We start from the raw sequence: 72089 nt of genomic DNA on the forward strand, positions 1-72089 counted from the left end.
ATGTTCTTCTGAGCATTGATCCCGATTTCATTGATTTGCCCAGTGGCCACACTTTTAAAATATTCGGTTAGAAACTGCCTGCTGAGGGAGTTCATGCTGTGTGACGTCGAGAGTGGCACGTAAGAAACCATGAAGGATTCCTGCTCACTCTGATTCGACGAAGTCGCCTCAGTCGACATACGGCGCATCTTCTGCATACAGTGGCCCATGTTGAGCTCTCCCAGGAATCGAGCTGGTCCGAGCTTTCAAACGCACGTCGTCCAAAAATAAGCGATGAAGTAGACGACTGTCCTTGTTCAGGTGGTCGTGGGAACATCTTCTTGCTCATCCTTGATAAAATAACTCTCACGAAAATGGCAAGAACATAAAAAAATGCGTAGCAGTAAGAGGCCCAGAGCACCAGTGAGCTCTGGGCACTTTCTCTTCCTCCCCCCAACAAGGTATATATTGGAACAGGCATGAAATGTCATGACATCAATGACATATCTGTCATTGCATGTATGTCAGGACAAATGTATGAATGACACGATGCTATTGTGGTCATTTCTTTAACTCTATATATGTTGGGATCTAAATGACATACATGCATGACCTGACACGCATGTCGTGCGTCATGGCATGAATGACCAGGCATACACGTCATCACATCACATTCTCGTCATGGAGCATATGTTGTGACAAACAGTATGAATGGCATGATGCTATCGTGTTCATGTTTTTAACTCTATATACATCTGGGTGTGGATGGCATGACCTAAATGGCATCACATTAATTGCAGACATGTCATGCATGTGATGACAAGATTAATGACGAGGCATGCATGCCAAGTCATGCCCACCTGTCTCGCCACTTATCCTGGTACATACCCAGTTAAAGAAATGACCATGATGCCATATCATTCATGACATACATGTCATGTCACTTGATGTCATGGATATCCTGATACATGATTTGTTAGAAAATTACCCTGCATGAATGGACCTATTGTCTCATAAATGAGGCGACATTAATGGACTGTATGACATGACGTGCATTTCTTTAACTGGATACATTCTGGATATGCGTGTCATGCATGTGTGACATTAATGACATGGAATATCTGTATGTCAGCAAGGCACGATTCCCATGAATGCAGAACATGCATGCAAGGTATGACATTATTACCATGACAACTAGTGCCGACCCAGTGGACCAAGTTCTCTACTAACTTTTGCCGATGGCCATATGTTCGCACTCATGAGGCCGTGATGACCATCGCATCATCATTTCAGCTTCGTAATCCGACTCGCCCGATTATTGCGTGCCATCTGCGCTCAAGCCAGGTGGCACAGGTAAGAAGATACCGGCACCTCGGCAGCAGAACACTGGGTAGAGCTGCATCCCTTCAAACAGTGATTGAAAAGCAAGTTCCCTATGAGTGTTGATTTCAGAGTGCTGTACAGCAACATGCTACCTCCTCGTTCCTCCCAAAGCTTGTACTGCAATTTCACAGCCCCGCTCGTTACCAGGCTGCTTAAACACTGAGGCCCGCTCTTTCCTGGTGTACATAGTGTCGTGTGTATTACAAGGCTAGGCTGTGTCGAATTCCACTGTGGCAGTGTTATCATGGCTTACCCAAGGCGAGCAGCTGCACCACGCCACTCGTCCAAATGGCTATTAAAGGACTCAAGCTTCAGGTTGTGCTACACCATTGCTGTCAAGTCACCTTTTTGTGCCCTCCTAGTGGTACCACGTACTGTCGTCGGTGAGCAGTTAGTTTCTGAATTTCTTACCGATCTTGCACCACCACGCTGTTCCATGCCTATCATTCGTAGAAATAATGTGATCGTCGTTACAGTCATCATCTTGCTGCTGTCGTCATGCACTCTCGCTTCTACTATATTCTAGACAAAGTGCGTCAAGGGGCTAGTTGCGTGGCAATTATGTGTGCGTTTATGAGCTCCTTTCACGCTCGGAAAAATCTAGCATGCATCTTTATCTAGCATGTATTCAGCAACAGAAAGCTGTAGTGGGAGTTTTTCATGTCGCTCTACAATTTTCTTATTGACACTGTTCATCTAATAATAATATTTTAAAAGCTGATTAATTATTGTAGACTAATTATGTAATTAGGCAGAATGGAGGAGGAGGAGGAATAAACGTCTATTTTCAAAACAGTATCCTGGGGTAATCCCCAGTTCTACTCTAGGTGGCAGGCCTCCTCACTCCAGGAACCCTCTGACGTTCACTGCCTCGGCCCTGGCGACAAGGCGTTGTTGTCCCAGGTCATCGGAGATGAGCTTGGCATCCCACATTTCAACGAGGTCTTTGCTTTCTTGTCTGGCGTTACAGTCTATCGGTGAAGGCGATGCATCTGTGTCTAGATGCCATGGACATTTGAGGATCGGGTGCGCCAAGGTGTCAGCAAAAAAAAAAAAAAAAAATAATAATAATCCAAGTATCTTCAAGTGAGAGCAAACATTACCATGGTTCTGTCCAGCTATGTGGCATTCGCATATTTTTAATGTTTGGTGCACGATAGTTGGGACACCCTCTATAATGTTGTCAAAACGTTTACAACTTTATGCTCAACTCACAAAATGAGTACTCGCTACGTTTGTGGGGTAGTTCATGGCCCCCTCAAAATATTCAGGAGATATGTGCGACAGTTATAGCTTTAATTCCCTGCATTTTTTTTTTTTTTACAAGTAAGTGAAATCCACTCCAGATTCTAATCAGAACTTTCACTTTCGAGTATTTCACTCAACTTTGATGATGAATCAGTGAAAATATGGTGACAGGGGTGATGTGGCAACTTCTGCAACATCTGTCTTCAGAAAAACCAGGGATGATACATGAAAAGACATTTTGTTTCGTAGCAGTTAAACCTCTATATAGCAAAGCAATAAAATTAACAATCTGCTTCGTTACGTCGAAATTTCGTTATATTGAAATTCAGCCTTTCATGCAAATAAGTGCAGCCACCAATAGATCTTTTTTTTTTTTTGCATGGAAGGGGCTGCAACATTTTTAAAATTATCATACAAAAGAAAAAAGTAAATTTGAATAAGAAAACAAATTTAATTAGTTGAACTTAGTATGTGGCCCTGTGGCTGACCGGCAGCAAGGAGCGAATGCTTCGTCTGCCTCGCATCGAGTCTCTCTCGAGATTACACAATGTATAGGACTAAACGTGGGAAGACAATGCACATGATGCCACGCCATCTGCCACACACAGCAGGTAACCTTGCGTGGCATTGAGAGCCATGCACAGCCACGGCTTCTCTAGAATAGGAGATGCATGCAGGTTGCATGCGTCTCCTATTCGAAGTCAGATGGCGCTCGTCAAGGCACCAACTATCTCGGCTCATCCTTGCACGCTTTTACTCGAACCCAAAGCATACAGCACACAGGGCTGTATTTGTTGCGCAGTGTGTGATTTGAGAGGTGCACTTGCAAGCAGCCGCTTGTAGTTCAGCCACTTGGCCATCTGCGCCCGTGGAAGCTTCCATTTGTTGTCTCGGCCAGTGGAGGCACTATCTCGGCATTCCCTCGCAGTGGCAGTGAAATTGTGTTGTACAGTGAACAACCGACTTTTCAGACATGCCCAATAATTTGGACGTCTTCGCGGCACCCCCGTGTGCCCCATAGAGCTAGGGTATAAGAATGTCAGAAATTTCGAACGTTAAAACCCTTCGTCTGATTTTCCGGACTTTTTGTTATGAATGCAGGTCCGAAATGGCATTATTCAAAGCCACTACTGCGGCCATTTTAATTAACTAACAGTCGATCCGATGGCGGACATGGCCCTCGCACAAAATGCTTAGCCTAGCTGCTTTGACGTTCACTGCCACATTTTTCATAAGACAGTTTTAGTTGGGCATCCGCAACAGCTCTGTGTACGCAGGAAACCCGCGGAGGCGACAGTACGCTTGCACATTACACAGGAGCAAGCACGGTCTCTTGCGTGCGCCCGCAGCTTTCCAAACGCTGCGTAGTGTCCACTGCAGACTTTGCTGGACGTTCTCGTGTGTCCATGACAGCGAATTTTTTGGTATGGCTCCGGCGAAAGATATGGCCCCGGCTTCTGGTTTGACCTCGTGGTGGCCGATATTGGCTACATAGTCTCAAATTGAAAAGCTGGCATATGGTGGAGGCGAGTAGCACACACTATCAGCTCCTGCGCATGCAAATCGGCAATCCCCTTCTCAACTTTTGCGTCCGGCCACTATGACCTCGCATGCAGCGTACGTGGGTGGTTGCGGATGCCAAACTAAAAATTTGGAGGCTTCTTGCGCTTCCCGGCAACTGCAGCATATGTAACCGTAGCGTTTACCAGGAAACGCTGGCAGGAAACGCTATGCACAAAGGTGGGCTTTCGGGTAGAAATGCGGCCTCTTGCATGGGCCGCGATGCAGCAGAGGCGAGCACCACCTGGAAGTGCTGCAAGGAACCGGGCATGTCTCTCCATGGCCTCCAAGATATTCGTGCGGGGTGGAAATGGCAGACGCCATGACTGGTCTATGAATGACAGAAACCATGGAGGGAGAAAAAAACTGAGGAGCTGCCCTGACGTCACTCTTTCTGAAGCTAGGCTAAGCCGGAAGTTGGTGTTGCTCCCCCCACCCGCCATCATGTCGGGCTAGTTCTCGTTTACATTTCTCGTGAAACTAAGCCGCGCTGCACGCAATTGGGCTATTCGGACGCGCGCTCTTCGCAGCAATCTTAAACCGAAGGATGTACTCGCGACATCTCATCGTATTACCGTTGCCGAAGTCATGTTGAAAGTTCATAAGGAAATTGGCAAATTGGGCCATGAGGCCGAATCTGCTGTTTTTACTGGCTTTTATGAAAAACATGCTTTATCAGCCCCACCAACCGAACTGTTCTCATCAATCGTAAGTACAAGCCACTGCCCAGTTCTCGAGTGTTTTTAAAGAGATTACCTTTACCACTCCCTTTTACTTGCTTTTTTCTGCTTGGACTTCCGGGGCTCTCACTTGGACTTGCGAGCTAGACATATAGTGATACGAAAAAAAAAAAGCAAAGAAATGTATGCATTCTCACTGCACTACAAGAATGCACTGGAGACGCGTACAACACACCGACCCATTTGCGAGCACAAACACGTATTGTAGCTGTGGTTTGAAAAATCGTCGCGCTTTAATGAACAAATTTCAGGTGGCCATGCATCACTACCACAGTGCACATGCGAGGAGACAGAAGATCATTTCTGACTCCACATTTAGATACATTGACTGCGGCCTTCTTACGGTAAGTGAAGCTTCACAGAACCAAAGTTTTGTGGTAGCCGGCGCATGGTGCAAAGCAGTAGACTCGGCCTACGTGCGACCATGGAACAGCCCTTTGTTGCGTTCGCAGGCGTACATACTATGGAGCCTTGCTCACTCTTGCAATACATCCGCTAACCTTCACTTCCCTACACTTCTCACGCGCATGGATAAGATACAACTGCAGTAGGGAGGATTCGTTCCTTAATAAGTCAAAGCAGCCGCTTCTTTACCGTCTTGCCGGATGAAGCATCGACTGGCCAGCGCACGTTGCAGAGGGTAGCAAAATGCACATATTCTGCATAAAGCTCTATAAGCATGTGTATTGTGGTACACTTGTGCAGGTGTGCATGATCCTCGAACGCACTCTGCTTAAAAGAGTTCGTGCTGTCACGAGTACTGCGAGAAACAAGCATCAATTGAGTAACATTTGTTTTAATATGCACAAAAGCAAGTTGTTACTGAGCATGAAGTTCCAGAACCAGGATTATACATTCTTGAATAACATACGTTCTACGTGCCACAAATGCACCATGCGCTGTCAAATGCCGGATTCACTGACCTGCAAGGCGTTTATTGTAGATTCTGACATGCATCGATTGCAGTCTGTGATGGCATGTAGCATGATTCCGCCAAGAGGGTAACATTTCCTGCGGATATTCCTTCGTCTGTTGCCATTGCTATGGCGCGGTACATTGCGTACAGCATTGCATGTGCGTTCATTTCACGAGTTCTAGTTCCTCCTGTCCCACCTGGCCACAGCAACATCCAGGAGAGCACGTTCCAGATAACACAGTGCAACAAAATATGGAGACTAACTCTAGAATAACCTTTGCCGTGGTACGAAACCTACGAAGCAACAAGTCTGAGCACACATAACCCTAACAAAGCTGCCATTGTGGCCCGAGAACATGGCCACTACAGTGAGAGAGAGAGAGAGAAAAAAAAAGAAACTACCATGCCATTTCCTCCACACCTTTTTCCTAGCACGCGAAGGGGGTAGGGCCTCCCCTTTTTACTTCCTCCATCTTTATGGTAGAAACGATGGACAAGGGATTTGTTTGAGCTTTTGTGTAACATAATTATGTTTTCTTGTATATTCAAATTACAATATGACACTATCCTGTGTATAGGTTGTTTGTTAACTTAATGATTTTTCTGCGTATTTTGGCTTGAGAAATTCAATTAGTTCAGTAACTTCCTTGTACCACATGGAGGGCTTGGGTATGGTTCGAAATTCTTTTTGCTAAAACGACCTCCGACACCTCATTTTCTGCAGCACAGGGCGCTTAATGCTTTCACGTTAGAACTGTCTAGTTTTAACGCGTGCAGGAAGCATGGCGAGTTGCAGATGCTGGTTCTCAAAAGTCACCTTCGCCACAATATAGTCGTGGTACATGGTGAAGCATACCAAGGGTAACTGTCATGGCACACAATGTATTAAGCCTGTATCGCAGAAAATCCGGCGTCAGCCGAGTTGTCCGTGAGCAAAAATTGCCGTATATATTTAGGTATACCATATTTACTCACATGATCACACTCGCGTAATGATCGCACCCCTGAATTTTGTCGTCAAAATTCGATTTTTTTTCTTTCCCGTGTAATGATCGCACCCCAAACTTGCTGCAGCGATATGTCGTGTGCCAAGCCTAGCTAATGCTACACGGATGACTCTTCAAGACAAACCAAGCAGTCTGCACGCACCAAACATTCTTAAGCAGATGCAGATTTCATTCCCTTCACCACTTTCCACACGTCAGGGAAAAAAGAAAAGCTACAACCAACTTACCTTCATTATCTGCAGGCTTTATAATGGTTGTGTTCACCACCTATACAACAACAAAAAAGGCGCCTTTCCATTCTTCTCGTCTGCACTCGTGGGCACGCAACAAATCGCGAGCGGCCGTTAACACTGATATGTTAGAAGCGTACCCTATTCATACGCCGACATTTAACACAGCTAAGATATTTGCCCACCCTTCGCGGAAACGTGCCGTATTAGGGTAGTAGCGAAAACAAATGCCGCAGTTTCCGCAGCATGGCCGCCATGTGTTTCTATGTCACTGGCAGCTAAGCGCGCCCACCTGTTTCTGTCCCCTCAAAGTGTACAGCCTCCCTGATTTTTAATAATATAGCGCGAGCGTCGACTGAACTGCTGGTGAGCGCTTTAAAACGGCGATAAGCGTGCAAAAAGAGCGTGCAACAAGGCGAGTGCAACAAGGCAACAAGGCTCGTGCGCGAACTCTCGCCTTGTTGCACGCTTATCGCCGTTATAAGCAGTTATAAGCAGTTCAGTCGACGCTCGCGCTATATTATTAAAAATCAGGGAGGCTGTACATGGCTACGTTATTGCCGCAAACTTGTCTATATTAACAATATTATTCATTACTGATACGGAAAAAACTGTTTCAATGCATGTAATGTACTCACGAGAAAAAAAAAAAAAAAAGAAACTCGCGTTCGGCTTGCTCCGCCGGCTGCCATTTTGGTTTTGGTGTCCCGCACTGTTACAGCGGCAGCCACCTGTTTGTTGCCCTGTTGTCATCCCACAGCAAACACGGGATGAAAAAAAAAAATTTTCTTTTCACGGGGAATTTAACCCGCGTAATGATTGCACCCCTGAATTTGTGTCAATTTTTTTTACAAGGAAGTGCGATCACTATGCGAGTATATACGGTATGTATATGCCATGCCTTGCTTTATGACAAGTGGTATGTGCGGGTAAGATTGCCACACCATTCTATCACTAAAGTTGCTCATACCTTACATTTTTGACAGTTCTTCCTCGGAATTTTGAGGACGACAGCTCACAAACAAATGTCATGAAAACAAAACACTGACAGCGCATGCCTTTTATGCTACATCTTCTCAGACTTAAATATTAATAGTGCGAAACAATAACAGAAACCTGAAAATGATGTAATTTTTCGGCGCAGCTATGCACTACCTCTGGGATCGGCCCACGCACGAGGCCGCGTTTCTTCCAGTAGGCTTGTCATTGTGCATAGCGTTCGCCGCTATGCACAACATTATGGTCACATAAGCTGCAGTTGCCAGGAAGCGCGACAACCAGTTGGGGACCTTTAAATGCCAGTGTGTTTAACTCTGAAAGGCAAAGCTTAAGCGTTCTCCAAGTATCTTCCTGAATTATATATGCGTGCACCCACCATCTCCTTTCACAGTGTGAGCACTGATACGCATAAGTATACCGGCATTTCAGAGCTATTTCGGACATGCCCATGGCGATTTGAGCACTTGGGGTTTGTAAAAGGCATGCATTCATTTTTTCGGATGTCACGGCCATTAGGGAATCCAAAAAATCGGACATTGACTGTATTAAAATTGCGTATACGCACACTTCGTTATATAGAGGTTTGAATATCGAATACATGGTGTTCTAAGGACAAGTTATAAAAAAGTGAAATATTTAGTTCGTTATATCAAGTTTCACTATATTTGTATAATAGTGGAGTTTTGCCAGCAGTACACACTTGTTATTCTATTGAGTGGGCGGCAAACAAAGGGACAGTTGTAATGTGGCAAGAACCACCTTCGGAAGCATGAAACTACATGAACCTTGGAAAAATGCATAATCCTAATGTTTAACAGGGTCAGCAGTACCGCTTAAGAAGCAATGTGAAAAACAACCTTTGAAATACTTTCTTTTATTGTTCATTTATGTACAAGGCACTCAAATATAGGTCTGTGCTGGTATCACTACGATGCCTGGTTTGCTGTAATCTTAAAAGATCCACGTATTGATGGATACTGCAACCAAACCCCACACCAAAACTGCTGGATGCCCACAATTTTTCCAGGAATCCCGCAGGTGGCGCCGGTTGCTATGCTTCGACCAGGCTTTGTAGAGCTATTGCACAAGAGAGTCAAATATGAGATTCTTGATGGAGGAGGGAGGAGGTGCAATTTGGTGACAAATTTTCAATTCAGCAAAAACATGGCAGGACTACTGTGACACTTTACCATGTGCAAGTGCACATGCAGGCCCAGGTTGCGACTAGCATACAGGTGTGATGACAAAAATAAAATCATGACAGTGCAGGTTTGTGGTTGGTAAAAACTCATCACAACAAGTGTGTAAAAGTACAACCACAAACGGAGGTAACAAAGAGCAATCACTTGCACATTCATACTTAGACAAAGTGCAACATGTTTATGTGCAAGTTGTCGTTGGTAGTCGAAATGCAGAAAAAAAAAAGGGAGAGCAAATGTATAGGAAAAAAAAAATAGTATCAAGGCAACTCACAATCTGTTCTTTGGGTTATTGAAGGTCCCGCACATCGCCAGTTCTCGTGCATGACGGAACGTTTTCACTTTGTGACACTTTGAAAAAGACAGCAGAATACAAATGCCACATTACAGCTATACACCAAACGACCAACAGCAACACCACAGCACTCACACAAAATGCATCACAAACCTTTTCGACTGAACATTCATGTGACCTTTACTTGACCTACACATGTAAAAAGTAACTGCAGAAATGGAGTCGGATTGTTCGTGTCTCCTTCCTTTTTTTTTTTGCAAAACAAGGATTGGTTTGTCACACTACATTGGCAATTACGAAACTATTGATTCTTAGACAGAGACCGAGCTTTTTGGTTGCTTAAAACACTACTTTTACCTGGAACTGAAACATAAAAACGGAATGTGACTGCAACTGAATTCAGCTTTCACCATAATTAGGTCGCTGAAATATAGTACATTTTGCATGCCATCGTTTTTTTAATTCGCAGGGGATAAAAAAAAATGCAGCTACTGCTCAAACTTGCAGGCACCTGTTGTCAATACCACCTGCTCCAAGCCATGGATGATGAGGCTTTTTAAGGTCTCTGCCTTGCACTCTACAAAGTCTACCTACATTGTGATGAGCAGCACACATTTCGCTTTGAATCTTGTAATGCAATGTTGTACAGTACCATTATCTTTACATTACTCTTACTTGTCAGTTGTAGATTACCAACTGTGTGTTTACCTGCTACAATCCCTTTGGGATTGTCAGTATATTCAAATAGATAAAGTAAAGCTTGCACCGCCTGCGAGGCCATGTACACAAGGCATTTTGGGGTCCCAAACATTTGGGGCCCCTAGGCAAATACTCTTCTAATCTCCAAAAGGCCACTTGACCAAATCGTACTGTTGTAGAATATGAAAATTATGAACAATTTAGATCACAATGAACTTAGAGTTCATTGTCATCATGGCATAATGTGCTAGAATGTGGATACAGATCTCCTCACTTCTTCCTACAGCAATCCAGTAGCACATCAAGAGAGGATACTTGGGCAGAATAGCACTCAATTTATATACAGGCAAACTATGGTCTTATACTTCCTTCTTTGAATCCAGTAGCTGCCCTGTTATTTCGAGCTGTCTTCACTCTCTAGCCACTTGAGCACTCTAGACACAAACATGGATGTCTGTAGTACATCACTCTGCTTAGTGATCAAGGTATTTGCTCACAACACTGTGACACTTCTCACAAAGTTGAAGTGTCACTTAAGGGCTGGAATTCAGACACCTGTCAAATGCTTAGTATATTTAAAGCTAGATTCACAACATGTCTCGGCACTTTAGGCCAGGTTAACCATTGTATGCTTTGAATGCAAGGCAGGCAAACCTTGGCAAGATGTTGCAAGTCAACGTTTTGGCTTAGTGAAAGTGTATTACCATCATGGCACCTAGAATAAATTGGTTGCAGTGCGAGCAGTAATGAAATGCCTACGGATTGCTCACACATCGACTGCATAATGCCATAACGGAGCAAAGGTGTGATGAAATGCTCACCATAAGCATGACAACTTAGATCTACAATTGGCCATAACCTGCAAGTCCTGGAAGTATACAATTTTCAAGCAAAACCAAACTAGTAACGATACCGCAAGCATTCATAAAACAAATCGTTGCAAACTATATATTGTAACATGTTGCCGCCTGCTTAACCTTCAGCAAAAGGTTCGAGTGATGGCTAGCAGGAGTTGCACGTATAAAACATTGTGAAATCACAGCTCAATGCTAAAAACTCAAAGTAAATAACAATAACAAAACATAGCAGCACTAACTTGTAGAAAGTTACCCTGGGCTGTGAGTACTGCGATTCCTTTAGACTCTGTTCTCACATACATGGCAACATGGCATCACTGCCAATGAATGCACAGTAGTAAAATTTTCCATAGGGACAGCCACGGAGAACAGAGCGTGAGGAAGCACAATCTTACTCTGGTAAAGAAGCTAACACAGATTCAAGATACCTTACGGTCATGCACAAGTCAAGTCTCTCTCTTACTGCTCAGTAATGTTTAAAAGTAGCAAAAGTAAAAAGTAACAAATTTAGCTATGCAGGGAGCAAACTTGGGTGACTCGAGATGCTCATCAGAGGTCAACTAAATGTAAGCTAAGTTGAGGTGGTTACGGCAAGGCTTTGCATCTTCAGATTTCTAAGCCTTAAATTATGACCTAACCATACCCTAACCATACAGGTTTTTAAGCTGCCTTGCAATGGATGATACTAAAATAGTGAGTCCTACTATACTACAATGCTGGCTAGATACGTGCTAGATCATGAGTGATCCCCTTTTTCTCTCTTAAAGGTTAAGCTACTGAACCTGCTGCTGACTATGCTTTTTGTAAAAGCCGCGTTCTGCGAGTGGTGCTTACGATAGTGATAAAATTGTTCTCTTGTGAATACTGATGTAAAAAATGTGGGAAACCTTCCACACATTTATGGGAGTCCCACTTTCTGGTATAAAATCTGCATATGTGGCCTCAAGAGAACACAGGAACATATGGCCTTAGTCTTAACCTCAATATGGACATACAAACAAGCATAAAAGGGCACAGTGCCCAATAATGCCTACAAGTGCCATTGATAAACTGCTTGTAGTAGTACTAACTCAGAAATACCAAAACAAACCACAAAGGTACTGATGACATGCAATTGGTGATCCATGCCCAAACCAGCTTTTAAGAAAGTAACAAACACAAAAAAAGGGGGCTTCAGGCCATTGTTAGTGCAATTTCCGTGCACGGAAAAACCACCAATACATAAATGTGTTGCATATATACAGCAAACAGTGTCATACAGTGCATGCAGTGTCAGTTTGCTGCAATTTTCTGCTGAACATCTTATTCCAAAGAATAAGCATTATAGAAATTTTTTCACCTAGTTACTTTTTGCGTGTGGCGTATTGACAGAAACAATCAGCGACACTGGACTACCACTGAAAATAATGTGACATACACAGAATTTCCTCGCAACACACCAGCCTGCCAACTTGTGCTTGACATGGAGTGTTTCAAAGTACTAATATTCAGATCATCCCTAGGGCTTCTGGGTCACTAACTTCCACAGCGTCATTAAGATTGCCACACTCTAGATTGATGCGTCCCCAAGTGACTGAAATCACGGAATCATTATTCACAAGGGACCACAGGGCCTTCATGATACGTTCAAGCAGTTATACTGCATCATTTCAGTCTGTTCAGTAATGATAAATGAGAATATGGTGGCTACCAAAAAGTGTGCATGTAGTAACTTAATGAAACCACATGGTGATACTTGGTTACATGTACAGGTACTGTTAAATGACTGATGAGGTGTTACCTCAAAAGCGCCTCAGGGCTCTTCAGTCAGTCACAATTATGCCAATCAATAGAAAGCGCAATGAATGTACAGTGGTTCTCAGGTTGATGTTTCGAGAACTAAAATCTCAAAGAAAACTACAACCTCAAAGCTACTTGGAGCCAACAGTGTGCAAAGACATAACCATATCTGACAATTTAAAAAAAAGGAAGAAAAAGAAAAGACCTTTCTCCTTACCTTAAACTTGAATCCTAGAATCAGACTGCTAGCTTCACCCAGAGCATTTTGTACAGATGTTCAGAAGATACTGTCAAGGAAAGCTTTAGTGACACATTCACTGACTGCCGGTAGACAGCTGTCTCCAAGTATATACTTGGTTATCAGAAGGTTGCAGATACCAAGGCTGATGTTGCCAACAGTCAATGGTAACTCATGCTTGCTGCAGCTGCTCCAACATGCAATTAGACTGGGATGCTAATTACACAGTCTGGCTGCCATGCACTTGCTCACAAGCATAACAGAGGGCCCGCACTGAAGACTATGAGCTAAGAATACAAAGTGTTGAGAAATAAAACAAAAAGGAAGAAAGGTAGGAAAATAATGTACAAAGGAATAAGGTGAACAGTGGTGAAAAGAACAGAAAGAAACCACTCCTGCACGGCGTGCACAGAGCATCACAGAGGTGCACACATATACACGCAGTAAGTGTGGGTTTGTTATCACAAGTGTGGAAGCTCCCGCTTATCCACCACCTCATATTCGTCAATGTCAATGTCACTACCTTGGGAGCTGTGTCGGGAGGTGCGAGGACCCACGGCAAGTGGGCGCGACTTTGATGCCTCAGGCTGTCGGGCAGGCCGACGTGTTGAGGTCAGGCCTCTGATGAGTGTGTCGTCACCTTCCGAGTCGGAACTGTCCATTTTGAAGTGTGAGGTTGAAAAATGCATGGATGCTGATGATGCAGTGGCAGCAGAGGGAAGGAACTGCTCTTCAGAGTCACAAACTTCGCTCAGAGAGGGCATGGTTGTCATGTCAGGTAGGAAGCTGTCCAGGTCTGTGTCTTCATCATAGTCTGGAAGGCTCCCCATCCCTTCATAGAACTGAATCTCTTCATCTGCAAAGACAAGTAAAAACTTCAATTATTGCTTGCAATGAACTTGTTGCTGGCCTAATTGGTGCATGACAGTAAATAACAAAATTATGGCAAAGCAGACAACTGCAAAAAGAATACACAAATAAACAAGACAGTGCCCGTCCTGTCCTTGCTTGTGTTATTTTGAAGTGATCCGGTTCACAAAATAATCTTATGTTGGAGGCAAATCAGTTTACTGTCCAAGTCCCAACCACGAGAATAATTTGTATGCAGTGCACAAAGGTGCCTGCAAAAATGAAGGCATTGGAAATTATAGAGAAGAACTACAAGGAGAAGCACAAAAATAATTTGGTTAAGTCTCACAAGCTTGCTGGAGGATGTGTGAAAATGTGCTTAGAAAAGCTTGCGAAAGGGTACGAATCAACACTCGCAAACCGTAGGACTTTTTATATATTAATGAGGTAAACCACAAAAATTAATTGCAGTCATAAAGCTTTTATGAACAAAACTAAACCTGACTAATGTGCATCAATACTCTTTAAAGCCCTCTAGATTTGCTGATGATGATTTGCTGATGATGTCCTGTCAGAAAAGCCTATTTTTGGCCTGCCCTACGAAGATCTTCAAGCAATAATTGTAGCTCCCAATGTCTGATTACTATATTTCCCGATTCCAAGGTGTACTTATTTTGCAAGAAAACTGGCCGAAAATCTGATACAAAACCAAAACCGCCTTTGCGACGATTGTATGCTTTACTGCATAACACATTTGTATTGCGGCAAAGCTGACTTTTACTAGCCATGCAGTGAAACTGACTTTAGGAAACTGGCCACCATTGTGTCAGTAGCCCATATGACCCTTACTCGTTTTTCTTGCCAAAAGATTGCCCACCCATTCAATTTATGCTTTGCTTAGGAGCTTTAATGCCATTTCTACATTAGTTTTCTACTTTGGCAACACAGAAGTGGGCGTCCGTTTGAGTTGGTGGTGTGTCTGAATCTGGCAAATTAATCAGTTGTGTTACTTTTAAATAATCAGCTAAAAGAAAATTTTCAAGCCTATTTGCATTTTTTTATTTATAAGGAGCAATGTAAGTTATCTTATCACACATTTCTAGGCCTTGTATGAAGTACAAACCTCACGCAAGGGGCCCCACTTTTCCCATTTACAGGGGGCACAAAAAGACGCCTGGACAAAATAATGAGAAACTGAAATCATGTTCGAAAATAGATGAATGAACTAAATTTTGCACAATTACAGCCGGTTAACTTTATTCCTAATGAAAATGTATCTTTGAGGTATAACTTGCCGCTCCTAAAAAGTTATGCACTTGTGTTGAAAAATAATACTGTTATACACGTATATTGGGCAAATTGGTGGCAATTCATATTTTTGGAAATTAACAGCGCAAAACAGAAAAAGATGAAGGAAAAGAACAACACGACACTGGCGCTGTGCCGTGTTCTTTTTTTCCTTCGTTCTTGTCTGTCTTGTGCTGTTATTTCCAAAAACATGGATACATTATATATATATATATATATATATATATATATAAAACTTGCAGCCTAAATGTACTCATTACATTTTGTTGGTCAGTACTAATCACCATATGAAATGTCACAGAAAGGCAATTCGGCAAGGGCAACCCCCTAGTGGTGGATTATTTACCCATGAAGCTACCGAAAGTTTCATGGCCACTGACACATTCAAGGACTGGTTGAAGTGCCAAATTTGTGCTTATAAAACGCTACTATAGGCCAGCAAAGCAGAAGCGGTACGTATACGGCAAAGTGCATTGCATGAATTGTCCAAACAGGTGGCACACAAACCTGGGACAGTGAAGTAGCACTGTTGCACGCACTCCAAAAAGAGATGATGATGATATATGGGTTTTTGGCAGCAGAGTGAGGCCTCATTACCCACCGAGTTAACCATTTTGGTTTTTCCTGCCTCAAAATACAGTAGAACCTCACTGATACTATCCCGTTTTGTACGATTTCTCAGTGCCAGTGTTCGCGATCAAGAACACAAAAAATGACCCAACACAGTTAAGCTTCTTTTTCACTAATTAATACATTCCTAGAACACACAATCTTTTGGCACTAACATTCACTAAACCGCCAAACTGCAATCGTGGCATACACTTTTCTGGCTGCTAGATCCCACGCGAACAATAGCATTAAGCACTTGCCACGGCAGGTTTTCTGCAGTACTCGCCCACCTGTGTCACATGAAAATTTATTTCGGCACAAATTCAGTTTTTTCTTCTGGTACCAGCAAATCTGGGGCGTGGTTGCAGATTGCATTAACAGCTATCATTATCAAGCCTATCGCAATAAGAATCTTCACTAATCGGTTTTACAGCACGCGTTCGCATAGTATTGTTGGGAGCGTATTCAGGGTGTCTACCAAGTTGACATTTCCAAATTCCCTGAGTTTTCCAGGTTTTCCCTGAGCACCTGTGCGAAATTCCCTGAATGACCCAGAACTTTGTTTTATGTCAAGACAGGCCGACACCACGTTGCCCGATGCTGTCACTCTCTAGTAAGCATACTGAAACAAAAAAAAGACAATCCAGTTTGAATAGTAAGGAGTAATATCTATTTTATTTAAAAAGAAAACAGAAGGAAGGTGTAAAATGCACAGAGAAAGAAATGGTAAAGCCCATTCCAAATTGAGTCGAACATTTTCAAATACGAATGAAAAGGAGATGCATACATAAGTAAATATTTTTTTAATATCAGCTATTTCCATCAACTGATAGCAAGCTCATCTGTATGAGGTCCTGAACTTTGTCACAACTAATTATTAAGGTTCTCTCTCAGCAGCTGGAAAGTCAACCTCAACTGTCCTGACATACTCTCAGCCCGTACACAACATCTCAGTGTTGGGTTTCATTGCTTAAACAATTTATTTTGGTTTGGATGAGGGTCACCTGTGTCTCAGCGTCAGCCAACACTTAGTTTTTTTAGCTCAAGCTCCTTCAAAAAGGCGCCGGCAATTCCTTTCCCGTTAATGCCTCAGTGCGTCGGTCCTTTCTGTTCTAATCCTCCTTCTGCCACGCTTTCACCACATGGATCATCTGAAGCATCCTCTTGGTCAGTTGTACAGTCAACATTTGATTTTTCGAATTTCCGAGGGGCCACAAAAAAAAACGAAAAAGAAACGGGCAGTCTGAAAAAAATTAGTGCATGTCTTTAACTGCCTTTAAGGGCTAAAATTACCACAGGCAAGTCTGAAAAAGCTCTAAAGGCCTGCCAGTACGCTTATTAGGCATATCAGGGCTTGTACTGTGACAGGAGACGGGGTGCACGCATGTGTAATTAAGGAATACATACTATGTCCCGTGACAATTGCCCCCTTCCCACGCTTGTTATGCTTCGCCGCCTAACACTAGCGTACTGAGGCGAAGCTAACTTTCGGAGACTGGCATTACGCAACGCGCTGTGCTCTGCGAGTTTCAAAGCCAATCGCGAGGATTACAAAGGCGGAGTCGGTGCCATTGGTGATAGCGGCGAATTCTTTCAATGAAAAACACGGCACCGCACGGCAAGAAGCTTAATAGCGAACATAGAAGCAGCTAGGCCTAACGTTGCCGTGGTGGTGGTTACGGCTGCCAGCGGATCTGTCTGCGAGAGTGCCGGTTCGAGGCGGCGAAATAATCAAAATAGCGGCGGTGGCGGCTTTGATTAATGCCATTTCAGACCTGCAGTCAGGGCAATATACATTGACTATATGGAGTACGTGGTGGTGCCGGAAAACCGTGCAAATTATCGGGCATGTCCGAAAAATCGGGCGTCTAGAAAATCGGTCGTTAACTACTCTGGCAATACATCGTGCCGATGACACGGCGTCAATGACGATTCGTTGCGATTCCTCTGTTACTGGAGCCAGCATTAACACGACCTTCGTTCCCTTTCAATAAAGTTACAGCTAATTTTCCCTGATGGAAGCACAAATTCCCTGAGTTTTCCCTGAGTTTTTCCAGACTGTTCAAATTCCCTGAGAATTCCCGGTTTTCCCGGTTTTCCAGGTTGGTAGACACCCTGGTATTGCGTATTGCAGTGCAAAGTGACCATCATATTTCACTCTGGTGGCATCGTATTACAGCGTGGCCCACCAGCTCGATTTTGTTTCAGTTTTCAGTCGCCATCTTGAAACATTATGTAATAGGAAAACGACCATGTCTACCTCAGGATGCACGGGCCTCACGAGCCTCAATGAGTGTTGGCGTGTTGTGTTGCAACACTTCACGTTACGTAGATGTCAACTGCAGTTGACTGCCAAATTTTTTAGTCGCTTCAGGTCATATGTGTTTCAAGTTAGTAAGTTTTGTTTGTGCATGTTTTTTTATGTAACGTATGATCTTCTGGGCACCTCTGCATTTTACCTTTCATTAGGGCAGCCAATGTGGCCAAATATCGAACATGAAATGGTGAACTTATTCGCAGACTGCTGCCATGGAGTGGACCATAGTACGTCACTTATAGAATCATCAAAATGAAGCAAATGCCAGAATAAAAATGCATACAAACTTTTCTACACTAATGCATTAATGAACTTCAAGGCAACCAAAATAAAGTGTAACTGAAACTTCACCTAACCAAAGCATGTGCACAACAGTCTTTCATCACGAACGGGAGCCGACTGTTTTCATGCAATATAAGGGAATTCCAAGCAGATTTCAATGGCCAACATGACCATGAAAAAAGTTGGGGGAGAGAGGGGGCTCATCTTTATGTACTTATACTCTTTAACAAGACATTCTGAATTGCACCTTGGTGTTACGAGGTCAAAAACCACAGAACCGCTCTGCATTGCTTAAACCTAAATCAACTTCAAAAATTGGTCTGTATGACCCTTATACAGCTTCTGCCATGTCACAAGAGAATTTCTAGACCTGATAGTTGCATCATACTAAGATCACTGAACCAATTTTTGAATGCAAATCCCTGAAAAGAAAGAAAGAAAGAAAGAAAGAAAGGAAGAAAGAAAGGAAGAACTGGCAGATACCACGCCCTGTGAGAATCAATATTATGCGAAGCGGTGTGCAGGGAAGCCGTGTGCGGGAAGCCTGACAAGTTAGCAAAACGACCATCAAAGCACCAAGATGTAGGCGGCCGTTTCATGACCTTTATGACAAGCATGTCATGACTTATGATTTATGTGCGTCATATACTCTTGTCATACTTTGCCAAATGCGGTACATACCAAGTTAACGAAATAACCACGAGAGCACCAAGACCTAGGTGGCTGTTTCATGACCTACACGACACACATTATGATATTCATGTCATCACCAATCATTCATGTTTGTCATACATTTTTGTCGCACTATGCCAATTTTGGTACATAGTAAGTTAATGAAGCGACCATGAGAGCACCAAGACCTAGGCAGCTAGATAGATAAATAGATACCGTCAAAGTGGCAAATGTTCGCCAGGAAATGCTTAGAAAAAAAAAAAAGAGAGAAAAGAACTGCCGCACCTGCCTACATGCCGCAGATGCAGGATGGCATGCCTTCACCATACAGTGAAACCTCGTTAGGCTGTAGTGTGCCAAAGCTTGGAAAAAGTATGCACTAAACGGTAGTACATACTGCTTAACCGAGATAGCATAAGATTGCCCGCTTATATTTATTCACTTTGTGCGACAAAATTGTTATATCCCTGTCAAGCGGGCAAGTTAAGTGCCCTTTCCTGAATCACGTCGCAAGCGGAGTGTACTCGCAGAAGAGTGCACTCCGATCGGAGTGCGTTCACGGAACTCATTTTTGCTGGTCAAGTGTGTAGCCTCGCCGCCAGCAATTTGAACGATACAAAATGTAATGCACAGAAAAAGGACACAAAAGTTCATTCTAGCTGTTGAACAGCTTTTAACAAAATAATCAGAACAGAACTCGCTGGTATTCTGTTCTAGCAGGATCAAATGCCCTCTCGTCGCATGCCACCATCGTGTTCTGTATTGGCTAGGCATTCATCATGGCCAGCCTTGACCTGTAAACTCTTTTGATAAAAATATTCTTATTTTTGGTTGAGTAAATATAGACTAAAATTGTTTTTTTATTTATGATACAACTAAGGCAATCGCTTTTTAGACGTTTTTTTATTTTACTTTACATCTTCCAAAAGCATTATTTTAGTCTGTCGCCATTTTTTTTAGTGTGAGTGCGCTCTGTTTTTTCGTTTAGCACCACGTAGCCTGAAGTGTCACTCAAGGTTCTGGAGTGCACTCCCCGTAAGTGCACTTAACTTGCCCACTAGACAAAGTGTTATTTTCGTTTGATGCTGCCGCGGCTTAGCAGCAATGACAGCAGCCTCTTAATTACTGAAGCAGCAAGCCAGCTTTTCAGCCAGCTCCCTCTTGTCAGCAAACACTCGCATGGCAGCTTGCTCGTTAGCGTTGCATATTCTCTGTGCACATGCGTAGTAGGGCTGCAGTAGTTGCAGGGTGCCTTTTCCATTGTGGGGTGCTGTTCTCGTTGCGACGGTTGCATTCATGAGGCTGACGTAACGCGCAGCTTCTGGCACTCTCGGGCCTGAATCGTCCGTGCTATTGCTTTCTCTGTCATCCTCATCACTGTCGTTAGGCGACACATCGGCAACAGAGGCAACGATGGTGGAAAGTCGAACCTCGCAGCCGACATCTCTTTGCGGTCGCAGCAGTGCTACCAAGCAACTTCTTCGCATTCAATATGCCACACATGGCCAAGGGTGGATCCCTGTCGCGCACCAGCAGACTTCTTCGTGTCACGTTCAATAGCACAAACAATGTCCAACTTTTCTTCTATGCTAAGCACACAGAGTTTTTTTAACCGAGCTTCGGCATGACGTGAGTCTTAGCTTGCACGACGCCACAACGCTCTCTGGCACGGCCCCAAAATGATGTTGACGTCAACGTGGCTTGACGCACGAACACACAGGGCACTTGGAGGCCGTTGTTCTGATCTCTGAGGCTTGTTCTGCCGAGCTACCTGTTGTAACGACGCACCACTGTGATTGCGTGATGAAGAGTGGAAACACTACGTGTTGATCGATACGTGCACAATAAGCTTGTACGGCTTATGCGGATACAAAACGCATTATGTTCCAATGGCTGCCGAGTCGAGAATTTGATTTTACTACTTTTAGAACGAAACTAATGTTTAAGCGGGTACGGTTAAACGAGGTTTTACTGTATTCTTGGACAATAACTTTCGAAGACATACTTCCGACTTTTGTGACATTTTGTGTGACTAGCACTGAACGTGTCGACCAACAACAAAGGTGTTCTCGTTACTATAAGATGGCATGCCTCTTAGCATTGTGCCACGAATGCTGTCACTCATAGGTGCAAATGCTTCTGAAGCTAGTCACATGCGACCCCGCAAACGTGAAAGGAACCCCAAAAGTGGTAAACCAAGAAACACGGCACACCTTTTCTGGCCACTTGTAGAATAAAGTCACTCATTTCCAGTCTTGTTTATTCGGGCTTAGAGGCAGTCCTTGTCGAACCTGAATTATTGTTCAATGAATCGAACCTTTATAAAGGTTAAATGCTGTGTTTGCTGCTCGTTCTACGCGAAAGCCACGAGGAAAGCAAGCGGTGGGTTCACATTTATCTGAAGGGGCCTGGCCACTTTTAGGCATGCCACATCATCTACAGTTCATCTAAATCTTGCCATAAAATTTATTGCAATATTTTTTTTTATAAGGTGCTGCTGTGCTTGTGACAGAGATAAGAGGGGAATTTGGAGATCGCCGGGAGAGACCTTCTTCCTACAGTGGACATAAATAGGCTGGTGGTGATGATGGTGCTGTTTGCAAACCACCAGTTAAACCTTGATATAACGAACTTCAGTACAATGAAATTCTCAACATAATGAAGCACTCAACCTTCTTTAACTTCATGTCCATAGAACACCATGTATTTAGGACCTCAATTGAATGAAGTGCATTAATACACAATTTCAATACAATAAAATTTCAGTGTTGCTGCAAAGGGATATCGAGGCAATACATGGAAACTTCCATGGACACGGATGACCAAATGGATGAATTACGAGTGGCTGTCAAATCCTCTCGCACCTCTCGAATCGCGCGCCTGCGACCAAGAGCGACTGACCGTTGAAGCAGAGCAGCGTTAAAGTCCACGAGGGTTGCAATGTGGGCTTGTTGGTAATGCATCTTCAAGGGGAGTATGGTAGCGCGATTCAAAGACGGGACAAGAGAAGACACAAAGATTAGTGTGTGCTGTGTGCGCTGTGCACACAGCGCTGTGTGTGTCCCTTTGTGTCTTCTCTTGTCCCGTCTTTGAATCGCGCTACCATACTCCCGTTAAAGTCCAATTGCGATAAGATACTATTGAGCACCGTGCGCTGTATGCTTTGGGTGCGAGTGAAAGCTTGCGAGGGTGAGCCAAGAATGATAGTGGCTTGATGAGGTCTGGCTTTGAGTCTTCCTGAGCAAGTAAGGAGAAAGGGAGAGAAGGTGGCGCAGGTTGGCACGCGTCTCCCATTCTAGAGCAGCTGTGACTGGGCATGGCTGTTAGCGAGGCTGATTGCATAGTCAGCCCCCACGCACCCTCGGTAATCTGCAGCGTTTGCAAAAATGCAAAGAGAGGGGGTGCCGACATGGCATGGCATATCATTAAAACTGTCTTCCCACATGTTTAGTACTAGAGATAGTGTAATCTCAAGTTTCGGAGATGCATTGAAGAAAAAGGTAGAGGAAGCTTTCGCCCTCCACTACTGGCGCTTTTCATGATAGTTATCATCCCACTGTAGGCAACACTATCAGCCGCAAGGGCAAACTGAATGCAGAAGCGTGGCTGGCCTTGCCTCGCACCATTCACGTGAAGGTATTGTCGACAAGGCACGAAACCGTATCTTTCATCACATACTCTTAAATTCAACAAAATAAAGTTTTTATCATTCAAATTTGCCTTTTCCAACTGCCCGATAATTAAGAAAATTTTGTGGCCCCTTCCATGCAAGAAAAATCCAGTGGCAACTGTACCTATCTGCATGAAAGCAAATTTGTGATCTTCAGAAAGCCAATAGTGCGTTGTTTCCACTTGTTTTACCGCACTGCTAAGAAAGCTGCCAGTCGATAAACAGAAAAGTGTAACACTAAACAGCCAAAGAAGTTGATAAGTTCAGGTACAATAATGCTAAAATGGCAATAGTGCCTGGTGTTTAGCAGATATGATGCAAATCACAAACCATGACCTTCGAAATTTTTAGCCCACTGCTAGTGCCGCCTAATCCCAGAAGTAATGCTGAAGATCGACGCAAGTTCTCATGTTCTGGGTTCTGTCTCACTGTCAGTGAGTGGTGATGGTAGCGTTTTCCCCTGTTTCGGCATCAAAATCACTCACTGTTGCAAGCTTTCCACAATACAGGCACTCGAATTTCAAACGCAAAATTTAGCATAAGAGGTTGCTTTATGCCTTAGCACTACCTGCAGCAAGTTGCTTTTTCATCCACTTTCATTTCCCTTATTGCTACATCTCTCTCTCTCTCTCTCTCTCTCTCTATATATATATATATATATATATATATATATATATACATATTTTTTTAAAGTTATTTTTCCAGAGACCTCTCTGGCTTCATAAGGTTATAAAGAACAAAAATTGAGCTTACATGTTTCCCTTTTCACTCCGTCTGAAACTGGGCTATGATGTCGGCTGTCACATGCACTCGCATTCACCAACAATAACTTTTCATAGACAAAGAGGAGGACAGGACACCAACCCAGGGAATCTAGAGGTGGTGCAGTGGCAAGCCCTTGAGGCAGAAGTGATGTGTCACTATGCGTGCTCGACCTCGTGTCAGACTCCAGAGACAGGCTGAGCTGCTTTGCCAAAAGCCTTTCGTCCATCTTGGGCAGAAACTCCTCCAGCTCATCTCGCTCTTCTTCAGTGTTAGTGGGACCAGAACCCTCCCCAACACCACCACCATCATCATCATCTGAAGAGCACAGAAAGGATGCAGGAGGTTAGAAGATTGAGGAAGGTGAGCTTTTGGGAAACAAGGTGAAAGGCTAAAACTATTACAGGAAATCAAGTATAGATGGTGCAACAGCACAATAAGAAAGACAGCCATGCCTGAACTTTTTAGAGAGCACACTGTCCCGCACTTTCCTTTGTGTTCAATCTCAGCTACACGTTTTACCAATGCAGTCAAACTTCGGCATAATGAACCTCAACCTAACAAAAGTAAGATGTACTATATTTTCTGCGCGTATTACCCCCACCAGATATATAAAAAATTTAACATTAAAGTCAGCGTGCAGATTATATCCAAATTTCACCAACAAAACTTGAATGGCGGAAAACGTTGTCTTGAGGTCGGCCTTCATGGCATCACGGTGCATGCTGCCATGAAGCCACCCCTCAAAATATTTTATGCAACAACACTCTCCATCCTAACAACTGACTTTTGTGATGAAATAACAATAATTGACATAGCAATAATTCTACATGCTACATTGCCCCCATTTTTATTGTATTGTTAACTGACATTGCTTGTTTATTACAGAAGTTTTCTTTGCCCTTGTTGATCTAATGAGCTTTATATTTTCTTATTTTTTGCACTGTTCTTTACTTTTTCATATTGTCTTTAAAGTTATCGCAACCACTACTTGATGGATACCTTGTTTTTTTCTATTTTGTTGATGTGTGGGAGTCACAATTTCTAACTTTGGCGCTTCCTGTGTAGTGTACTAATTTTGTATACACTTCTATGCAAAACCGACACCGTAGATGAGTGAACTTAAGCCTCAAGGCATCCGTGCGTGTTGAAGCTTCTTTCTCCTCCTCTTCACGGGTTGCCATTTTGCACTTAGTAGTTAGTTTATAATGCATGTGGCGGCGGCAAACTCATGTGTGACCCCTTCTCGCGGCGCCTCCTGGGTTCACGCAAAGCGCTTTGCGATACGAGGGAGAGCAATTTTATTGTTGGAATTTTTGGCTCGGTCACATTTGCTTCACCACCGTTGACCATGCGAAGGCTGCTCCGTCCATGCTATCATCTTCAATCATGTGAATGCTAGATGATAAGTGATCCTATTCACGTCACATGTCACGTGACGGATTGGTCAGTGATCATGTACGTCATGCAAATCTAGCTTAATCAACATCACCAAAAAAATGGGGAGGGGGGTGAACGAGCAGCTGGCTGAACATACAACGTGGACAAGTTGTACGTCCACAAATGGAGACTGTTCTTGCAAAAAATTGAGCGTTGTATGCAGTTATTTCCGGGGGTTATATGCGTGGATTGTTTTTTCCCCCTTTCTGGGTTGTAGTTGGGTGTGGCTTATATGCAGTGGCGGATTATCCACAAAAAATACAGTAACAACACCTTTCTTTCCACTTTATTTTTTGTAATAGCTATACAATGTATAACTCTTTATATATAAACTAATAACTAAATATCTTTTTGTTACAACAAGCTGGCCATCGTGGCTCACCAAGATTTTCCTCTTGACTGGTGGGAAGCTAGATTGCTGACGCTATAAGAGTTAGTTAAGGTTAAGAAGGATGTCAGGGTTGTGTTAAAAAGCATGTGCACACAATAGACTTCTATGACACCACAGAAAATGCTACACATGCCAACAGAAAGCAGCTGCGCAAAGACAGCTCCACACCTTCTGGCTGCATGCTGGAGCATGCTGGGGCTTGACCTGATGATAGCTCTAACATGAAACTTAAATTTAATTGAAGCAGAGCAGATACATTTGGTCAAAAGAACAAAGTCTGCAGTCTCTTATGAACATTACATAATATGGTAAGCCTTTGCCTCTGCAATCAAACAGACAAAAAGATAATGGACACAAAACAGACTTGCACAATGATGAAACTACAGAGAAACATACAATGGTCTGAACTTGACATAGGCAACCAAAAGTGAAATTTTCAGTGTATACTAATAGCTAGGTATATATGCATGCTGCACTGAAGCTTGGGCGAACACAAGTCCTGCCTGCCAGAATGCAGAAGGCTTAACTTGTGCCCACTGGCTTGCAGTTCAGGTGCTAAACTAAGGAACAAGCATATGGCAAAGGTTATTTGTGATGTTTGGACACTATACTGCACATCAAAGTGCACAGCCTGCGGACACATTTACCTTTAAACTTGACCTCTCTGACAGTCTCTGTTGACTCCGTACAGTTGTAACAAAAGAATGAAGCTCATTTGTTCCCCTTATTCTCATCAGCACTTCGGGCAAACGAATATATATTCCTCGTATATGCACTGTGTCAAAAATACTGTTCATTTGCAAGATAACTAGGGGTGCGAAAATTCTGTTTTGTATACAAATCAGAATAGTCTTGGCCATTTGATTTGATTCGAGAATACACTATTCAAAATCGTTCAATAATGGTTTCTTTTGAATGTGTATTTGAGGAACAACACTTTTTGGAGTCTCAGTGAAGAAAGGACGATGAAAGTAAGGAACATTCCGAATGATTCTGCTGCAGGAGAGCTGCAGTTACTGCGTAGGGGCGCCAGTTCCTAAGGAAATGCATGGGGTAGACGGAGTAGATAAACTATGGCCAATAATTTCCAGCAATTCATTATGAATGCCTCCCTTTCTTAGACAAAGCAATTTATTATTGGGCTATTCCCACCATGCTTCAGTCCCTTCAAAACAATGTATAATGCTGTAGTTTGACACTTCTTGTTTAGAAGAAACTCAACACCCTGTGCACCTGTTGATGTGCTGTTTACATTTTTTTATTACTCATTGTAATGGTGCACCAGATATAATTGAAAGCAGTTTATCATTTGTAAGCTCGTCAGATGTCTGAACGTCCATTTGCAAACAGCATTGCATGTATTTAACTAAGCCACGTAAATATGTCTATAAGCCTTTCTTTACCAAATGGACCCCACATAAAATTTATATTTCAGTGAGTTTAGAAATAGGATATTTGATTTGATAATTGGAGGCTGTTCTCAAATAGTATATTCATATTCAATTAAAAATGCCACTCTTCAAGAACCCCTAAAAACAAGCAAATAAGAGTAAATCATGCCAAGTGGAGCCAGGAATTGAAGACAAGGATGTTCACTTACTACGCTGCTTCCTCCTAGGTGGCTTCCCGGATGCAATTCTCATAAGTGCGTCTGCCTGTTCATACCATGTGGCTGGTATAACATACAGTGCAATTCCAGGACCAAGGGTAACAGCCATCACTGAAAAAAAAAAAAAAAAATTCTATATTACGTGAACGGAGGGTGGCTTTCGGTGTTGGTAAACTGAGAAGAGCTTCTTGTGAACTTACACAGACTGTAAAGTATGAGGACGCCAGACACCATTCTTCCCAACACAGCCGTCATAGCAAATGTTGACGACGCCAGAATGCAGAACTGCAGAAGATAAAGCAATGGCAGTCATAAACAAATTTGCACAAAGAAGTGCTTCCAGGCACAGTGCACTAACATGTGAATGACACAACCAACCTTACTGCTATTCTGCTCCCATGAAAACATTACAGAGGCAACGAAACACTTTTCGAATAGGTGTAAGAAAATGTTCCCAAGTTGTAGACAATCCTACTGTGACAATGCAAGTCAAATATCCCCTTACACCCAGCAGGGAACCTGAAATCTAGCATAATAAATTGCTAGCCTTTAAACACCCCCCCCCCCCCTACTCAATAGGCAATGTCAACAATGCTCATAGGCACTAATTATCGGTCATACACCTGCACGCTGCGCGTCCTTCCACATTTGCCCAGAAACTTGGGAGTGCCAGTTGTTAAATAATTCTGCGTGTCCTATCACCAATCCTTTCTCATCCTCATGCATGATTGATAGACCTCAACCTGTAAAGGTTGCCATAAGCAGTCCGCGGAAAGAAAAAGCAAGGAGCAATAGGCACGCCATTTCTACCAGCACTGCTCCCACAAGGTGCCTCCCAAGGTCTGGCCATTTGAACCGACAAGTGCAGTGCATACAATGCGCACATATAATTATGCCTGTAATGTATTACACCACTAAGCACCACGAAAAGAGCTGAGATTTCAAACCAAACACCCTGCGCCCTTCTCCTCATGGGTACCGCGCTCCCAGCTGGAGAGTCGACGTCAATCAAGCAAGTGCACCTGCGTAGTTTGTCGTGCTGTGGCAGTGGCACGTGACTTTGAAAGTTATTCAAGGCAACAGCAGTTATTTCTTTGAGCTGTAGCTTCAATAGATGAATTAAAGTTTAGAGAAATAATAAAATCTACAAACTGGACGTCTGCATGTTTTTGTTTTACTTTATACCATAGCAAGAGAGATGTACTTCCATTCTGTCTGCTTGTTCCAATGTTGTGCAGTTTCCTCAAGCATAGAGTGAAACTATGCCATTTTGTACCATGTACCAGTGTATGCTCATGCTCTGTGATTCACTTGCATCTGCCTCAGTGTTTGTGTAGCTCTGACTTATAAAGCTTGTCAGGTGTTCTCGTGCACAGCGCGCAAAACTGCACTGTGAGAAATGAGACAAACGCAACAGCTCGCACGCAAGACTGTCAGCAAAAGTGCATCATGCAGCAAAAAACAAGCAAACAGAGAGAGAGAGAGAGGTGGGGCCTGTGACGTACACATCACGCAATCCTCCAGTTCCAGTATGAGAGAACGCAGAGAAGGAATTTCGCTTGTGGAGGCTAGACGAGGGAAAGTGGAGAGAGTGTCTGTGTTGACGGTGATGCTTGCCTACTCATCATGGGTTTGTGGCACTACAGTATGTCTATATCAGCTATTGAAGAACCAACTTGAAACATTCTTGTAGTAAAACACTCCCTAGAGGGCACATAACAATTTCCGGCATATAACCAAAATTTGCTATGTGGCCTGGTGAGGGGCCCTGAACCACCCCTTGGGCTTGGTGAAATAACATAGTCTGCAGGTAACATACGCTGCTGTGAACATCTCAGCCAAGTTCTGCTGTCGTATGCAGTACATGAAGCTTGCAAGTGGATTGCGAAGTAACCTTTCAAATGCTCTCTTCTTAACGAAAGGCCCTATCCTCACTCTTTTCTAGACACACTATTTCGTCATCGGATGCATTATTTGGTCATTCCCTTAGATGGCTGCTATTGGCCGATAGCTGACATCAAGCTGTGGTCGGCTACATGGCGTAGATACCACGGCCACCGCGGGGTGATGCCATGAGTCCAATGGCTAAGTGTGCTGCAGCTCGCTGAGGACAATTGCGTTTGGATTAAGTTTAGCATGTCATAGGAACCAAAGGCCGAAGCCGTGGCGTCTACATTAACCCCTTTCAGTGTCAATGACGTAAATACATGGCACCACGAACAAGCCCAAAATGGCCGATGCCGTATATTTACGGCGCCGTCTGTACGTTTAAAAAGCGTGCCTATTTCCTAACCTTTTCCAGATTTCTTATAACCATCAGGAGTTTTTTTAATGTGCGACTGTGTAAAATGAACGTTTTTGAATTCTGCTCCCGTCAATGTGTGACGGCAGCAGCTGGGAACCAAACCCACAAACCCTTCGCAGTGTAATGCTGTAGCTGCTCAGCCACCACCACCAACTGTTTCTGCTGTGAAACATGAAAAGGAAAATGGGGGTGTTCCTGCATAAGTAGGCGAGCCAGTTTGTAGAACATCTAAAGCACAGGAAGCATCTGCTTTTTCGAGTATGGTAGCTTTGAGCACTGGCTTCCCTATAACTTTCTATGCCAATGAAAGAAATGCTACAGGGGCAGAGCTTTTTCCCATGTGTTACTGCGTTAAGTAGTCTGGCAGAGTGGCAGGGCTTTTAGTTTCTTGGGACAGATACTGGAATCAGTGTAGCTTCCATGTACAACAGTTTTGCATTTTACCAAAACGCAAAAGAGAAAAGCAGAGGGATAAGTCAATGCTCAAGTATTGTCTTAGTATTTTGCTGTTATAAGTAAGATGTTTTTCTTTTCTCTTCCACAATTTAAGCTCAAGTGAGTGCAAGACATTTTCAGGAGTGCTGTTTGGCTCTGTAGGTTTTTTAAAGTTGCCTGAAAATATCCCTTTGAGACGCTGTCTACACAATTGGGCACAGCAGGAGCGTGCATCAATAGCAAAAGCACTGATGAAAGTAATGGTAATTAAAATGTGTTTCATACATCTTGAAACACTTATTATTGGAACTGTGCTGCAATTTTGAATAACGTGCAGAATGTTTTAACAAAATGAGTGGGAAGGTAGACGGCTGGGTGTTGTTACTCTGTGTCAGTATGTTGTATGTAGCGGGTTCGCTTCTTTCATTGTTTTTTACAATGTCGTGCACTAGGCATAATTGTCAAGTGGCTGGATAAGCGCTTTTCAAGCTTTTCAAAACACGAAATAGTACATGTTCTCGTATTTTGTGTTCCTGTAGTGAGTTTTCGCTTGGAGTCGAAATTTTGTAAACTTGACAAAACTCACTAAACAATTGAAAATTCTTAATATTTGCTGCAGCTGTACACTTTCTACGATTTTGAGGATGCAAGAGATGTGGTGAAAGCAACTTTTCAATCAACGGGATAAAGTGGTGTCTGAAAGGGATATACACGCTCCAGGTGCCTGCCACAGACCAGTTAGTATCAAATATGGTGATGCCCATAGCGGTCTTTATGAAGCAGCATAAAGAAAGAAAAAAAAAAGAGAAAGAGAGAGAAACAAAGAGAGGAAAGCTATTCTACCTTGTGTACTCTCATATGACCTTCACAATGGACACTTTTCCCATGTAGTGTGCATGTTGAATCGCTGCATTGTTACTGAAATATGCCCTGTACCTTGGACCAAATTAAAGAAGAAGAAAAAAAAAAAAAAGACGAAGCAGTGATAGCAACAGCAATGTTTAGCGGTGCGCATGGCTTGTTCGTCGCTGCTCTAACAATTTGTGGGGCAACATGTTCGCACAATGCACCACATGAGGCAACTGCTGCTATGCAGCAGTAACAGCACCCTGGCAGCCACCAGGAGTGCTGGAGGTGAGCTGTCCAGCTGGATTACTGTATGCACAAAGCTGCAAAGCAGGAGCGCTGCCCTCATTTCTACAGCGAAACACACTGCAAACTTCTTGAATTTCTGGGGACCTAACCCTCAACACACAGGCCCGGCCCACATGCACCATCAACCATGACACCATGTAGTGCCGGTGGCAGTGCCAACAGTATAGTAGACTGCATGTGAACATGCCTGGCAATGAAGTGATACATGGGAGTTGTGCTTTCTACTCGCTATACAGATGCTAAGCAGGTGGCCCTGGAACCACTATTCAGATAATGCTGGTCATATACGTTTGCACGCTACATTGCAAACAATCACCATGTCTAAGAAAGCACCAGGCTTATCAGCCTAGGTGTGTCCCTGATGGAAACAGGCAACACAGAATATGACTAAACTACCACAGTAAGGCAACAAGGGAAGGTAGCACACCTGCAAAGGCTGTGTTCTGCCTATGTGTTTTCATTCATGCTTTATCAAGTACTACCCAAAATGAACACATTACATTTCTTTTACAACACAAAGTGAATGTAATGTTGTTGTAATGTTGAAATTTAATGTTGTTCCCCGTCACTACAATCACATTGTAGTCACTGCGAACAACCACAGTGGCACACTGTGCAACACTAACTGTTTAGTGGGCGAACCTGTTCCCAGCAAAACAAGTGACACTCAGCACCATGGCACCAGCAAGCACACTTATCTACAATGACAAGAATAGCATCGGCTATTTATACATGGCTCACTGAGCCTTCCAATGTTATCACTGGTGCTCGCGTAAGTTCTAGAATGTACAGCACTATTATTGTAGTGCACATAATCTTGCTAATTACACAAGGCTCAGCGAGAGCATAAACAACAGATAGAACCAGCAATAATATTTAAGAAATTTTCAATACAGAAAGGTGCGTCTTATTCTGGGCGACAACTCCGAGCATTTGTTAGCCAATGAAATATGGTCATCGGGAAAGAACAAGTACACATGGCAATTGATAAAATTTTTCTCACCATGCACTTGACATTTGAATAATAAATTTAACTAAGCAATGTCACATACAGAGTGGCAGTAAATACTGCATTTGCTTGCATAATGGTCACACTCACGTAATGATCGCATCCCTCACTTTTGTGGTCAAAATTCTATTTTTTTTTCTTTCCCATGTAATGATCGCACCCCGAACTTGCCGCAGCGATATGTCGTGTGCCAAGTCTAGCTAATGGTGATTGTGCTTACCATTTGTTGAATGCTGTCGAATGCTACGCAAATGACTCTTCAAGACATACCAAGCGGTCTGCACGCACCAAACATTCTTAAGTAGATGCCCCATTTTATTCCTTTCATCACTCTCCACAGTTCCATGAAAAATAAATGGTACAACCAAACTTGCCTTGGCTTTATTATTTGTAGGCTGTATAATGGCTGTGGTCAACAACAACAAAAAAAGGTGCCTTTCGATTCTTCTCGTCTGCATTTGTGGGCATGCAACAAAATGCAAGCGGCACCTATAGTAGCCACGTTCACACTGATACGTTACAAGGGTACCGTGTTCATATGCCAACACTTGTAACACAGCTAAGATATTCACCCACCCTTAGCGGAAATGTGCCGTATTAGGATAGTAGTGAAGAAAAATGCCACAGTTCCAGCAGCACACCCGCCATGTGTTTCTATGTCACTGGCAGCTAAGCACGCCCATCTCTGTTTATCACTTCAAAGTGGACATGGCTACGTTATTGCCACAGCTTTGCAGATATTAACAATATTATTCATAAGTGATACGGAAGAAACTGTATCAATGCGCGTAATGTACACAAGAAAAGAAAAAAAAAAATTCGCATTCTGCCTTCAGCTTGCTCCGCCGACCACCATTTTTGCTTTGGTGTCCCTCACTGTTACAGCAGCAGCTGCCTGTTTGTTGACCTGTTGTCATTCCGCAGCAAATGCAGGATGAAAAATTTTTTTTTCTTGTCGTGGAAAATTTAATCAGCTTAATGATCACACCACTGAATTTGCGGCAATTCTTTTGACAAAAAAAGTGCGATCATTATGCAAGTCGATACGGTATACTTCCTACCTAAATGTACTACACATAGCACTAATTACATACTTTGCAAATCATGGAACGGACCTTTTGAAAGCATTTTGTTTTTAAATACAGTACAGGAACGTCTCTATAGCTTCTACAAAATACTATTCCATTGAACAGTTAAGTTCAATAGAGATCTAAAGTGTTCAAGAGTGTTACAACTTTTAAATGGAACAGGTCCACAAAACCACAATTAGCAACCCTTCAGGACCTCACCTCCAACACCATTTATAATTGTAAAGATAAAGAGAATAGAACGCACCAATCCCGGGTTGGTCTTTCGGAGAAGAATCACATTTGCAACCCACTTTCTGACGCTCTCTGACCAGTCAGTGATGTATCGGCTCAGTTCAGGCACACTGAAGACTTGTGGATGTACAGGGGTCCACCTGAAAAGTATTGCTAGTATGTAGATAAATTGTGCATATAGAAATTGGCTATCAAACAACAACCAAAGTTCCAGACAGTAGGAAATTTAATCACGATATGCTACCAGATGCATATTTTGTATGAAACACAACAGCAGAAGCAAGGTCAGTTTACAGATATCTTCCCTATTGACCCTATATCTGGGCACTCAAAAACCAAAAACAAGAAACAGCACAGTGTGTAGATCACATGTGGTGATAATCCTGCCTGCAAAGTATCACACCGATGTGTGCCACGAAAACAGCTGAAAATTCAAATGAAAGCCTGAGATTCCAGACGAACCAATGAAAGGGTCTCAGGCGTTGCTGGGGGGTAGTAGACCACCTTCTTGCACCATTTCTCACACCATTTCAAATGGTGTTGTTTACCAAACATATTTCGAAATTTGTGCAAGAGAACACTCCTTGGGCAGTCCTTTACAGCTTCCAATGTAAAACAGAATTTTTGAAGGGGCCTTTTAACAGCCTAAGCAGTTGGCACACTTAAGACTGATGCGAAGCAGCAAAATATGGCCAACTGGTTATAACTTTCTCTTTTTCAGCACTCAGAAAGAATAAACATCAATGAGAAGCAAATTTATCAAAAGAGAAGTTACTGCAACAGCAGTAATTGCCAGTTCTAAACGTGGTGTGAGCTTTCTATAGCAAGATGAATTCAATGCAAGCTAAACAGCTCTCATTGCACAGAAGCACTGCAGCTGGACCACTTGCACTTCTGCTTGTCACAGTGCTTGGTCTGTAGACAAAATAAAAAAACTCGTACACCTTGCGGCTTATTTCAACCGGAAAATTGGCATAACAGGTACAATTTTCAAAGGAGACTGTGCAAACGTCCTGACATGCCAGCAAGACTGTAAACTTGAAGCAACCCTTTATCTAGCATCGTGTGACGCTTTTGCCATTTGCATGCACACATCCAATTTTGTATCCACTATGACTGACCTTCACTGCCACCCTGTTCTTAGAGTAAGAATAAAACAAGACCCGTGGCCAGCTTTCAAGAGGGAACAAGTGAAGCAATTACTCACAGCTCACTTGGGCAGTGAAACACAGCTCAAACGAAAAACATAAAAAGGACAGGCCATTTCTCTTGTCAGGACATGTCATGCATCTCTGTCCCAGCTCCTGTTGCGCTGCCCAAGCAATCTACAAATCTGCACTTACTTTCGTGCCTTTCAGTCATTGTGTGATGCAATGACTGTTTTACCTGTTTGCCAAAACCCCCCAGAAATAAGTGAGAACAGCCTGGGAATTTTCTTATGGGCATGTTCGCAAGTAGCAGAGCCACATAACACCATGGGATTCACCCATCATTAGTGCTTTTCTTTCTTTTTTCGTATGACAATTGTATGGGTATTGTGCATTATTTTGAGACAATGGCTTTAAGACAAGTTTTAGTCATGGAATACGAGGCAATGTGTCCAGGGAGCGGCAATCCTCCCTTTGTGATCTGCTGGTGTGTAGGAGCACACCCAAGTAAAGCACGCCAGCACAGTGACAGTACATGTCACTAGGAGGTATATCTTAGTCTTATGCCACAAATGTGACAAAAGACTATTGTTACATATACAAGATTACTGCAATTGCATTTGACATATGGGCAAATTGGATAAGTATATTGCACTTAAATGATATGAACAAGAAAGAATGTTCAAATCCCCAGAAAAACCATATCATGGAGGGCACAGAAAACAAATGCCCAGGAATATGCATGCAATGTGGTCCACGAGTTTCATTATGCCACTGCTAGACTGAATGGCAACTAAAAGTGAAATGAGCGAAAAGAATAAGGAGATATATGGGGCTCGTTTTTTTTTTGTTAATCACAGCCACACACAGAAACAGACAATGAAGACAGAGCAAGTGTAGGAGAAATTATTGCTCAAATAAATTTAATAAAGAACATAGTAAAGGGAAATGAAAGTGGATGAAAGGAAACTTGCCACAGGTTGCAGTTCAACCAACCTCCTCCGCTTTACATGTGGGATGCTTTTACCAATTAAGCTACAGCAGTAGCCATCCCCTCATCCATTTTCTTGGATGAGCCATGTGTACAAAAAATAGATGAATTCGGCAAGTGGTTATGATAACACCGCATTTGTCCACTCTCTTTGTCTTCTTTTCTTGTGTTGTCCTCAACCATTGTGTGTGCAAGATTAGCCCTAGGAGTACTAGCCAGTACTACTCATGTACAAGAACACAGATGATCCTTTTAACCGCAGGCACCCACATAGTATGTGAGCTCAGGAGCAGGCAACTGGCCAATAAACCCTTGTACACAACCTCATGACATCAAAAGTGCTAAATTCAAGGCCCTCATTATACAATGAACGAGCTGAATGAGGTGATCCAAGTGGCTTGATTCTTTTGTTAGTCACAGCCGTACAATGAAACTGCCAACAAAGCCACAGAAAATAGTGAAAATTTTTAATTGAAATTTAGAAATAATTACCTATATAGAGGGAAATGAAAGTGGATGAAAAGATTATTTGTCAAAAGTGGGAGCAGAACCCGCATATATACTCCCAGCATAAAATTGGAGCGTGGTTTGAGGAATAACAGATTCTAGGGTCTTATTTGGGGGGGGACAAGAAAACAAAAAAGAAAAAGGAAAAAAAGGGGGAGGAGGACCTACTAGCCACATAGGCCATTGGTCCAAATATTTTTGTACGCATTCCTTGAATTGTTTAAAGGGACACTAGAGGTTACCAGAAAGTCAAGTTAAAGTGGTAGAGCAACGTTCTAGAACGTCTAAGGCGTCAATATAATCGCGAACAGAGCTTTAGTAACCGAGAAATTGAGGTAAATGCATGACACGATTTGAGACCCCCCAGCGACATTCCGGTACTAGCCCGATGACGAAAGCACTCCTCATAATTTGTGTTACTAATACTCAACTACTCGTATTAAAAAATATTTCATTCGATTATAAGACGGAAGAAAATGCTACTTATCTACGTCTATTCGATTCTAAGAAAAAATAACATTTTGACGTTACCCTTGAATAGTATGGGTGGTCGAAAGGTTTCATTTTCGCTCGACTCTGCACCGCACACGCTTTGGAGTTTCAGTAGTTTTGTTATCACGTAGTGCTGTGCGGATTCTGCTGGCTCGCGAAACTTTCATTTGGAACAAGCAGCGAGAATGCCACGTTCATGTGATGTCGTGGGAAGCCCTCGTTGCTTTCCCGCTCCGGAGAGCCGGTGTCGAGGCCGCCGTTGTAGTACGCAACGATATCGGCAGCGCGAGCCCTCAGCAGCAGGTCGCGCTCGTCAGTGCTCAAATCGCTGAAGTTGATCCCAGCATCGCGAGCCAATCTGTCGTTGTCAGGGTCCATTGCGACAAGCGTCGAAGTTTGCGTCATAGAATGAAGTACCAGCTTATGGTCGCGCGTTTCTCCTTCCCCTAGTCACCATACTCCCGCTTTCGCTCTACTGTCGGCTCTGTCTTGGCTGTTTCTGGCCGCGCGTTTGCGTTTTGCGCAGAAAAGCCGTAGCGCCGTCTGTGGACGCCGTTCTACTCACCGATGGTGCAACGTCACTATGAGACCATGATGTCAGTACTCCTCGATCGGAGGGCGGGCGATTTGAACGGCGCTAGAGGTACGCGGACGCTTCAGAACGTGTTTTCTCTTAAAATAAGTCTTTCCTTGGCACGAAACAAGTGTTTCGAGGTTTCTGGGATGGTATTTCAACAGTCCACGTTGACTTAATAGTAACCTTTAGTGTCCCTTTAAACAAAGCTAATTTTTGACTGATTGATTCATAGGGTTAGTGCTATTTGATTTTGTGACCAAACTAGGTAACCACAGTTGATAAGGCCAGCTATGCTGCAGGAACAATGAAAGAAATCGCAAGAAATGTGCAAGCAGAATGTGGTTGGCGACAGTCCCAGTCTACGCAACTAGCTCAGTAGCAGCGTTCCTTGCTCATATTGAAGGCCCTCCCCTGATGCTTCTTCCAGCAGTGTTACCTAACTCAGTTCGCTAGGCTCTTTCCTGTAGACACAACACTTTCTCACAACAGATCATTGGCAAGCTGTTATGAAATATTGCTAAACCGGGTGCTTCTCTGCAGAGCATAGAACTGAACAAATGATCAAGGTCAATCGCCAAGGGCAGGTAAGCTGGCTACCAAGGCTGAATTTAGGAGACGAGAAAGACGTATAGTAGCGTTCTGATATGAATGAGCGTTTCAATTGCCTCTAGACATGAGTGAACTAGAGCAAATCATTCATGGGTTCTGTACCTGAATTTTTAATTATTTTGCAATAGTGCTTCAGCTTCAGCTAGTTAATACATGGAATATGTGTGTCCTCAATGTTTATTTTGCACTACTGTGTCTGTTAAAATGAAGTGTTCTTGTGCACTCATGCTCATGTCTTCCATGCATGAGTGATTTAATAATTTCAAGATGTGAGCTACCACGAACGAAGCAATGTGTGCTGTCTGAAGGCCTGCCAATTCATGCTAGTGACAAGGTGAGCTGCCACCTACAGGGTGTGTCCAGAAAGTAGTGCAATTATTCTTTTTCCGGAGCTGCTATTGGACTTACCACAATCCGATTGGTTGGGTTAGGTGGGGACACTCTTAGTTTTTTATCATTGCCTAGTGCACTATGCTCCAAGCTTTGGGAGCCTCAGGATCGCTGTTTCCGTGAACCTCCTGATAGTGCTCTGTCACGATGTGCAATGGCATCCACACACGAACAACGGTACGCGATCAAGTTGTGTGCTAAACTCGGTACAAGTCTTGCCAATACCTACCAAATGATTCAGTAAACCTACGAGAATTCTGCTTTGTCATATTCTCAAGTTTCAAGGTGGTTGCATGTGTTTAAACGGGGTTGAGAAGACGTGGATGATGAATCCTGCTCTAGACTGCCATCAACGAGCAAAAGTGACGAAAATGTCTCATCATGATCTTCTGAACACCGACCGTCGAATCAGTGTGCAGATGATAGCAAAGACTCTCAATATTCTTAAAACCACCGTGCACGACATCATAAGCGACAATTTGAACATGTGGAAATTGTGTGCCAAGCTGGTCCCCAAACTGTTGACTGATGAAAACAAGAACAACCTGGCGGTGATCGCAAGCGAACTTTTGAAACGCAAGCAAATTGAACCTTATTTTTTGGACAGAGTCATTACCGGTGACGAAACATGAGTATTTGAGTACGATCCCGAGACGAAGCTCCAAAGCTCCGATTGGCACACCTCAGAGTCCCCTCGCCACAAGAAGGCAAGAATGAGCAAGTCGAAAGTGAAAACAATGCTAATTGTCTTTTTCAACGCCAAGGGTGTGGTTTACAAAGAATTTGTACCCCAAGGTCAGACAGTCAACGCTGCCTACTACGTAGATGCGCTTGAGAGATTGAGAAAAAGGGCCCTCCGAGCGCGAAAGGATATTGTCGATACCTGACGATTGTACCACGACAACACTCCCAGCCACACTCCTCTGCACGTACGAGAGCTCCTGGCCAAGCACAACTTGGTGACGTTGACCCAGCCCCCCTATAGTCCCGACCTGGCTCCGGCGGACCTTCTTCTCTTCCCGAGAATCAAGAGTGCCCTGAAAGAAGTCCGTTTTGGGACCATCGAAGTCATCTAAACTGCTGTGACAAAGGCTCTATTAAAAGAGGTTCCTGTCAATGCCTTCCAGGATGCGTACAATGCATGGCAGAGTCACTGGCAAAAATGTGCAGATGCCAGAGGAGACTACTTTGAAGAATTCTACTCAAGTTTGTAACAATATCTTGAAGTGTTTCTACGCATAAAATTGCATTACTTTCTGGACACACCCTGTATGTTACCTTTGGCTAGGCCATGCCCCAATATATCAAGGAACAATCCTAGAAGACCACAGAGATAAAACCAGAATTTTGCTGCCTCTTTAAGATGACAGGCAGCAAATGTCTACACCATCATTCCCATCCCATGAAGGTGGCAGGTTTGGAGCTGCCATGCCAGGTGATGTTCCTGCGGAGTTGAAGTCTGCGGGAGACACAGCGAAAAATCGCTGCTGCAGTATGAGCACAGTGAGAATTGTTTCACAGCTTGCAGGCTGACAGTATCAGAGTCGCAAAACCTTAGGCGGTCAACCTAAGATTGCCCTCATTGATCTAGACAAAGGTAATACAGTGGAGCTGTACAAATTGTGGTTCTGGGATGCTACACTGCACTTCAAACATTGGCAGATTTAATTTATTGGTTTGCAGTGCACCCACAACAAAGTGCAAGAGTAGGAGCATGTGGTCTTGTGCAGATAAAATTGCAGACATGAGCTCAACTACAGTAATCCTAGATGGTTGGCAAGACTCCAAAAGCTCTGGTGGCACTGCAAACACACCTAAACATCAGTGGATGGGCCGCCTCTATGCCCTAAAATGCGCCCAGCAACCAGCAGTTTTTACAAAGTGCTTGGGCTTGGCAATAATTCTAGACTAAAAAAAAAAAAAGATGAGATATGAACAAAAAGTAGAGTGGCTACAAAACAGAAAGCATATACAAAAACTTACTGTTCATTATCCTCTCCTTCAGGAGGTGGCACACGGATCTCTGGCCAGATGCTGTTCACCCAAGTTTTGTACATAAAAACTACAGCTGCTATGAGCGCCACAAAAGAGTAGAATCTTCTGCTGCATGACACCACCAACCTGGAAAAGAACAAGACGAAACATGAGGCACTTGATAGAGCCACTAACGATGCCTTAGACGAAGCTATGGCAGTATCCCATGAGTCACATCAACCAGAACTAAGAACTCCACACAGACCGCAGTCCATATTAAAGGCTGAAAACAGAATTGAGTGTAAAAGGCTTTGGGATAAAATGATGCAGCCAGTACGAGTCACTTTCAATCTAATGCGCTTCAGTACTGTCATTAGCAGGTGCCAAAGTCACAAGGCGAATAATTCAAAAGACATTCAGCAGTGCAATGTGCTCAAGCCGACTACAAATACAGGTGCACAGCAAGAACTGCACCTTTACCGCGGCATCGGTTCACATTCTACCCCCACAAAATAACCTCAGCTCCTGAAATTTCTCGCAGAGTCTTGTCCTAGCTTCTGCTCATGATTGTTCTTTTTTAACTCTGGCATGACATTCTAGATGCTACGCTGTATCTGTGTGTGATTCTTCTGCTTTCCAAGGCCTACACTGGCATTGTGCAAATGTATATTGGCAGCTCTCAAGCAATAAAACTCAGTTGTTAGTTCAGCACTTGTGGCATCAGTTTTATGTTCTTGTGCATTATCCTTGTGCTGCTTCTTTAGTATAATGCAACAAATGTTAACCAAATGCCCCTACTTCTAATTTGTCTCAGCAATCTTAATTTGCCTTTATAAAGCAGGCTGAGTAGTGCCTTATTTTAATCTCAAAACAATGACACTGCAAGAAAAAAAAAAATACCGATCAACTCCCTTGTTCGCAAAGCAAGAAAGGAAAACGTGGCAAAGAGCACAAGCAATGTGACGGCCTCACAGTGTGCAACAGGCCAGTTAATCTTAAGTCAGCGTTCATTGAGCAGATAAGATAGGAACGGCACTTTCGGGTTTCTGGGCGTAAGCAAATAGCGTATCGTCGTCAACAAAAAGCGTACTTCCGCGTCAGTATCACATGGTTGAAAGCAGCTGCGAGTTCCAAAAGGCATGTTTTCGGGGCAAATTGTAAATGGCTGAAGAAACCGGGCTCACAAACAGAAAAAACAAAAAAGTTATTGACATGGAAACACCAAACGATCAACGCGTTAGCTCGAGGAGGTTTTTCTAGACAACGGCGCGAAGCTCGAGGGCCACGCAAACGAACGAAGGTCACATTGTCAGCCAAAACTGTCACAAAAGTAACACCTGAACAAAGGGTTTGAATCGGTAGCCATCAATTCTGGCTATCAGCGACAACGTCGGTTACTACTTCGTCACAAATATTCAATTTCGCGCAACCACAAGGCACATGGTCCGGTACGCGGCTGTTATGCGTTCCCCGCGGTACTCGTGCTTCAGTTTTTCATTCATTAGACAAGCGTCTTTGTTATGCTTCTATGAGGAGCATGCCGCGATATTGAATCGGATTGGTTCTGTGTTGCGTACTCACTGGTGAACCGAAATAAGGCATTAAAATGAGCTAAAAACGAAAGAGCAGCACGTATGCATAGACGTTTTAACTGCTTTCATTGGGTTTTCAACCAAATTTGGGCAAAACGGCAAGGCGTGAGCGCAGCAACGCTATTGTTGCCAATGTGTCTACGGCGTCCACATAATAAATATGACAATTTCAGCACGCGTAAGTTGTATCAGCCAAACACCACATATGTAGTGAAGTCACTCAGGAACGTCGCGCAAATACATCGGTTGTACCAAGGACGCAAAACTCACCAAAACAGACAGTTGACTGCGACAAAGGCAGTAGCGCTCACATACGGTCTCTCCCAGATGAGCAGGCTTTGGATTGAGATCAGATGTGCCTCAAAAGGTCCCAGCACGCGCTCAAGAACACAGTCATGCTCTCTGTCGCCTGTGCCAGCAACGTTAAGCTGCCGCTCGAATCCAATACGCAGAAATTCCCTCGACCAAGCGAGCAGTTGCAGCACCCGCTTCTGCGCGGCAGCCATGTTTATTTTTCTTCGCCTCGTCTGACGTCACGAAGCATATGACGAAGTCACCTGACCGCGTGCGCGTGTGTCGCCCACCGCGGTGTCGCCAGCGCGGTCGCGGTAGAGGAGTGCGCGCGATGCCGCAGGAGTCCTGCGAACGTTGCTTCCAAAGTGTGAGAAGGCAACTGCTCCCATATACTTGGTTATTATAGGATATGTTGGGGGAAGAAGATGACTGTATGAGAAGCGCGTTTTTTTGTTCAGTGCATACATATACGGCCACAGTTCGCAATTGAGCGATGCTCACATTTCTTTAACTGCGCATTGCTCTGTGACTGTCATAGATTGAATTCAGAGACAATTAACTCGTACAGCGGTGAAATGTTCTCAGTGTGAGCAAGGTACTTATTTCTGCCGAGCAAACACGGAGAGTAAGCTAAGCCGTAAATCTAGGGATTTCTGAGATACCATTTGAGGGATTTGTATATACTATATATGTTGGCAACATTGCTTTGATAAGCTAGAATTTACCATCGCTATCGCAGATTGATATTTTTCAATATTTCTTCAGGAAGTGTCTCAAAAAACTCTGCACTGGTTTTCAGAGGATCAATTAAGACGAAAACCTGCGCGAAAGACGGGTTAAGATACTATATAGATAAATAAAAACAACTTGCCTCGGCAAGTTGTTTTTTCATCCACTTTCACTAGCTGCCATTTATTTATCATTTATTTAATTCAATGAGTAAGTACTTATTTCCTCAATGTTGTCCTTGGCGTCTTTGTTTGTTGGCTTCTCATGACATGATAAATAAAGATCTGGCCCCTCGGTCAAACCCCTTTCTTCTCGTTCATTATATAGATAAAAGGAGCATCCGTCCCTTGCACTCCTTAATGTATCTAGTGTATATGCGCCTTTCTCGCTGGTTTTCGTCTCAGTCGATCGCGCTATCTACCATATCGCCCAGCACTTGGCCTTGTTGCTCTACTTTCCCGAGGAAGAGCACAGCTTTGTGACGCGCACGCATCACAATTTTTCTTCGTTTTCTGGCAACCGCTTTGCAGTTAAAACCGCACCCTGCTGCATGGCATTTGCGAACGCGTGCAAAAAAAGAGAAGAAAAAAGAGCGGCGTTGCGTCACTCGGGGCAAATCTCCAAGTCTGCATGGCCAAAGCCAGGTGGCTTTGGCGTGGCTGGCGTTTTGCACACATATATGCATCGCTTTACGGTAAGATTTGCAGCGTGACAACCAGTTCGAATAAAGAGCCCCACGCGAGTAGAACTGTGTCAGACAAGAACTGGCGGAGAGAGAAAAAAAATTATGGGGTTTTACGTGCCAAAACCACTTTCTGATTATGAGGCACGCCGTAGTGGAGGACTCCGGAAATTTCGACCACCTGGGGTTCTTTAACGTGCACCTAAATCTAAGTACACGGGTGTTTTCGCATTTCGCCCCCATCGAAATGCGGCCGCCGTGGCCGGGATTCGATCCCGCGACCTCGTGCTCAGCAGCCTAACACCATAGCCACTGAGCAACCACGGCGGGTCTGGCGGAGAGAGAGGAAATCAATATATTGCGCTGTAAAATGTGCTCATTGTTCGAGTAAAGACCCCGAAGTAAGAAAGCACATAAAAATAACGAAAATGAAGCAGGGGGTGGATCGGCGACGTTGCTCTGCTTTTGCGTGCCTGGACTGCTGCGCAGAAATGTGTTTTGTTTTCATCGACCGACATTCACTCATTGGCCACAAATGCTGAAGTCCTTGCTTCCCACTTTCGCATCGAAGTTGCTAGTGCAAATCGATCGCTGGCTGGACCCTGGACGCCAGGGCCAGTGGCCGGGGTTATTTTGCCAGCATGTACGTGGGCCGCGTTCCACGAGGTCTCGCTGAAAATTGAGTACAGGTTGTACAGTGATGTTCAGTGTCCGAAGTATATTATGACATGCTAGATGGTGCATGGTTTGTAAAGGTCTTGTTAGAGAAAAGTGGGACATATTTGTCCAGAAATTAAAACCCGTAGGGAACATCTACCTTCCGTAAGCGCTGCGATTCAAAGACATGGAAACATCAAGTGGTCAACAGTCGACATAAGAGACGTTTATATAGTAAAGTGTTCGACGAAAACTCGTCTGGCGAGGAAACATAATGGTGCCAAAAAACGTGCACTCGCCAAGAATGAAATAAAAAAAATAAAAATAAAGAACCGACGTTCCGGGCCCCGTTCGGGCCCCTTGATCTCATCGCCACCTCACCCATAAATAGCCGCGCGCTTACATCTTCATTGTGATCAAGAGACCCGTACGGGGCCCGAAACGTCGGTTCTTTATTTTTTTTATTTCATTCTTGGCGAGTGCACGTTTTTTGGCACCAAGAGACGTTTAGAGTATCGTCGAAAAAATAAAAAAAAAAAAAATAAACAAGGAACATATGATAGAACCGGAATAATTACGGGCATATGTAACTGTACTGTAGAGGTAGAAATAGATGTTTTACCGAAGAAAGTAAAACACCAAAAAGAGATAGGCAGAGAGAGAGAGGGGGGGGGGGAAGAAGGAAAGGCAAAGAGGTTAACCAGACTGAGTTTTGCTACCGTACACGTGGGGAGGGGAATGGGGAGTGAAAGAGAGAGAGAGAACATGAGTCTATACCGCACCTTCACGTGCACTAAGTTAGGTGCAGGATGTCTATAGTCAGGCACTCCAGTCTGTTGCCTTCAGGTAGTGAAGAAGCGCTTGAACTGCTTTCTGAGCTAATGAACTGTTAGGCCAGGCTCCCAAAATCTTTGCTTCTGTAAATGGTCTGTCGTCCAGTCTATTCAAGGCACACTGGAGAGTCTGACGTTGGTTATCAAAGCGAGAACAGTGGCACAGAAGATGACTGATGGTCTCTTCACACTTGCACTTAGCGCACATTGGTGGGTCCGCCATTCCAATACGATAGGTGTAGAAGTTAGTGAATGCTACTCCTACCCACAGCCAACACAGCAATGTTGCGTCACGTCGTGAAAGGTTTGCTGGTAATTTAAGTTTCAGTGATAGGCAAAATGCTTGACGCCGATAGATGTTAGGGCTCATTTACACCGGCGACTGACAGTGGTCGAGCGACCAAGTTGGTCGCAAAGCGACCAGTCACCAACGGTCGCTTTTCTCGAAAAGCGACGATTTTGGGCCAGTCGCTCTCTGCGCGATTTTTCAGTCGCGCGACCGTGGTCGCAAAACTGATTAGTTCAAACAGACTAGGTGACTATTTGTCGCCGCGCAGTTTTAAACGCCAATAAACATCTTCAGCTATACCACACCTTCCGCCATTGTTCCTGTCTATTTGACATTCGTTTGTTTGTATTCATTCATTCATTATTTATTTCTTATGCATGAATGTGTGTCCACTTTCTTAATTAGTTCCTTCTTCAGCATCATTGGTACACTTGTTAGAATCTGCAGCAGGGGTTTTAGTGATATGGCCGATCCTCCAGTAATACTACACGTACTTCACAACGGAACAAAGCCCCGGTATCCAAGATGTGGACCTCGAAATCGAGGAGCCAGGCTTTACGAGGGGTGAAATTTCTCGGTGCAGGATCCTGTGAGGATTTCGTTAGTTAGCCCATATATGTACGATCCTAATACTAAAGAACACGCTTACCACCGAATACGCTCGGAACACGAAGGCAACTGCGAGACAGGCGTTTGGCTTCCTACTATATGCCTTCTTTTTTTACCTTGTGTTCGCTTTTTCAGCGCACGCGTATGCTATCAAATGCCAATTAGGCCAAGAACAATAGCTGTGACTTGCTCGCGTAACGCACTGTAAGATGTGTTTGACAAGACGTCATAATTAGTTGCTTGACCGCGAAAGTAGCAAGAAAACCCTCGTCGTATGCATGCTCTCTGGATCCCGGGGTTTCCAGATTATGATGAAATGACGCATCCGTGCAGGAAAGCGAAAGTGTCGGCGGCTTTGAGCATAAGTCGGATTTGCTCGAGCGTTTCACGACAGTTTTCAAATTAATTAATCCGGCATGGTACCGACGACAGGTCGTACGGTAAAATGGTTTCCGACGACAAGTTGTCGTGAGAATCATAGCCAGGTTGTAAAGAGAAGCGGCGGAGGCGACCGCATCTGTCAAGTACGTACACGACGCTCTCTGTGACAAGAGAATCTCATCTTTAACGTGTGACGGGTGGCAGCATTTTTCTCAATTATTAGTGGCACGTTCTCAAGCGTGAATCTACCTTCAATTATATGTTTGTACTTTGTCCAAGTCTATGGGCATCATTCGCATGGGTTCGTCGTCGTTCTTTGTTGCGTGCACAATCGTTGCCTAAAATACTTTATCTGTAGTCAAAAACGATTGCTTACGCACGTTCTTGGCGTACTTCCTCCACGCGAAAATGTATAACGAGGAGCGCAAAATGAAGGTAAAAAAGAGAAAGAAAAATTTATGTATTGAAGGACATTCTAGTTCTCAACGTCTTCTGATGGCGGCATACGAAAAAAAAAGCTTTAAGTCTTTCTTTTTTGCGTGCACCCCCCCCCCCCCCCCATCTTTATAAATTAGAAAATAGGTTTCCGATAAACAGTATGACCACGTCAAACGTAAATTTGACTCGTGTACTGCAAAATAAGACGAAGAAAGAAAGCTTATTTGATTAACATAAGAGGGAAAAAGAAGAAACTCCAGTTGGTGCGGTGACAGTAAACTTCGGGTAGTATTGATACGCACGGCAGCCTAGCGGATAAGAGTTCGTTTTCGCGTGGTACTTTATAAATAAAATCAGTTTTCTTTGTATACTCAGACAATTAAAGAGTGACAAGATATGTTTGCGTTGCACAGTGAACACCAAAAAACACCTTCACGCTGTTTTCTGTTAGTCTTTTACGTTCATATGATTTCTTTCGCCTATTACATAAAAGCGTCCGAACACATTGACGCAAATGTTTGCAACAGCTTAGGTGCCGACCTACACTTTAGGAAGACGTATTTACTTCATCTGGATGAGTTGAGCCGCAGCATTAGCGCGTAAACACAGCCTGCCTTCTGTACAGTGCATGCAGCGGGTTTTACACTAACTGCGTATTCAGCGATACGCAAGAACAAATTTTCGGCATGCATCTTGTTTTTATGTGGGTTAGCGAAACAGAGTCGATCGAGCATCTAGTCGTCGAGCTTGATCCGCAGCCTCAGTGTGTGTGCTTCGCTGAGGGGCTTTCTCTCGTTGGTCTTCCGGCTTTGACACATAGCCAAGGTCATTGCTCTCCGGAGCGATGGCTTCCGCCCTTCCTGTACTGGGGAGACTTCGACAAAGCGCAGTTCTCATAACGCCGTGCCGGTGGAGCCGCCATTCGTCGGCTTGCGCTTGAGACGAAACGGCAGCTACTCACCCCACACTCCTCCTTTTCGTATACAGACTCGGTCAAGGTCACTGCCCTTCGGCGCGCTGGCTTCCGCGCATTATTTGCTTGGAAGACGGACACAGCGGTCTTTCCTTGCGGCCCTCTTTCTCGACTAAACCATTCTGTTTGGTTTAGTCGAGAAACTCTGGTGGACGCGGCCACTGCACGCGCAGCTGCGGTGGCGTCATCCCGGAAGCTGGGTTTGCATGCATCTGTCTTGGTCCAGTGAGATCGCAGAATTTGATACAATGTAAATTGCACACAACTTGGCCCGATTGCCGTAAATGACGCTTGTTTCCGCTTGTTATAGAGTATTTAGGTATACAAACGCCCCGTTAAAACAGCCACAGCGCACTTACCGTAGATGATATACTCAGTCAGGTCAAACAATCGCGTAGTGAAATGCGACTTCTAAGTCATCTTAGCAAATAACGGGAAACCATGGAAATATGAGCCAGGGAGGTTTTCTTAGTTGGTGCGTGCGTGCGTGCGTGCGTGCGTGCGTGTGTGTGTGTGTGTGTGTGTGTGCGTGTGTGTGTGTGTGTGTGTGTGTGTGTGTGTGTGTGTGTGTGTGTGTGTGTGTGTGTGTGTGTGTGTGTGTGTGTGTGTGTGTGTGTGTGTGTGTGTGTGTGTGTGTGTGTGTGTGTGTGTGTGTGTGTGTGTGTGTGTGTGTGTGTCAAACAAAGGCGCTGTATCTCGTCGGCAGGACGTGTAACAAATGAACACGCTCGCGGAACCGGGGGTTGGGGCGGGGGGTGGAGGGGTGGCTCTGCCTGTCACACACAACCGTCACGCACACAACTTCAAAAACGCGCAACTACGAAAACACACAACTGCAGAAGAACACCACTGCAGGAGCACACCATTGCAACAGCATACTACCGCAAAAGCACACGCGTGACTGCGTGTCGATGCTTACGCACGCACTATAAAGTATACGTATGTTGATGCCCCCAGCAACCGTCTTTTGTATTTAAAAAGTATGTTTTCTCTGGTCTGTCAACTAAGGCTCATTGACCCCCAGCTCTGCCAGTGGTGCATGCGCTTCACACGTGACCTCTAAGTTATCCCAAAACATGTACAGTAGCTCCACAGCTGCCACCTTAGTGGACTATACAATGCGCTCTCTCTACACAGTGCTTGCGTTGCATCGAACGGCCTGCAGCGCACGCATGTACCGAGAGAGGTGCATACGTATAAAGCACGTGAAAGGTACCGCCTGCAGCTGGTTTGTCACAAAGCCTTACTGACACGGATGATTGACGTGCCTTGGAAGCTTCTCACGAGACTAATCATTATGAATCAACAGCACATAAAAAAAAAGTGCGCTGCCACTGAAAAAAGTGACCGGCTGGCGACGATTTTAGATTCTCCATTGTGCTTTAGCTATCGTAAACGGCCGGGTCTGTTGCTCTCGACAGCACGCTTTGCACCAACAGCTGGCGACAGCTTCGAAGCCAACGCCTGCGCCTCTGTCTCTTCACTTTTTTAGCGGCAATGCGCTCTATATGGGTTAAGCGCTCGCTGTTCGTTCATGCGTGACACGTTTGAGAGCGCGGTAACTGAACCGCACTCGTACGACTACGCCGTGGGTACGAGTATGAGTGCGGCGTACTAACTCGTGCTCGCGTGGGTATAGACTTTCATATTTCGCGGGTTTTCGTAATGACGCGGCAAGAATAATTGCGTAACGGGCGCGAATTTATATACCGCTGAATCGGATGCTTCCTGTATAGAGCTCCATATGATTTCCTTATTGGAAGTTGGTTTCTCACTAATATAAGACTTGCTGAGTTGCTTAATTTATCTTGACGAATTAATGCAAGTGAACAAAATGCAAGACATCGTATGATTTGCTTCATAAAGTGGCCGACAAGATCGTTTTATTTGGGTCCTCCTGAACATTTTTAAACATCGGCTAAAGTCAGCTGGGTACCCTGCACTATAATCCTGTTGGTTGTGCCGTATGCGAGATGCGGACCGACAGACAGAAGGATGGACGCGAAACCGTGGCGTACTCGGCAAAAGAACCTTCGCTTTAAAACACATGAAAGCCAACACAGGTGGTCTGAGTAGACGCGCATATGCAAAAATCGCAAACTGAACATCAATGTACTTAACTTCTGACGTTGTAAAATGCTTGTAATGGTCATTCGGACAGTGATAATAGTTTACAGAACTACTGGAGAGGACATTGAAACCAACCCAGGGCCAGACCTTACGAAGATCGCTGGGGAACTTTAGGGAATTGCAGCAGATATCAAGGGCATTAAGGAAAAGCGACTGGTTAACAAAATTAGACGCGTTAACGGTAATGGAAAGAAAACTTGATGCTTGCGAAAATCAGGTTAATAGTGCGAATCGCATGATTGAAACACTTGAAAAAAGAATCGACGACCTGGAGAATCGTAGTAGGCGGTCAAATTTGATTGTCTGTGGCATTCCCGAAGTTGAAGGGGAAACTAATGACGTACTAGAAGATACAGTTAACCGAGAAGTCGCCCAGGACGTGCTTTGTTTGGAAGCTTTAACTATTCAACGCATCCACCGCTTATAGGCAAGGCTAGAAAAAGCAAGGCAGGACCTGTCATATTTAAGTTCGTAAATTCACGACAAAAAACAGATATAGTAAAGACAGGTTATAAGCTGAAAAATATGGTTTGGTATATCGAAGAAGACTTCTCACGAAAAGTGCGAGAAATCAGAAAGAAGCTTTGGGATAGTGCTAAAGAAAACCGTGAGAAACATGATTAGGTGTCTCTCACGTTCGATAATCTGTACATCAGCAATCGGCTATGCTTCTGGTATGACAAAAAGAATGACAAAGTGCTATTGCAAAAAAAAAAAGAAACGACGTAGGGACAAGCCGGCCAGTGACTTACAGCAATATGCGCAGTCAAGCAACTAACCCCCGTGAATATAAACGCCAGCAATACACCGAACAGACGTGACACATTAGAATATCTTTTACTTGATCGCGATCCTGAAATAGTTAGCGTCACTGAAACGTGGCTCTCATCTGCAATCCATAGCCAGGAAGTAGCATCGCCAAACTACTCGGTGATTAGAAAATATCGGTCAAGTCGAGGCGGGGGCGTGGCCCCACTAATAAAAAATGCGTCCATTTTGTGTTCCTGCCAAGCGTTGAGGATGCTGAAGCAGTCTTTTGCAAGATTATGTGCAATGACAACCCAATTATCACCGGGTGTGTTTACCGGAGTCCATCCGCAGGTCAAGAGTGCATGCATATAGACCCTTCAGGAATTCATGCATCGACACGCACGTAACTCTCGAGTCATCATCATGCGAGACTTTAACCTTCCAGACTTTAACTGAGCCACGACGCATCATACATAGTTTGCCTCGAATGCGCTAGTTCACCTCATGCTTAACTTCAACCTTCAACAGGTTGTTTTGCATCTTACACGCCCACAAGGTATCACAGCAAATATTCTGGACTTGATATTTCTCAGCACTCATATTTCTGTAAGTCATAGCCAGATTCATATTACTGAGGACAGTTTTCAAAGAAAAGACAAGCAAAACAACAATACTTTAAGGTTACCCTTCCGAACTTTCTTACCAGTAACCCGCAAAGATTCTGGAGTTACTTTCGAGTGAGCACGTCTTCTGCGTCCACGCTCTCGCCAGAGGAAAACACCACTAGAGCAAACGAATTTAACGATTTTTTTCACTCAATATTTAAGGGAGTTAATAGTTTTCTACTTCCCCTCAGATCGGCTACTAATTAGAGTATTGGTCTCTTAGACATCACTGACGCCGGAATTCTTAACCTCCTCCTAAAGCTATAGATCCCAAAAAGGCTAATGGCCCTGATGACATTCCTAACATTTTTCTGAAAAAATATGCGCAATTGTCTAACATGTACCTTGGCCTAACGTCCAAACTACCAGACGATTAGAAAGTGGCTAAAGTAACTCCAATCCGCAAATCAGGAAACACAGACACGCCTTCTAATTTCAGACCGATATCATTAACAAGCACGTCCTGTAAATTGCTCGAGCATATAATTCTGAAACAAATCACTAATCTTCTGGAAACAATAAACTACTTATAACCTAATCAACACGGTTTTCGTAGCGGTTTGACAACCATTACTCTCACTGAATTGTAGCTCATGACCTTGCGAGTGATATCGATAACCACAGTCAAATTGATATGATATTACTTGATATAGCGAAAGCATTTGATACTGTTTATGCCACAAAAAAACTAATAGCGAAACTAGAAACTGTGCTTAGAAAAGGGGAAATAACCACCTCGATTAAATACTTTTTGTTAGACAGATCCCCATTCGTAGTAATAGAAAACATGCCATCTAAAAACGTACCAGTAACATCCGGAGTTCCGCAGGGATTTGTGCTTGGGCCAGTTTTATTCTTAATATTCATTAATGACGTGACTAGTAACATAGAGCGCAGTATAAAGTTATTTGCTGATGATTGCATTATTCAAAGAGAAATTAGCAGTCGCAATGATCCCCTTCCTTAACAGATCTCTTACCATACTGGCAGTTCGGTGCAATAATTTGCAGATGTCAGTGGACATAAAAAGATCTGTGACCCTCTCAAGAAGAAAAGAACCTTCTCACTACAAGTACCTTATTAATAACCAACCCCTCGGAAAAATAAGAGAATATAAATATTTGGGCATTGCATTAACATCTGATCATAAATGGGACACTCACATCACAAGCATCCCTACCACTGCACTGCGCAAACTTTTCTACCTTAAACGATGCTTAAGGCCTAAAACTCCTAGCCTGCACTACCTTCGTAAGATCTGTGTTAGCGTATGCTAATATGGTTAGTATGGTTTCCGCATTCCAAGACTAACATTAAAAAAAACTAGAAACTGTTCAACGTAAGGCTGTTAGGTTTATTCACAACAAATATAAACCTACCGATTACCCTACTAACCTGTTGATTGCTTCTGGCCTTCGGACTCAACAATGCGCGCGAAACTGTGCTCTCTCTCTCTCTCTTCATCCCCATACTCCTTCCCCCAGTGCAGGCTAGCAAACCGGACGTGTGTCTGGTTAACCTCCCTGCCTTCTATTTCTCTCTCTCTCTCTCTGACCTTCAGACATTAGAAGCTAGAGCGAGAGAGGCCTGATTAATATTTCTTTTTTAAATTCTTCATAATGCTTATAGAATTGATCAGTATAAATATGTCGCTTATTCAATGTCACGTGAAAGCCGACACAAGCATCTTGCATACGTTGGTAGAATATTCCCACAAGGTCAACGGATTCAAACGCTCATTCTTTCCATCTAGAATACGGTAGTGGAACCAATTAGATCGCGAAATAACAAGCACTAGCTCTCTGTCTGAGTTCCGTGCGAAAATAGAGGCGTTAACTTGAAATTGACAACCAGCATGTTTACGCGTTTCAATATGCTGACTGTCTCATTGTGAATTTTTTTTATTCACTTGATTGCCTTTCTTTTCTTGTATTGTATTTTCTTTCTATTTTTTGTGTGTTAATTGTGCGCTCTCCTGTTTTCTGTTCAAATTAAGTATACATACTACTCAGCAAACACTTTCCGTGATGTATGCTATCCTATAGAGTATTGCGAAATATGTATGTTATATATATATATATATATATATATATATATATATATATATATATATATATATATATATATAGGGGTTTTCTTCAAAGTTCAGCACGTAGGACCCGACGTAACATACGCAGGAAAGAGACGACGAACTTTTTGGAAGACTTCTTTTTACTTAACGTTTTCGGCTGGTGGACCAGCCTTCGTCAGAGTACAGTAACGCATGTACAACACATACACAGTTTTAAAGGCACCGTATCACGATCAGAGGGCGCGCTATCTACACTGACTAGACAATACACTGCGCATCATAAATCATTATCATTGCGCATTATAAATGATTATTCATGACACGCATTTTGGAATATACAAAAAATGATATCCAGATGTGTTCACGATACAATACATACAAACATGACTCTCAAGTAAGTGCCAGCGGTTACAATGGTTATGTGTAGTGAAAACAAAATGACTTACACATGCAGATACAAAGGCGTGATGTTTAGCACATGGCATCTCTAAGTGCAACCTCGAATTATCTAAAAATTGATATGTCAAGCGTACAACTTCGAGCCACAGCGACATACGTCAAAAAAGCCACATGTAAAATAGGAGACAGAAAAAAGCGCTGAAATCATGTGCGTACACTGTGTGGGATCAGGATCCGTTTTAACAACCACAGGTCACATGGCAAATCCCAACCAAATCTACCCCTCTCGAAACATGTTAACATGCCGGGCCACTCATTTAATAATCTCAAAGTAACAATACTCGAATCTGGATTCCGCACCAACCATGACCGCGAGCTTCGCGAATCTTACCTGATTCACAAATTTAACACTGTCTCGTCTGGAATAAATGAAAACAAAGGAAAACTAACCTGTCTAACTTTAGATTGAGCACAAATATACACTTCCCATATGTATATATATATATATATATATATATATATTCTCTCATTTTCTTTTTTTTTTACAATGTACGCTCAATATGCCCATCTGTTATGCTCTCGATCGAGAGTGGCAGTATTGTACACAAATAAATAAATTGCGCGAGTTATGAGAAGTGCTGTCAACTTGGGGAGCTGCGAATTAAGACTGGGATTCTCTAACTTGAATTCAAAGAGCGGAAGCCGTGTGGGTATTGCATTACACGCCTATTTTGTAAAGAAGCCACCAATATATGTATCCGGAGCACGGATGATCCGATGTACGGATGAGTTGACATGAGTTGCTTTGTTAGGTGAGTTGACAGCTGCTTTGTTCAATTACAGGCATGTACACAGTCGAGCAAAAAAAGAAAAAAAGAAAATGCGCCGACGTGCAGATTTCAGGTGCTATAGAAAATTTACGAGCAACCGTCTCATGATTTCGTGCTCTCAGACGGCACTTGGCACTTACCGTGGCAGCGTTCAGCTGGCATCGTATCCCGTTCTCGTCGCGGCTTAAAAATAACGCGCCAAGGAACGCGTCACCCGACGGCACTCCCGCATGACACTTGTACTTTGAACTCGAGTCCAGTCGGGTAGGGTGGCAGGAAAAACAGATACTTCGGAACAAGTGTCATGCTGACTTCAATAGCCAACACTGTAGCTATCAACGCGATTTCAGCCACCGCGAAGAACTATAGATACATAACGCGCGCCCGCCCACTCTCGTCGGCATAGGCCGACGGCTCCATCAGGCAAGTATTCTTTTTTTGTATTTTACAGTTGGCGCACACACGCGCACACACGCACGCACACGAGCACACACGCACGCACACGCACACAAAAGCACTTTCGCGCTCCCTGCTTTTTCAACGAACCTCGCTCTCGACACAGACATCTCGCGACAACAGACAAGCAAAAGACTATAGGCTGGCATTCTAGACACGCGGTATAAGTTAGCCCGGGGGCAGCACTCACCGCAGCACCCAGTAGAGCCCGTGCGCGAAGACGCTGCCGCCGACACAGAAGCGCATCCGATCTATATTCATGTTCATCGCGACGTCTCCGGCTTCTCGTTCCGAGTATGTCGCAGTCGACACACAGGTGCAGTGACCGGTGTTCACGCAAGGGCACCAGGTGTCTTTGGCCCGCCCGCTCTTGTTCCGGGAAACTGCGGTCCAATGCAGTGCTGTGCAGGTCGGTCGCGTCCGCGTAAAGGCGTGAGCCGTCAGCGAGTGGAAGAGGCAACCGTTAGCTCCACCGGCTTCTGGGCAGGCAGAGACACGCGCCAGTCGTTGCATTAGCGCAACCCACGGCGGGGTTCGTTCGCAACGGCGCCCTGGTCACGTGCCCACCCCGCGGGTTTACGACGTAGCGGGCGCCGTGGTCTCCGTGGGAGAGGGCGCCAGCAGATCCGCGTCACGTTCTTTAATTGAGGGTAGCACGCTCGCGTGCGTGAATGTGTCGCCGTTTGCGAACAGCGCGTCGTCACAGGTCCGGAGAGCCACCAGTGCGCACCATGGGGGAGGCAGATATTCGGAGTATACACCATGGTGTACACCCTTCGCTTGCAGATTTCGTAACAGCTTTCGGAATGTCGGGGCGCGTCCTCCTCTTTGATGAAGCGACTAGCGCAAGGGTTGACACGGGACACAAAAGAGCGACAAGGACAAGCGCAACTTCCAACTGGTATTTATTGCAAAAACGGTTATGAATATATACTCTCGCGCACTTAATCGCGACAGTTGCACACGTGCAAGACGACATGGTTATCACAAGCAGACAAGAGCGCACCATGGCGGGGGCAGGGTTTAAGGTGGTCTCCCACAGAGAGTCTCCAGGAGTGCAAATTCTTTAGCGGTAAATGCTATGGATGGTTTGCTGACGCAGTTGCCTTCTGCGATAGCCGCTGATTCAATGATGAGTCTGGTGTTTTCCTGCCCATGCATTGCTATTTCTGTTTTTCCAAAGAGTGGCTGGCGTTTACATTGGGAGCAATGGATCCCAAGGAAATCTTCTCTCCCTTTTTGAGCTTTCTGATTGTGCTCCTGTAGACTCACGTTTAAGCACCTTCCCGTTTATTGCGCTTGTCTTTGTCGTCCTTTCGTGCCCCGGCGTGTCTACGCTTGCGCTAGTCACTTCATCAATGGAATACCAGCTAACCCGGTCTCATACCCTGCTCCTCGCTGAACCGTCTCACTGGGTGCGAAGGACACGTGATGCAGTTATCCACGGCGCTTTTGAGCAGGCGCGAGCGCGAGCGCCTGCTCACGTGATGTAGAGGGCATGATGGTGACTCCCAGGACGCACGTTAGGATGGTCTCGCTGGTACTCCCTATGAAGTCGCCCTAAAGACCTGAAACTAAAGAGTGGGAAGTTTCATTTGTCACCCCCGAACAATACGCGAAGGCGAACACATTTGTTATATATATTTCGTTTTGCTTTGCATGCCGTAATTTCTGATCAGTGGGAGTGCACGCACACGCACACACAACATAGCAGGAGCTCATTGCGAAAACAAAATTTTGCTGGTCCGTACGTGTTCCATTCGTCATACAATGAGGTGGTAACGTTTCACTGTAGTGACCGGCCAGGCGTCTTCGTTGAAAATTCATTATTTCCCTTCAGCGCACAGCACAGCATCTTATGAACAAACGTACGAACATATGATGCGGAAGGGACGAGTTTTCTGTCGGAGTCAGGGTAGTGTTACAATTCAAATATCTCTTTCCATCATGAGCTTTCCGAATTTACAAATTAATTTTGCTGATGGCGCTACACGCAATGATTTCCACGAGGAGGCCATGAATTCATGCCGCCGCGGTGGTACGGGTGGTGCGCAGCGCGCGACGCAACTTCTGTGACGTCACGCTGCGGACGTGATTGCGACTTGTCATGGCTGCCGCATGCAGCGCGCCCCCGCGGTTTCCCGGCCAGACGTCCTGGCTGCCTTTGTTGTCTGCAGGTATCCCATCGTGGGATTGGCACATTGAGCTATGTGGTCTCTACGCGTTGGAAGTTCGCAGCGGGTTAGGGCGCCGGAGGTAAATTACGCAATCCACCGGCGCGACGCGAAAGGGGAGGAGGTGGGTGGCTCGGCGTCAAGTGCACCTCAGGTCGGAACCCCACAGCCTGGCTGGGGCCCAAGAGACAAGAAAAATGAAGAGAGAAACAAAAGGTTCCTCACGCGAGCGAGTGTATTCTCGGCACTACACCCAAGTGACTGTGTGACTTTTTTTTACTATTATTTTTATTTTGCGCTCGCGTGTGTGTTTGAATCGCGACTCGGGGACTCCCCGTCAGGCGACGTCTGACTGACGGCGCCGGTAGGAAGAAAGGTCGCAGAGACTGCGTGGATACCGCCCCAAGTCGGCTTGGGCAACACTGTTCAGTTTTCTCCCACATCACTGCCCTCGGATGGAGCCCACAGCAGGAGCGAGCTACAGCCGTTCTTGCCTGTATAGATATCGGCGGTGGCGGAAAAAAACAAACCTAGAGAGAGCGCCGTTGATGTGCACTGTCACGTGTGTATATATATATGAAGTGCGCTTAGGAGTATCACTTATTCTCTGCAAGAGATGTCATTGAGAAGAAACTATATGAGCTGCACAGGTTTACCGGCTATGCGCCGTTTCGACATAATTTGGCGTGAGATAAGCGGCGCTGAGGAAACTTCGCGGAATGGCGGGTGTAGGGAAGGAGAGGATCGACCGTTTCCTTCCGCAGGATGGAGGGAGAGGAGGTGCCTTGCTTCAGACTTACGCGGAACAACCTACGCAGTGAAGAATAATTCTAGTTGCTCAAGTCGAACGCCCAGAGGCGACAGTGACAGTTCGCGTATATAGCCGCGACTATTAATAACTCCCTGGCTTTCGCCATCCCGGAACATGGTCACAGTTCACCGCCCCGCGAGCTGGAGCTGGAAGACAATGCTCACGCCGACTACAGCGTCATCTGGTCGCGCTTTCAAAGTGAACAACCCGGTACATGAGGTACACCCGGCGACAAAAGTTTACGGACCGCGGGATTTCCGAAAAAACGTTCAATTTCCGAGCAGCCTGCATGTATCAGTAGCCAGTAAAACTGTATTCGACAATGTTGTTAGCATATTCCAGTCGAGGTACGAAATGAAAATAACAGACCGCGTTGCGAGGTTGCGGAGATGTTAAATTTTTTCTCAGATCTCGTGCTCCGCGATATTTTGTCGCTGGGTGTGCATGAGACCAGGAAGGCAAGATGACTCGGCAAGTAGGAATCTGAGATTAGGTGGTCACAAGGTCTTAAGTCAAGATTAAAAAAAAAAACACTGCTGAATGTGTGACATGATGAATGAGGCCAGATGAAGCTGCGAGTTCAGATAGGTGTCCGGTGCGGCTTAAATTACGAATGACTGTGATGAATATAACGAGGGGCTCCTTTTATCTCAAAAATCTCCGCTTGGCAGCAATACCGAATTTTGATGCAATTGATGTGAAACTATACATTGCATCTGTGGGGCGAGAGCTTGTACGTCCACTGATCACGTGATGGACAGGCTTAAGAGAAGGCTTACTGTGTCCGCTTTCTTAAAATCGTTTGAGTGTTCGCATAACATTACGAATAAAATCGTGGATATTTTTTTCGTATACAATCTTTTATGTTGCACAGTTGTTTGCCTTGCTACCACGATATGTGCTAAAACGTTGTTATTATTTGTAATCAATACTGTATATTATTGTTCTGTTAACGTTCGAGATGCCACTTATTGATAGGCTCGGAGCTACACTGTGGTAGCTACACATTAAGAAATGTTCTTTATGCGGACATAACTACGCCAGCATCGACGATGATGTGCACACCTGTAAGGCTGATACGACAGAAGAAACAATTGGGGAGGCCCTCGAGCTGGCACTGCAAGCTGATAATTATGGTGAGGTCAATGCGCAGGAGACAAGAACTATGTTCACGCGTGGTGCAGCCGACAACGTCCCGACCCGCCGTGGTTGCTTGGTGGCTATGGTGTTGGGCTGCTAAGCGAATCGAATCCCGGCTACGGCGGCCACATTTCGATGGGGGCGAAATGCAGAAACACCCATGTACTTAGATTTAGGTGCACGTTAAGGAAACCCAGGTGGTCCAAATTTTCGGAGTCCCCCATTACGGCGTGTTTCATAATCAGAAAGTGGTTTTCGCACGTAAAGACCCACAATTTAATTTTTATTAATAACGTCCCGAATACTTTGTTGCATTTTTTTCTTCAACCAACATGAAGGAATTAAAGAATTTTCGAACTAGGTAGGTTAAACATGAGAATTCGTTAAAATGCATAGGTTCGCACAGCGCCGGTAAGCAACAATAGCTCAATAGCTTAAACAATAGTGCCTAAAGCAATACTTCGTACGTGTAAGTATACTAAGTGTTTCTCTTTCAATCTGTATTTTTTTGTTTCACTGCTGTTTAATTTATCACTTTCTGTCGTGAACATTTGGGTGAGCCAGGTATATTAGACTTTAGTTTTGTGAATGTCAGTTCTGGGGAGACGAAGGGACGATAAGATGAACAGATTTGTCACGGTACTTTCGAGTTCGCATTAATGGGAGTGTGCTTACCGTTGATATAGCCACAGCGCGAGATACAATGTGATAAAAATTAATACCCATGTTACTGCTTTATGATTTACATTTGGGCCATAGGTCTTCTCTGGCTCACCGTTGACAACAAGCTGTCTCACTAATCGTTCACGGCAACAAGGAAACGCCTGTGTGCAGTTGGGTCTCGTTGGAAGTTTAAAATAGCCTGCGCACTGGGCCATGCTGGCCCAGCACCCACGTGACCACGGGCGTTAGGCGAGCGTGCCAGCTGTGGGTAACCCGAACTTCGAGCCTTTTTCCAATAAGACAGGGACTGCTTAGGTTTCAGAAAGAACAAAAAAAAAATGTCAAGAAAAACGAGACATTCATAGGTGTGCTAAGACTCTCAGCGTGAAGGAGGTTTTGGAAGTCGACAACCTTGTGCATGGGACTTTACACTGTGGGTTTCAAGCTTACGATCATCGACTCGGCGACAGAACTTCGGAAAGCACTGCCTTGAAATAGGTCATGTAAGCTCCGCATGGGTATACAAATGTTGCAGGGTATACACGACGAAGTATGCAGTGAGCTGTCGCAGATCATTCAGCTTCATGTCACAGAGCGCGCACTTGGGTCTTGCTATGTTAACATCACGCGCTTGTCCTGGCACCGTAGCTCCGCACATAAATGCACAAATCGTCGCCACTTTCACCAAAGTTGTTTGATCGAACTTCGTTTTACTGAAAAGATCACGGCCGTTCTGCCGAGAATGCAGCGACGCATGGCCGTTATTTCCATTGTATTTTACACAATAAAATTTACGTTGAAATGACTTGGCTTCTTTGTTACGTTCGCGAGTAGTTCTCACCAAGAGCACGCACTAGCAGGAGCCGTTAGATGAACAAAATGAATGTTTTTTAATGGTGCAATCTTTACAAAAACATTAACATTGCGACATTAGACAGGAACTCCTTGAATGTCTTCACATAAACCTGGCAATAGTGGCTGGCATGTCACCCTCAAGCACCGGAACCATGACCTCGGCGGGGTGCACAGCACCGAAAACTTGACAGCACACGCGCGCGCCAATGTGCGCAAAGTCCCGCTTGGCTTGTTTTTGACTGCCAAAGCTGCAATCTCACGTAAGGGTGGATGCTTATCGATCCGCGGCGAACTATCGACGGGATCTCGGCAATCCCCACATCATCAATGCTTGCATTTCAGTGGAAATGTTAAGTGTTGGTATAACAGCAAAATAAGATGCATTCCTATAGTTGCGTACGCCCACATGACAAAGTCCTATCCACAAGCGTGTGTGTGTGTGTGTGCGTGCGTGTGTGTGTGTGTGTGTGCGTGCGTGTGTGCGTGTGTGCGTGTGCGTGCGTGTGTGCGTGTGTGTGTGTGTGAGAGAGAGAGAGAGAGAGAGAGAGAGAGAGAGAGAGAGAGAGAGAGAGAGAGAGATGTTTTTATTAAAGCTGTTCATCTTTTCCTGGCTGACGGCCTGTCATGCTATCTCTAGGTGTTGGGTAGTTTCACCATAGCAATGTTGAAAAGGTTGGGGTGTAGAGCAGCACCTTGGAGGTTCCGTTGTTGCGGGTAGGTAACGTTGGGGTTCTGAGTAAAAGATCCACACAGCGATCAATCATACAAACGGCGCGTGCATCCAGAAATATGCATTCCCTCGACCTACTCATACGAACTCTTCATGGACCGTGCGATTGGAGGAAGCTGCTAAAGCAGACTCCATTTGAATCCGCTGTATTGATTCATCGCTGATGTAAAATGGCCGACTATGGCACCGCAAGCAGGGACTATAGGAACATTAGAAAGGAACTTAGCCGCTGAACCACCACGCTCTATCCAGTGGGCTTTATTGTTCAAAGTTCCCGCGATGACGCAAGAGAGCACCAGGTGTTTAGTCGAGTTAAAAAAAAAAAGCACTCCGCATCATAACCTAACCAGCGAACTTCAGTACATCTTATCAGCGAGTTCTTTCTCTATTCGTGGAGACCGCTATGCTTAAATCTAGGTTTTCTTTTTTTTTGTCTCCGTGGGAGGCACAGCTGACAAGCCCAAAACCTGAGGACCAGCTACGGCTGGTAAACGCGGGACCAGGCTATCAGCGCAGGGCCATGGCTACCTGGAATAGAGTGGCCGCGCACTGTCGGGCATCAACAGCTTGGTCTTTACGAACACGACACTTTACAAACCCACGTCCCGGAGAGCAAGACCGGAGCTTGCAAGCGGCATGTTCATCATTGAAGCTGGTGCACCACTACTATGCACGAACGTCAAGGTGTCAGTGGTGGAACAGCATACAATTCTACAACACTGCTAGTCCCTCATGAGTGGTCTCTATATATTTTCTTGCCAATAATTTCGTACATTTAACAAAGCACCCTTCATTCCTCTAATTCGCATTCACCAACATGACACATGGTGTTAGTGACATGGGGATCGTAAAAAAGAAAAAAAAGTTCAGTTTATAACACCTCATTGACAAATGCAAGGTAATATTTATTCTTCAACGTAATCTTCCCTACTTATATTTTAAATATAACAATACGTAGAAAATATCTTCACTGCTTCATTTTGTTGACAGTGTTCCAGAAACGTACACAAGGCAGACAAATTCGTTGTTGGAAGCCGCATTCACGACTCTGACCCTGGGTATCTCGTCCAGGTGGCCACGTGGACGTACGCACGCGGTTGCAACACGCGCGGCCGTACTGGCGGCGTAAGCAGTCGCGCCAGCCTGGGTCCCTCATAGCAAACACTCACTGCTTGCTGGTTCACGACGTGAACCGCGCAGTTCGTCCACATGGCAGCGCCCGTAGTAAAGCCGATGGATACAGTACCGTGGGTTGTTACTACCGGTCCGTAGCAGACGGGCTCAAGTCCTTCCCACGGATCGTGCTCGACGGCTGTCGGACCCAGCTGGCGTGTTGCGGCAACTCTCGGTGTTTCTCGGTGTCTCGGTAACTCTCGGTGTCGTCGTCGTCGGCGTCATCGTCGTCGTCGTCGTCGTGTCGTCGGCGTCGTCGTTACGGCCTTTGACGACGCCGGTTGGTTCCTTGCATTGCAGAGGTCTGGCGTGTTCGGTCTTTTGGATGGCATCGACGTCGTAACCAAAGAGGAAGCTTTCGACGCGAGCTTGGCTTTGTCATGGTTCTCAGCCGAGCGGACACGTTCGTCGACGAATGAGCGGCCAGCGCCGAATGGCCGCAGTAGCCCAGGAATACAGAAGTGAGGAGGCGCTGCGCCTGCAAAGTGCGGCACTGTGCCAGGCGACGTCACGGTGATCACGTTGAAGCCGTCTACGCTGCTCTCGGTACACTTAATAGGGTCGTCGCCTGCGTTTTCACTCTCGTGCCCGTAAGTAGACGGGGCATTAATCTGCGGGCGGTTCGGCTGGTTGTCACGCTGTTGCCGCTCTTTGTGGCTGCAGCAAATGGCCATCGCCCGGAAGTCGCAACGAGGTCTCCTTAGCTGCGGCGGAGAAGAAAAGCAGGATGTAAGAGCTAATTATTTGAGTACCATAGCGCGAAATCAATCCTCAGGAAACTGCGAGGCAGCTCTGATTGTTGCAGTGAATAGGACGCAATTAAGCGAGATGAACAGGCGAGACGGGTTCTTATTTAGGCTTATCATGCAGTTCACTGAGTAATCTCGCCGTAGCAACCAGACACGAAACAAGCAAACATCGCAATCTGACGCTATGGCATTGTCGCTGCATTATTGAGCGGCATGGCGCCAGCTTTAACACGAATAGAGCGCGAAGCAAAACGGGGGCAACAAAGCCCCACTTACTCGGCGTAGCGACGTTCGAACGCAAGGACTTAGCTCGCAGAAATGGGGCTGCAGGCTACGCTTGTGGCACACTCTGAGGAGAACGCAAGCACACGTGCGGTCAAGATCAAGTGCGCGTGCTTTTCTTTCTTTGCGAAAAATGGCACATGCACTTCCTCTTCTTCATCTTTTTGAATAACACCACAAAAAAATTGTAGCGCATGATTAAATAATAAAAAAAGAAAGCATTAGCTTCCGACCATGTAAAAGACAACAATCATTTAAAATAGCGCTGTCAAAGTCAATTTTTTTTTCCTTATATATAGACTGCAGTTAGCCGACCGTCATGTAGAAATTGTTGGCTTTAAGAGGGAGCTTTAGCTCGTGCCGAACTCCAACATGGCCTATTTAAGTACATCTAAAAGGCAAAGACGTCTTTCTGAGATAACACCTGGACCAATGTTAATGAAGTTTATTGCATTTGAGAGAGAAAGTTGGATTCTAGTGAGTGTTGAAAGCGGAATTTTGATTTAGGACCTGAATTTTGTTAAAAGATTTTGAAATATTCATAAGCTTGAAAAAAAAAAATAGAAGCACGGAGTTTACAAATTAATAGCTTTGCATCAAGAAGAGATATCGTGGTTTTGTAAGCGGCACCCGTTAGATCACTGGAGGTGGACAAATTCCATATGTCATTTTATATCTTACGGGAATTTGTTCCGTTGTGTACAAGGGTTCTGCAAAAGCTGTATTTTCATATTACTTGAATTTTGAAATTCATGTGTAATATATCAATTTCGTCCGCCTTAGATGTACTATTAGATGCAATTCACGGAATTGTGATATCATTTTTCATTGCTGAGTTAGAGATATCCGAATTGAATCAAATACGGATATTCGAGAGAAAAGTACTTTCAAATAATAAGTCGAGTACAGAATATTTTCTCATTCCTTAAAAAGATGAAATACATTTCTTGTACAGAATATTTTCTCATTTCTTAAAAAGGTGAAATACATTTCTTGTAGAGTTCACCTATATAATAAGTAAAAATTATGCTCTACTCATGTTATTTGACCAACGCAAGTCGACATTATCGTTTTCTGAAAATTTTTGATTTTTGTCAATTTTTAATAAAACATTCGCAACCTAAATAAAAAATTCAAAACCAACTGTCACTACGTTTTAAGTTTTTCTTTCATATGCAACAAACCTCGCCAAATTCGGTGAAGTGGTTGCCGGAAAAACTAATTCGCCTTTTACATGTATTGCAGAAAGCCTCAGGCAGACTTTCTGTAATACCTGAGCACCACATATCATGGGGATCTCATCGGCAGTGGCGTAGCCAGAAATTTTGTTCGGGGGGGGCTACGCCACTGGCCCAATATATATATATATATATATATATATATATATAAAGAAAAAGTTTAATTCTAGTGACTACTGGTTTCGAATTTTTTAGTTAGGTGGTCAATTATTTATTAAAAATTGGCCAAAATTGAAAATTTTCAGGATACGAAACTATCAAGTTTAAAACTCCGTGACTCAACAATGAAAAATGATATCACAATTCTATGAATTGCACCTAATAGTACATCTTCAGCGGAAAAAATAGATATGCTACACATGAATCTCAAAAAAATTTAGTATTGTAGAAATACGGCTTTTGCAGAACCCCTGTACACAACGCAACCAATTCACGTAAGATACAAATTGACACAGCAAACTTGTCCGCATTGACTGTGATAATAAATGCCGTTTACAGAACCACAATATCTGTTCTTCACGCACAGCTATTAGTTTGTAAACATTGTGCTTCTATTTTTTCAAACTTTCGAATTTGTCAAAATATTTTAAACAAAATTCAGGCCCTAAATCTAAGTTCTTTTTCCAACAGACACTAGGATTTAACTTTCTCTCTCAAATGCAACCAATTTAAATAAAAGCGATTAGCAGGATTATCTCAGAAAAGCGTTTCTGCATTTTACAAGTATTTGAATAGGCCGCGTCGGATTGGGCCCGAGCTAAAGCTTCCTTTTAAACAATTTATCGAGGGATCAAATACATGAATAATAACTGCATTGTCATTGCCAAAGATGCTGCGAACGAATTCTTGAAAGCTACGCACTGTAAATACAAGTAAAATATGTATTTTTTCATAAAATATTATACTCGTATGTGCCGAAAATTGTGCCCAACATAACTGACGTCAATGCTTCCATGATATTTATCAATTTATTAGGTAAAGAAAATATCACACGAGCTTTAGAACTTTATCAGTTCGAAACTAGGAAAGCAGTGCATGCCGCTGATATGAAAAATTAAAAGGCAATGAACTGAACAAGTTGAGGACAAATATGTTAATGAAACTTTGTCATTCAAGAACCGTGCTTACATTCTTGTATATATGCAATGGCCAATGAAAAATCTCAATGACGCTGTCGTTTGTTCCAATGTATTACGCAGGAGTAGCTGTCCCTTGTCGTGTATCGTGAGTAATTGCACCGAAGTTATAGTCGCGACAGAGAGCACGTATAAAAAGCAGGAGTTCTGCAAGATATATGAGGGCAAGTCAAATGAATGAGCCAACAACGGGGTACTTTATTTAAAAGTAGTCTTCATTAGAATTTAGACATTTGTCCTATTGACTAACGAGTCGCGTGATTCCCGTGTTATAAAACTCCTTGGGTTGCGGCTTCAAAAAGTCTATCTGGTTCCCTTGAGCTGTTTTTTCGGTTGCCCCAAAATGCAGAAGTCGCAAGGTGACACCTCTGAGCTGTATGGCGGATGTTGCAGCGTTTCCCACTTGAACTTTGCCAGTTTTATATTAACCACATAAGCGACGTGGGGACAGGCATTGTCGTGGAACAAGATGACTCCATTCATAAATTTTCCACGTTGTTCGTTCTTGATTGCGACACGCTGCCGTTCTGGCGTTTGATAGCCTCTCAAGATTTAGCAAATTCTATCAGTAATGGACCCTGTCGATCGAAAAAAAAAGTCAGCAACACTTTTCCAGCAGAAATGATGGCCTTTACATTCTTTGGGCGTGGTAAACACGAATGTTTCCACTGTAAGCTTTGCCGTCGTGTTTCATGCTCGTAGTAGTGGCACCAAGGTTCGTCCCCGATCACAGTTGCAAACAAGAAGTCGTCATCCTCATTGTGATACCCGATCACATGAGTCAAGGCAGCGCGAAACTTTGTCTTCTCGCGATGGATCAAAATCTTGGGGATCCATTGCGCACCAAAGAGCCGATAAACGAGAAGCTCATGAATTATGGCATGAACCGAACCGTGACTGATGTTCAGACGGTCTGCTAGTTCATCGATGCTTATCCTCCGTTTTTGTTGCAGCAGCTCATGAACCTTTAAAATTGGGGGGGGGGGGGGTGATTGCACGATGGTTTTGGCCCGGTCTTGGAATGTCTTTGCAACGTCCTTTGAACCGTTTGCTCCAACGCTTCACAGTGGTCAATGAAATGAAGTGTTCAACGTACACGGCAGCCATATGGTGATTAATTTCTGTTTTCGAAACACCTTCAGCTGTCAAAAACTTCGCGACACCGAGCTGTTCAACTTTTGAAGTGTTCATTATGTGACGCAACCATATTCAACCCAGTGTATGAGAGCGTTAAAGAACATTTACCTTCACACCTGCGTGTCACTTTTGTAAATGAGACATGCCGTTCTCCTATACGCGCATGCCTCGCAGATAATGAACCGAACCATTATTGCGCGGTTAGGGTAGGCTCACTTTCATTTGACTCGCCCTCGTACATTAGAAGTGCAAAGATACAATGGGATATACAAATGCGAAAATACGGCTTGATAAAGGACAAAAAAGTGTCACTGGAAACAAAGTTCACTGCATGTATACACTAAACCTCGCAACAATCTCCAATGAGTCTATGTATGTAAGAAGAAGTAACTGTATATAATGCGTCAAACAAGGCAAATAAACATGTTGCACAATCATAGATTCACAGAATCCTAGATTCCGCCCCCATTCCATCCACTCCCCCCGATGTATTGCGCGCGACGGAAGGCGGCGCGCTTGCTCCCCGCTTTTCTCCTTTGCGCACACAAGACTGAGCCACCATCGTCGGCTCACCTATTCCACCTCCCCTCCTACGCTTTCACTCGCACATGCAGCATGCAGCGCGTGGTCACGATGTTATCACCCTTGGACTTTATACGAAACATGAGGGCGACGGCGACGGTAGGAATGCGCCTGGAATGTCCATATAATTGCTTTCGCAATAATATAATAAACGTATCCGGCAACTGAAGCATCCCGTAGCCCATTACTTTCCGCAAAGGAAGTATCAAAATCGAACTTTCACCATGCGACAATATGCAGTGCCGCAACAATGAATTTTTTTTTTTCTGTGAGGCGGAGGCACCGAAATGAAAAAAAAAGAACGCATAGGAAAGTATGTTGGCCAGAATCGAATGCCTACTTTGGGCACCTAATGGGGCTACGGAAGGAATACCGAAGAAAACATGAGACGCTTGGTCCACCATTCGCATACTGCTCAGCATCCTACCGCGGCGAAACAAGACTTTCCGGAAAGGTTCCGCTCAAGGAATGCGGTGCAATCCTTCGAGTCCCCACAGTGATGGCGGCGAGCGACCATTTTTTTTCGTCGTCTGCTAGCCAGAAAGTGTCCAAAACTCTGTCAGGTGAAAATCCACTCGGCCAGAGCAAACCGAACGCGCACCGAAGTGCACCGCACGGTGGTCGGGGCCATACGAGAAAAACGTATGCGCTCTGCTGGCTCTGGCAGCCCGCGGGTAGGGAGAACAAAAAAAAAAATGAAGAGGCTCAATGTGTCCTCACGAATAAAAGTGAAAGTAGACACATAAATATGATCGTAGTTACCTTTGCTTGCTTTAGTGTCTTGACATGGATGCTTTGGCGGAGGTGAAAAAATGTTGATATTTTTTCTGTGACATAACGGCAGAAATGAACCACCTCAACGCTTCGTCTCATCGGACCTCGCTGCGTGCTTTGTCAACTTATCTGAGTGTGCGTTGATTTGGCTTGTGTCATTGTATGATCCTGTGTGCGACTTTAGGAAAATCAATGCACCTTTGGCGACATATTTTTATAACAACAATAAACCCACAATGTTCCGGAGTTAAAAATCTGAAGCAAGACTTTGGAAATGTCAGCGCACCTTTCGCATCATAAGTTTATGAGAATTTTATATCCATAAAGTTTCAGAATTGAAATCCGTGCGCTCCGTAGATTGCGCGGCCATCGCGAGATGCCGCGACGAGCCCACTCGATATCAAAACACCCTTGAAACTTCGTGCTGGGATGGGACTCCTTGCGTTATCTGACTCCCGGTGTATGGGCGTTGCCACGAAATCCAGCCCGAGTTTGCAATTTTCGCGGTTAAATGTCTTTTCGAGCGTCAAAAAAACATTCTAGACAAAATCCAGAGTGATTTCCGGCGCCGGGGGTCGTTTTGGTCGGCGGTGCATGGACAGCACGAAAAAATTTCGGGGGGGGGGGGCTGAAGCCCCATAAGCCCCCCCCCCCCCCCCCCCCCTGGCTACGCCCCTGCTCATCGGCGATGTCAAATTCAGCAAATTGCGTATAAGGCAACAAGTGCAACGTGGTGGTTGCGTAAACGTTAGTAACCGACGCTCGGGATTGCGAAATACTCTGATTATGGTCTACACAGTGTATGTGCGTCTCATTATGGAATTCGGGTGCGTCTTTTTCTGGCAGTCCAACTTATAAAATTAAGCCTCTGGTAGTTTTGAAAAGAAACTCAGCGCGTGTGCCTTGAACTGCTTAAGTTTGTTGCAAACAACATTCTTTATATGGAAGCGCCAATACCATAGTTGTAAATTAGAATCCGTGTTCTTACAGTATAAATATTGCTAAAAAATTGCGAGTCTCCTCTGAGATGATCAATGCATATTTTCATTAAAGAAACAAGTGTATTTTGAGTACTCATTAGTCACGACTACCCCCCACAGTCAAAGCTAGCACTATTGATTGTGCTGATTCGACTTGGTGGGTCAACAATGAACCCCATTCAAATCCTCGAATTGACTTGGACGCTATATAACTCCTTAATGCTAAGCTAATGTAAATGCGAGTGTTAAATGACCAGCCACACGATTAGCTTGCTCACCTAGAAACACACTGATGCCAGATGCGTGGGGACAAAGCTGGAGCAGGCATCCTTTCTCCTTCTCCTGGGCGGTTTATTTGTTTTCGCCTTCCGGATTAAATGTATATTGTCAGAGCAGGACTTCTTGCGCTTGTTTTAGCGCCACGCGCACTTTCCACGGATAATCGTAAGTTGTCACAGTTACACATACTCTCGTTCGGTTGTTCCCCGCATTACACAGCGACAAATTCTACTGTCCTATTTGTGTTCCAATATATCTTTCCCGCAAACCTAAGTAAAATTAGTTTAGTGTGCTTACCAATCCACCGGGGCGTATACTTAAATGAAATGGCGGATTTATCAAAGCCAGTACACCTCTAAGTGGATGTGCGATCACTATCTTACCTGATAGAGCTTACGTGACGACAACGAATTCTCCAGACTTTCAACAATTAAGTTTTTTTTTGTGTAATAAATAGTTGTGTCTTTCGAGCTAATTGGAAGTTTGCTGCACTATAGATGGCGCTGTCGTGTCACACAATTTAATTTCTGCTTGCGTACAGGTGTCCTGATAATACTGTCACCTTGTAGTGGCGGTCAAAAACACAGTAGCAAAATTGTGAATGACGAAACTAACTCTTTATCGGACGAACTTGTGCCCCTAAAGGCGAGCAACATTCCAAGCACAACGATAACGACGAACACAATCGCCGATCTTCGAAAATCTGATCTGCAGTGGAATTTTTTCATGACTCATCGACGATTTATTCATGACTCATCGACGATTCTAGCGTAATCGCTGGTACCAGCGTGCCTCTCAGAAAGCAGGCTGCTACACAATTCGTGTCGCGCATACAATCTGTTTACAAGAGTTTCGGCGAGAACGTACACAACAGATAGAATTAGCAATTCGTGTAAGTTCGAAATAATACCGGTGCGTCTCGCGCTGAGCGACAACATTCGCTTGTTAGTGGATGAAATGCAGTCCCCGGAAAAGGGATAAATTACTACACGTGTCAATATCCAGTCTATGCCAAGCTTTGTAATGAAATTGAATCTGTGAACCACTTCTTTTTATACTACAGGTGTTATTCAAATCACAGGAAGAAATTTCCGGAAACTCCCTTCCACAAGACTGGATTAAATGTATAGGGAATACTATAACTTTGGGCCTATAATCAAGGATATACAACCATAAAAATGTTTATTGCGCTGTGTTTGACTTTCAAAATGGGACAAAAAGATCATCACGGTAATTTTTCTTTTGTAGATTTAGTCTTTTTTTTCACTCTTCATTTCACTGATATCGAATCTTCGAATTTTTGGTTAATGGGGTCTTTATTATCTACTTCATTACCTCCTTCATAATCTTGCTCGTCACTCAGACTGCTCATTCTAGTACTATTCGTGTTTCCTTTTCCAGGCTTTTCTTTGAGGTTTGATTTTTGAGTTTCTCCTATTACATTGACATTTTCTCTTAATTAAACTATATATATACCTGCTGCCGCCCGATTCCAAGCTATACCTCCCTTGGTGAATACTCACCGTAAATACGGAACATTATCATCGTCATCACGTGCATATAATTTCGCGCCCATATAGACACCCGATCAACTGAGGAACTTGTAAACGACAAACAGCTACTTGCTCTGATTAATATGCACGATATCAGATATATGTGGCAATATATATAAGCTATATGCGCGACGCGTAGTACAGCACATTGTTTGAATGGGATGCAACCGTGGCGATGCTGCCTACGTTCCAAATTGATTTGTCTAAATCAAGACAGCGGATTCTTAGCATACGCAATACGAGTCACTCATATATTATTACGCTCTATACTACCGGTGATGCGCACAATTGTGTTTACTGTTTTCGTGCTTAACGGGTAATCTCATGCCATGTTTATGTTCATCCACCACAAAGCTCGCAACTCGTGTAACGTAAGTTTATGTCAGTGCCTACGAAGGAGCGAAGGGCTCAAACATGCTGATTCCACGCATGACAATGAAACAGTGGCGACAATGGAATGACCACGGCAATGAGCATGAATGGAAAATGAGAGAGAATAAACTTAATAGGAAAGAGCATTCAAGTGTGCTTAGCACTACCGCTATGCAGTGGGTGGTTCCCTCGGTCCAGGAGTCCAGTGGCCTTAGCTGCCCTTCCCGCTCGGTTTACCAGGTTAAGCTGGTCGGTCGAGCCTGAGCTGGACAGCGCTGCCTCCCATTGCCGTGTGGTGGGCTGTGTTATGGCTGTGAGTGGCGGTGTGCTTGCGCAAGCCCATACCATGTAGTAAAATATTGCGCATTGATCGCAGTGTGGGCATTTATATGAATACAGCACATGGTGTATGGCGTGGCACAGACTCAAATGACAACGGAAAACTACCAGTTCATAGTTCCTTCGTTGAAAACACCCGGCCACAGTCTGCGACAATCAGCCCTACAGAGACAATTCACACGTATATCGTTTGTTATTGTGTACTTTGGCCTACACGTACAGATCATTACGAAGAAGATCGGTTTTTAACATAACCAACTTCACCAGTACTAACGCAGGAGCTTGCAAGTGGAATGTCCAATATCTTTAAAAAATCTCGGGCACAGCTATTTCACGCATGCATTAAGATACCATGGGACGGAACAAAGAAGTAAAAGATGACACAACTGAAG

General features: G+C 44.2%; 1 protein-coding gene and 2 long non-coding RNA genes across 11 annotated transcripts; all 3 read right to left on the bottom strand.

Annotated features, from left to right (window-relative positions):
• Positions 1–2142: 2142 nt before the first annotated feature.
• Positions 2143–7766, bottom strand: LOC139058139 (uncharacterized). 3 transcript variants are annotated; one of them, XR_011513278.1, is made up of 4 exons: positions 7702–7766; positions 7061–7100; positions 4927–4993; positions 2143–2360 (listed from the first exon to the last, which is right to left on the bottom strand). It is a non-coding gene; the product is annotated as an uncharacterized lncRNA (long non-coding RNA). The 3 variants fall into 3 exon arrangements; XR_011513276.1 differs by lacking the exon at positions 7702–7766 and having other exon boundaries at positions 7061–7534; XR_011513279.1 differs by lacking the exons at positions 2143–2360; positions 7702–7766 and adding an exon at positions 2606–4501 and having other exon boundaries at positions 7061–7534.
• A 1154-nt stretch (positions 7767–8920) lies between these two features.
• LOC139054712 (reticulophagy regulator 3) lies at positions 8921–55560 on the bottom strand. 7 transcript variants are annotated; one of them, XR_011511445.1, is made up of 9 exons: positions 54921–55285; positions 39962–40099; positions 33278–33404; positions 27239–27323; positions 27030–27149; positions 23701–23916; positions 13109–13985; positions 9536–9612; positions 8921–9139 (listed from the first exon to the last, which is right to left on the bottom strand). XR_011511445.1 is itself a non-coding variant. In XM_070532183.1 (9 exons), the coding sequence occupies exons 1-8, from the start codon at positions 55241–55243 to the stop codon at positions 9551–9553; spliced, it is 1404 nt and encodes a 467-aa protein (XP_070388284.1). In that variant the 5' UTR covers positions 55244–55542; the 3' UTR covers positions 8921–9139; positions 9536–9550. The 7 variants fall into 7 exon arrangements, 5 of the variants coding, with proteins under 5 accessions (XP_070388284.1, XP_070388283.1, XP_070388285.1 ...); XM_070532183.1 differs by having other exon boundaries at positions 13653–13985; positions 54921–55542; XR_011511444.1 differs by having other exon boundaries at positions 8921–9612.
• Positions 55561–61987: 6427 nt separating this feature from the next.
• LOC139058160 (uncharacterized) lies at positions 61988–63441 on the bottom strand. The gene is made up of 2 exons (XR_011513281.1): positions 63302–63441; positions 61988–62980 (listed from the first exon to the last, which is right to left on the bottom strand). It is a non-coding gene; the product is annotated as an uncharacterized lncRNA (long non-coding RNA).
• Between the last annotated feature and the right edge of the window lie 8648 nt (positions 63442–72089).

Source organism: Dermacentor albipictus, chromosome 1 (assembly GCF_038994185.2).
Source record: "Dermacentor albipictus isolate Rhodes 1998 colony chromosome 1, USDA_Dalb.pri_finalv2, whole genome shotgun sequence".
NCBI classification, from domain to species: domain Eukaryota; kingdom Metazoa; phylum Arthropoda; class Arachnida; order Ixodida; family Ixodidae; genus Dermacentor; species Dermacentor albipictus.

What these genes read in the sequence shown, in the direction of transcription:
- LOC139054712 (XM_070532183.1), bottom strand. Translation starts at nt 55,243, where the DNA reads ATGCAACGACTGGCGCGTGTCTCTGCCTGCCCAGAAGCCGGTGGAGCT. An exon ending in ACCACCTCTAGATTCCCTGG is followed by an intron (nt 13,986 to 23,700) that starts GTTGGTGTCCTG and finishes TTGTCTTTGCAG; the next exon opens with ATGAAGAGATTCAGTTCTAT. An exon ending in CTCCCGACACAGCTCCCAAG is followed by an intron (nt 9,613 to 13,652) that starts GTAGTGACATTG and finishes TCTTTTTCAAAG; the next exon opens with TGTCACAAAGTGAAAACGTT.